Here is a 71,707-nt window from a genome sequence, read left to right on the forward strand (position 1 = left end):
GGCACAGTTTTTATAAATTGCTGACACAGTACATGATAAGAAAGTAGATCAGGATGTCTATAGATTATTACTGTTTCCATTCGCTGTAAAAGATCAAGCTAAGAGGTGGTTAAATAACCAACCTAAAGCTAGCATAAGGACATGGAAACAGCTGTCAGAAAAATTCCTGAATCAATACTTCCCTCCAAAACGGATGACACAGCTAAGGCTGGACATCCAAGGCTTTAAACAAGGAGATAATGAATCTCTTTATGATGCCGGGGAGAGATACAGAGAGATGCTAAGAAAATGCCCCTCTGAAATGTTTTCAGAATAGGTGCAGTTAGACATCTTCTATTATAGGCTTACAGAGAAAACTCAGATTTCTCTAGACCACTCAGCCGGTGGATCTATACATATGAGAAAGACAATTGAAGAAGCTCAAGAGCTCATTGATACAGTTGCCAGAAATCAGCATCTGTACCTAAATAATGAATCTTCCATGAAAGAAGAGGCTAAAACAGTAACTGTTGAACTCAGTCCTGCAGAACAAATTACTGAATTCAATCAGCAATTAGACTTTCTAACAAAACAGCTGGCCGAATTCAAGGAGATATTACAAGACATATGAATGGCTAATATAAATATGGAGGTACATTTGAAGCAAACAGAACAATAGTTATCAAAATAAATAACAGAAGAGTGCCAGGCAGTTCAATTAAGAAGTGGAAAAACATTAAATACCTCACTTTAGAGCAGCAGAAAGCCAAGAAAAGAACAACTGACAGAGGATGAGCAAAATATTGTCCAAAATCTCTCTGAGGACAGTAAGAGCCCAGAGAGGAATGATTCTGGCGTTCAAACGCCAGAAAGGGATGTAAAGCTGGCGTTAAATGCCCAACCCATGCACAATTCTGGCGTTCAAACGCCAAAAATAGGCAGGGAATTAGCGTCAAACACCCAATGGAAGCTCAGTTCTGGCGTTCAAATGCCAGGAACAAGTAAGGAGTTGGCGTCCAACACCAATCCAGCTTCTAACCCTGGCATTCAAATGCCAGTGAGGGATATGACACACACAAGTGCTGATAGCAACCCCTCTAAAAAGACTTCTCTAACCACCTCTGTAGGAAATAAACCTGCAGCAACTAAGGTTGAGGAATACAAAGCCAAGATGCCTTATCCTCAAAAACTTCACAAAGAGGAGCAGGATAAGCAATTTGCTCGCTTTGCAGACTATCTCAGGACTCTTGAAATAAAGATTCCGTTTGCAGAGGCACTTGAGCAAATACCCTCTTATGCCAAGTTCATGAAAGATATCTTGAGTCATAAGAAGGATTGGAGAGAAACTGAAAGAGTTCTCCTCACTGAAGAATGTAGTGCAGTCATTCTAAAAAGCTTCCCAAAAAAGCTTAAAGATCCCGGGAGCTTTATGATACCATGCATATTAGAGGGAAATTGCACCAAGACAACTTTATGTGATCTTGAGGCAAGCATCAACCTAATACCTGCATCCACTATCTGAAAGCTTGGTTTAACTGAAGAAGTCAAACCAACCCGGATATGTCTCCAACTTGCTGATGGCTCTATTAAATACCCATCAGGCATAATTAAGGACATGATTGTCAAGGTTGGGCCATTTGTCTTCCCTACTGACTTTGTAGTGCTGAAAATGGAGGAGCACAAGAGTGCAACTCTCATTCTAGGGAGACCATTCCTAGCAACTGGACAAACCCTCATTGACGTCCAAAAAGAGGAGATAACCCTGAGAGTCAATGAGGATGATTTTAAGTTGAATGTTGTCAAAGCTATGCAACATCCAGACACATCAGAAGACTGCCTGAGCATTGATATTATTGACTCCTGGTGGAAGAGGTCAATATGACTGAGAGTCTCGAATCAGAGCTAGAGGACATTTTTAAAGATGTTCAGCCTGATCTAGAGGAACCAGAGAAAATAAAAGAACCTCTGAAAACTCCTCAGGAAGAGGAGAAACCTCCTAAACCCGAGCTCAAACTACTATCACCATCCCTGAAATATGCATTTCTGGGAGAAGGTGACATTTTTCCTGTAATCATAAACTCTGCTTTAGAGTCACAGGAAGAGAAAGCACTAATTCAGCTTCTAAGGACACACAAGACAGCTCTTGGGTGGTCCATAAGTGATCTTAAGGACATTAGCCCAGCCAAATGCATGCACAAGATCCTATTGGAGGATGATGCTAAGCCAGTGGTTCAACCACAGAGGCGGCTAAATCCCGCCATGAGGGAGGTGGTGCAGAAAGATGTCACTAAGTTACTAGAGGCTGGAATTATTTATCCTATTTCTGATAGCCCCTGGGTGAGCCCTGTCCATGTTGTCCCTAAGAAGGGAGGTATGACAGTGGTTCACAATGAAAAAAAATAAACTGGTTCCTACAAGAACAGTTACAAGGTGGCGTATGTGTATTGACTACAGAAAGCTCAATACAGCCACCAGGAAGGATCACTTCCCTTTACCATTCATAGACCAGATGCTAGAAAGACTAGCAGGTCATGAATACTACTGCTTTTTGGATGGCTATTCAGGTTACAACCAAATTGCAGTAGATCCTCAGGACCAAGAGAAAACAGCATTCACATGTCCTTCTGGAGTGTTTGCCTACAGAAGAATGCCTTTTGGTCTGTGCAATGCACCTGCGACCTTTCAGAGGTGCATGCTCTCTATCTTCTCTAATATGGTAGAGAAATTTCTGGAAGTCTTCATGGATGACTTTTCAGTCTTTGGAGACTCATTCAGCTCCTGCCTTAACCATTTAGCACTTGTTCTGAAAAGATGCCAAGAGACTAACCTGGTTTTAAATTGGGAAAAATGTCACTTTATGGTGACTGAAGGAATTGTCCTTGGGCATAAAATTTCGAACAAGGGAATAGAGGTGGATCAAGCTAAGGTAGAGGTAATTGAAAAATTACCACCACCCACCAATGTTAAGGCAATCAGAAGCTTTCTGGGGCATGCAGGATTCTATAGGAGGTTTATAAAGAATTTTTCAAAAATCGCAAAACCTCTGAGCAATCTGCTAGCTGCTAACACGCCATTTGTATTTGACACAGAGTGTCTGCAGGCGTTTGAAACCCTGAAAGCTAAGCTGATCACAGCACCAGTTATTTCTGTACCAGATTGGACATTACCTTTGGAACTAATGTGTGATGCAAGTGACCATGCCATTGGTGCAGTATTGGGACAGAGGCATAACAAGCTTCTGCATGTCATTTATTATGCTAGCCGTGTTTTAAATGATGCCCAGAAAAATTACACAACCACAGAAAATGAGCTGCTTGCAGTGGTTTATGCCATTGACAAGTTTAGATCATACTTAGTAGGATCAAAAGTGATTGTGTACACTGACCATGCTACTCTTAAATATCTACTCACAAAGGAGGATTCAAAGCCCAGGCTCATAAGATGGGTGTTGCTTCAGCAATAGTTTGATATAGAAATAAGAGACAAAAAAGGGACAGAGAATCAAGTAGCTGATCACCTGTCCCGGATAGAACCAGTAGCAGGAGCATCCTTCCCTCCTACTGAGATCTCTGAAACCTTTCCGGATGAGCAATTGTTTGCTATTCAGGAAGCTTTGTGGTTTGCAGACATTGCAAACTATAAGACACAAGGTTCTCCTTCTGTAACCATGGAGAGGAAGCGTGAAAAGCTTCTCTCACTGCAGAGTCAACCAAAACCCCCACAGTCAAACTCTAAGTTTGGTGTTGGGAGGCCACAACTAAACTCTAAGTTTGGTGTTGAACCCCCACTGTCAAGCTATTGACACTAAAGAAGCGCTTGTTGGGAGGCAACCCAATGTTATTTAATTATTTATTTTCTATTGTTATGTTATTTTTTTAGGTTGATGATCATGTGGAGTCACAAAAACTACTGAAAAATCAAAAACAGGATGAAAAATAGTATTAAAAACAGCACACCCTGGAGGAGGAGCATTCTGGCGTTTAAACGCCAGAAACAAGCACCAAGCTGGCGTTTAACGCCAGAAACAAGCATCAACCTGGCGTTAAACGCCAGAAACAGGCTACATTTGGGTGTTTAACGCCAGAAACAGGCAGCAGTCTAGCGTTAAACGCCAGGATTATATACAGAGGGTGTTTTACACGCCTAATTGGAGCAGGGATATTAAGTCCTTGATCCCTCTGGATCTGTGGACCCCACAGGATCCCCACCTACCCCACCTCTTCTTCTCTCCTCTTCACACATTTTCATAACACTCTTCCCCAAAATAACCTCCACCAATCACCTCCATTACTCCTCCAACCCACCTACACCCACCCACTCAAATTCAAACCATTCACACACCTCCATCTTCTCTATCTCTTCTTCTTATCATCCTTTCTTTCTTCTTTTGCTCGAGGACGAGCAAACATTTTAAGTTTGGTGTGGTAAAAGCATTGCTTTTTGTTTTTCCATAACCACTAATGCCTCAAGGGATGCACTTCCCTCCACAAAACTATTGGGAGCAAATCAACACTTCCCTAGGAGAGTTAAGTTCCAACATGGGACAACTAAGGATGGAGCATCAAGAGCATTCCATCATCCTCCATGAGATTAGAGAAGATCAAAGAGCTATGAGGGAGGAGCAATAAAGACAAGGAAGAGACATAGAGGAGCTCAAGAGCACCATTGGTTCTTCAAGAAGAGGAAGACGTCACCCTCACTAAGGTGGACCCGTTCCTTAATTTCCTTGCTCTTATTTTCCTGTTTTTCATTTACTATGCTTTATGTTTATTTATGTTTGGGTCTTATTACATGATCACTAGTATCAAAGTGTCTATGTCTTAAAGATATGAATGTCCTATGAATCCATCACCTTTCTTAAATGAAAAATATTTTCTGAAAAAGAAAAAGAAGTACATGAATTTTGAATTTTAAAATAGTTTAATTATTTTGATGTGGTGGCAATACTTTTTATTTTCTGAATGAATGCTTGAACAGTGCATATGTCTTTTGAATTTGTTGTTTATGAATGTTAAAATTGTTGGCTCTTGAAAGAATGATGAAAAAGGAGAAATGTTATTTGATAATCTGAAAAATCATAAAAATGATTCTTGAAGCAAGAAAAAGTAGTGAAGAACAAATCTTGCAAAAAAAATGAAAAAAAAAAGAGAGCAAGAAAAAGAAAAAGTAAGTAGAAAAAGCCAAAAGCTCTTTAAATCAAAAGGCAAGAGCAAAAAGCCAATAGCCCTTAAAACCAAAAGGCAAGGGCAATAAAAAAGATCCAAGGCTTTGAGCATCAGTGGATAGGAGGGCCTAAAGAAATAAAATCCTGGCCTAAGCGGCAAAACCAAGCTATCCCTAACCATGTGCTTGTGGCGTGAAGGTGTCAAGTGAAAACTTGAGACTGAGCGGTTAAAGTCGGGGTCCAAAGCAAAAACAGAGTGTGCTTAAGAACCCTGGATACCTCTAATTGGGGATTTTAGCAAAGCTGAGTCACAATCTGAAAAGGTTCACCCAGTTATGTGTCTGTGGCATGTATGTATCCGGTGGTAATACTGGAAAACAGAGTGCTTAGGGCCACGGCCAAGACTCATAAAGTAGATGTGTTCAAGAATCAACATACTGAACTAGGAGAATCAATAACACTATCTGAATTCTGAGTTCCTATAGATGCCAATCATTCTGAACTTCAAAGGATAAAGTGAGATGCCAAAACTGTTCAGAAGCAAAAAGCTAATAGCCCTGCTCATCTAATTAAGACTGATCTTCATAGATGTTTTTGGAATTCATTGTATATTCTCTTCTTTTTATCCTAATTTGTTTTTAGTTGCTTGGGGACAAGCAACAATTTAAGTTTGGTGTTGTGATGAGCGGATAATTTATACGCTTTTTGGCATGGTTTTTAGGTAGTTTTCAATATGTTTTAGTCACTTTTTATTATATTTTTATTAGTTTTTAAATAAAAATCACATTTATGGACTTTACTGTGAGTTTTTGTGTTTTTCTATGATTTTAGGTATTTTCTGGCTGAAATTGAGGGACCTGAGAAAATTCTGATTCAGAGGCTGAAAAAGGACTGCAGATGCTGTTGGATTCTGACCTCCCTGCACTCAAAGTGGATTTTCTGGAGCTACAGAAGTCTAAATGGTACGCTCTTAATTGAGTTGGAAAGTAGATATCCAGGGCTTTCCAGCAATATATAATAGTCTATACTTTGCTCAAGGATAAATGACGTAAACTGGCGTTCAACGCCAGTTCCATGTTGCATTCTGGCGTAAAACGCCAGAAACAGGTTACAAGTTGGAGTTAAACGCCCAAAACAGGTTACAACCTGGCATTTAACTCCAGAAACAGCCTAGGCACGTGTAAAGCTCAAGTCTCAGCCTCAGCACACACCAAGTGGGCCCCAGAAGCGGATTTCTGCACTATCTATCATAGTTTATTCATTTTCTGTAAACCTAGGTTACTAGTTTAGTATTTAAACAACTTTTAGAGATTTATTTTATACCTCATGACATTTTCGATCTGAACTTTGTACTCTTTGACGGCATGAGTCTCTAAACTCCATTGTTGGGGGTGAGGAGCTCTGCTGTGTCTCGATGAATTAATGCAATTATTTCTGTTTTCTATTCAAACACGCTTGTTTCTATCTAAGATGTTCATTCGCACTTCAATATGATGGATGTGATGATTTGTGACACTCATCATCATCCTCAACCTATGAACGTGTGCCTGACAACCACCTCCGTTCTACCTTCGATTGAATGAATATCTCTTGGATTCCTTAATCAGAATCTTCGTGGTATAAGCTAGAATCTATTGGCAGCATTCTTGAGAATCCGGAAAGTCTAAACATTGTCTGTGGTATTCCGAGTAGGATTTAGGGATTGAATGACTATGGCGAGCTTCAAACTCACAAGGGTTGGGCGTAGTGACAGACGCAAAAGGATCAATGGATCCTATTCCAGCATGAGTGAGAACCGACAGATGATTAGCCGTGCGGTGACAGTGCACCTGGACCATTTTCATTGAGAGGACGGATGGTAGCCATTGACAACAGTGATCCACCAACACACAGCTTGCTATAGGAGGAACCTTGCGTGCGTGAAGAAGAAGACAGGGGGAAAGCAGAGATTCAGAAGACTAAGCATCTCCAAAACTCCAACATATTCTCCATTACTGCATAACAAGTATTTATTTCATACTCTTTTATTTTTCGCAATTCAAACTGATAATCATAATTAATCTCCTGACTAAGATTTACAAGGTAACCATAGATTGCTTCAAGCCAACAATCTCCGTGGGATTCGACCCTTACTCACGTAAGGTATTACTTGGACGACCCAGTGCACTTGCTGGTTAGTTGTGCGGAGTTGTGAAAAGTGTGAATCACAATTTCGTGCACCAGTAACTTAGTAAGAAAAACACATTAATTAAAATGAAGTACATAACAAGTATAGTTCAATATAACTTGAAATTTTCCAAAAAGATGTTAACAGGTCAAATCATCATTCCAACTTCACAATTTCAATGCATGCCAAATCAATTACCTAAACTAAGCGAAGTATCAACATTCAAAAAATATAGGTTCTAGTATGTCCACAACAATTAAGTGCATGAACTTGATAACCAAAGCAATAATCAATATGAACAAACATCACCAAGTAAGAAGCAATAATCAATATGAACAAGCATCACCAAATGATTCCAGCAGCATATTCATTAGAACTTAAGAAATTTCAAACTCTTCTAGCAGTCTCAAAACCTAGTTATATTACTTATTCTAATCCTATGTTAACCACCTAAATCCACTAAAACAGAAAATAACTCTAACTAAGCTAATTAACTAAAAATCAAATTAATGAAACTAAAGCTAACCAAAATAGTAGAATTGATAGCGAAATTTGATTAAAAACCTAGATTGCAACAGCAGAAAGGAAATTAAGCTCAGGGAAGGAGTTGTAGTGGCTGCCAGAGGGGAATGAGTTGCATCGAAGCTCACCTGAAGGAGAGACGGATGTCGAGAGGAGGCTGCTGGAGTGGAGGGCGGCCGGAGATGTCGCTAAGGGAGAGACGTGAGGGTTAAAGAAAGAGTGAGAGACGAGAGAGCGGAGTTGCGTCGAAGCTCGCTTGTCCGAAGAGACGGACGGCAATAGGCCGTTACCAGAGGGGTTGCTGGAGACGTCTTTAACGGGGAGAGAAAGAGAGCCAGAGTCGAGAGGGTGAGGAGAGTGAGTGAGAGATGAGATGGTGAGGAGAGAGAGACTGTAATTCAAAATGAGGGGCAGAGACAGTTTTCGATTCGAATTTAGGACACGATTACCATCTGATTTACTGGCAGATTTATCCTCCGCCAGTAACAAATCAACGAGTAAACAAAATGCAGCGTTGCACTAACTAGATTTACGGTCAGAAAAATCAAACCCTAAATTCGATAGTAATTAACACACCAATTTTTCTATTTTTTTTCAATTATTATGGGCAATTTTACCGTCGGAAATCCTAATCCACCGGTAAATGTTTTGCCCGACAAATTTGTTGCCAAATTTGATGGTGAATCCGACGGTAAACCCGCGGCTAATTTGCGACGCTAAATCTGACGGTATTCAACGCTTTTCTTGTAGTGTAAGAAATTCTTATGTCATAGTTAACAAATTCTTGTGTCATATAGCTAAAAAATTTTGGTACTATTTTTGTTTCTGATAACTTCTAGTTGGTTAAGAAATTTATTTTGGTATTATTTTTGTTTCTGACAACTTCTAGTTGGTTAAGAAATTTCAGTGTCAAAATTAAGGAACTTTCTGTGTCACAGTTAGAAAATTTCAGTGCTATTTTTCTGATAAATTATGCACAATTCAAAACTCTCCTTCCTCTCTTCTTCATCGTCATCATCTCCTTTTTTTTCTTCTTCATCTTCATCCTCTCCTTCTTGTTTCACCTTCTTATAATTATTTTTGTTTCACCTTCTTAATTAACAAGAATCAATATTACGGTTAAGAAATTTTAGTGTCAAAATTAAGAAATATTTTGTGTCACGATTAAAAAGTTTTGGTGATATTTTTTTGATAAATTATGTACAATTCACAATTTCTCTCCTCTTTTTCTTTTTGTTGTTCTTCTTTTTCATCATCATCTTCTTCTTTTTCTTCTTCATCTTCTCCTTTTTGTTTCACGTTCTCATCATTCTTTTTATTTCATCCTCTTAACAAGAATAAAAACAAGAAATAAAAAAAAAATTAAAAAAAAAAAGCTACAATAATCACCAAGAGAAGAGAAAGAAAAAGGAGGAGAATAAATAAAAAAATGTAGCAATAGGAGCAATAAAAGAACAACAATGAAGAGAAAATTCTTGTGAGTGATTTTCGTTAGATTTGGATCAATTTGGTTAGACTAAGTTGACAAAAATGCTTAGATATATAACGTGATTTAAAAAATAAAACCAAATTGTAAGTTAAAAATTGTAAGAAAAAATGTAAAATCAGTACTGTAATTCTATCTACACAACTACTATTCTCTTCTTTTCCATTTTATTCTCTATCAATGTGAATTAATTTATTAACGTTCCAATCCTTAAAAAAAAAAAAGCCTAATACTTTGAAGTTGCTGAGTGATGAGTGTTTAATCGAAGACTTGTAATTTTTTTTTTAAATTAAATAAGAGAAAGAAAGAAGCAAAGTACAACTCAAAGAGCTAACGGATTCCGTTGAAGAGTATTCTCAATCTTAGACTCTGGAGATAAGAATTTCATATAATCTTGGCATCCCAAAACACCTGATTTCGTTAGATCATCTGCAACCTTGTTACCTTCTCGCAAGATCAGACTAAAATCCACCTCCCAATAAAAAAGAAGCATATCTCGAATCTTCAAACTCAGATCACCATTGTCACTGGCATAAGCAAAGGCGCGGTTCTTATAAGCCAAAAAGACATCCAGGAAATCAAATTCACAAATAATAACCGGCTTGAATTCACATTCCCATGTAAATACTAGAACTCTCCACACTCCAAAAAACTCATCTCTCTTTTAATAATATATTTCTTGTTGCTTCAATTTTTTTTGGCCTTAAAATAATATTTTTTTTATTATTCTCCTAGTATTATGCTTGGATTTTGTTTACTTTAATAATATGATTTGTTTTTATTCAAAATATATATAATTAAATGTCCACATTAATTAGTCTAAAAAGAATTTTAAATAAAATACTTTACTCCTTTCGGATTATTTTTCTGCTATTTTAAAGATTAAATAATTTACTTTATAATAATATTTTTAAATTTAATTATTTTATAATAAAATTTATTAGAAATAATAAAACTTAATTAAAAATGATGAAAATACTACTACTAATCTATACAACGAAACTAATTCTTAAAAGTTTTTAAAATAATAAAATTTTATTAAAAATCAAATTGTTGCATACAATATTTACATTGACTGCTTATATATTCAACATAACAAATCGAACTTTTATTTGTCTCTGACAAACGAGGAGCTTTTTAGGGCATCTATCTATCTGCCACCATTATAGATCAGACTTACACTTTGATTTGTTTAGCTATGTGTCTTCTTTTGCTGCCAACATGGTGTATGTGTTTAATTAGGTCCTTGATTATTTTAGTCTAAGACTAGTTTCTATGCCTTGCTTGCTTAAGGTTCAAGATTACAATATGGAAAAGTATAAGTAGATAATGAAAATACTAAACAAGGTAGATAATGGATATATCGGATGTTCATCTCACTAGGTGTGCGGATAGTTATTCTAATATAAAGATTTAGGTGAATAATTTGGAGGTGTAGTGTGTTTTAATTTGATTAGTGATTATTCATATTGTTCAAAAAAGTTATTGATTACCTACCATAACCCTTACTATATATATCCGTACGAGGTCATCATGGAGAACATACAAGAAAATAATAATTTAACACAGTCTAGTCTTTATTAGAATTTGACCCAAAACAAATTTCTTTTTTTCAAAAAATGATACTATAATATAATGTAGCAGTGTACAAGTAGTTCATCATATATACTAAACAATTATAACATGGATCGGAGTTGGAAGATAGACTACAGAAAATATAGCAGAATCTTAGGTATGATGAATTGAACCTATGTTCTTATTCAAATATAGTAATGCTTTGTTAGGTTTCTTAGAAGAGACACAAAACTTTCTACGGCATTTTGATTAAGAAACTTTATTCAACATCTATATATTTTATAAATATGTATCATTATTTTATTTTTATTTTTGATTTTATAAATATATAAAAAATAATTATACATAGATTTTAATTGTTTATATTTATCTGCGATCTATCTATTATTATATAAAGGAGACGTGATATATAGGAGTTTGATACATAAATTATAAATTGAATTCATTTATTTTTTATGGTTTCAAATACGACGGTGATAATATACATATACTACGTACTAGGATTCGAGTTGTAACGCACAATAACCTAATTTACTAAATCAAATTGAACTTTGTATGTCTGAAGCTCGCATGATGCTTCTTATTGCAACATAAACTGATGAGATTTATTTCTTCATTATTAGTTTCTCCAATTCTACGAGTCTTCTTTTCTCGAATCTGATACCTTTGAAAACCTAAACCTAAATGCATGTTTAATTTGTGTGCTTAGCTTTTCCCCTCTAGGCCTAATATATATATCTTCTATCATATATATATTACAGAATAATGTTCGTTCCATAACTACTAAATAATATCATTTTTGGTTAACAATTAATCCGTAATAATTCATATCCATATTTATAGGGTGTTTTGCATGAAAAAACATATAATTTATACTAATATTTATTAAAATTTACACATATAAATTAATATTATTTGTATCTATATATTTTAAAATTTACACACATAAATTAATAAAATTTATTTGTTAAAGACAATTTAGTATTTGTGTTGGTCAAGTGATGACCAAAAATACTAAAAATTGATGCCACAAAATTTTATTATTATTATTATTATTATATATATCTATGGATCTAACAAGTGTTTACTTTTTATTAAAAAAATTTATAATGTGAATATAAATAATAGTTTTATACGTATTTAATTATGTCACAAAGATGAAAAAAATAATGTATATTTAATAACATGTAATAATTAGATATTCATATAAATAAAAAATTCATGTATATGTATAACAATCGGTAACGACACTAATCTTATATATTAATTCCTGCATAGCTACTAGAATCTTCTCTGCAGCCACATTTGGCTCCCACAAATTAAAGATGACAATTGTTGAAACTTGAAGCCATTGTTTATTTCATTTTTATTTTTATTTTATTTTTCCTTTTCAACTTTGACACCTCGACCAAACACTATAAAACCAGGTTTATGCAAGTTCCACTTATCAGCTCTCAAAACCTAGGGAAACAAAAAGAAAGATATATAGAGTTTCAAAACTACCTTATTATATATATATTTGCAGGAAATTAAATCCGATCCATTCAACAGTTGCAATCAAAGCATCAAATTTGAGAGCAATAATATCACCATATATCAAGTAGTGTTTAATTTGTTTAGAATCATGGGAAATGGAACCTCATCAACATCATCAAAGTCGTCCAAGGTTCAGCAAGGCCAGCAAGTAATAAAGGGTGTTCATTATTATGCTAACAACAACAAACCAAGAAGAGAACAACAACAACAACAACATTATGGTCTTGATGGTGGTGCTGTGGAGCTTCTAGAAACTGATGAAGCTTTCAGTGAATACATCCGAAGAGCTAAGCAAAACATGAGAACCGTGTCGTACGTTGGTAACGACGAAGATCATAGTAACTACCCTGCACCTGTGGTTAATAATAATGTGGAGAACGAGAATGAAGAATTTTCGGAGTTTATTCGGCTTACTAAGAAGAAGTTGAGAAGTACTACATCAAGAATTGGAGGGAATGATGCTTCCTTTCAAAGAGGCTGATGAATGAAGAACATTATATATTATTCTTTGATATATGTTGTTGACTTGTTGGAGTGCAAAAATAACGAGTTCCTATTAGGGCATGCAATCAAGTAGATATATACTTACATTTAATTTATTCATTCATTTATTTATTTGTTATTATTTGAACTAATTGTTGATGCAAGATATATATGTACTGCTCAGTTTATTATGTGGCTTTGGTTAGTTATTTATTTTGGATGATTTCTTATTGGCTTTAATGCTTTCATTTATATATACTAGCTACCCCTTTTATTATCGCAACTACTTTCTATGAAGATGCGAAAAACATCTTCTCATGATGATCCTTGTTTAAAAAATATAACTTATTTATTTAGCAACACTTTAAATAAAGGTAACACTTTTACTTCAAGTAAAAATTAAGCCCTACAATCTATCATCCAATGGTCAAAATAAAATATCTTCACATGATGACAATCATAAAATCTTCATTGGAGTAGTCACCTTTATTATTCATCTATACCCCTTTTATTTCTTTCTTTTATTTCATTTATATATAAAATTCATTTTTTTAATAACAATTAAATGTGAAATTAATCAAATAAATATTGTGTACTCTAATTAAGAATTTAGGTTCAAATTTTATACTATTAAACACTCTTTATAAATTATATAATAAAAGATGATAGTTTAACCAACTTAGGTTGGTCGAGTGGTCAGCTCATTCGTCAGTTCAGATCTGCCACGGATTATTTAACTATGAATATCAATAAGAGTCGGCTTCTAATTGTGTTGGGAAGTGAATTTTTAAATAATTGTTTAATAATATATATAGAAAGAGAGAAATTTTGATGGTAGTGTTAACAGAAAAATTACTTAATTTTTTAAAAATATAAAACCTAAAAGAATAGAATTTTAAATTATATATTATTATTTAAATTACTATTTTTGTGTTTTAATTTGTATATTAGATATTTTGAAGGCTAATCATATTTTATAATAACAAAATATAATCATAACAATAATCATGCTATATGTACATAAAAAATAATTATTTGTATAAAATATATATTAAAATATAAAATATACATTAAAAATAAATTAAATAATACATGTATTTATACACAGATATATAGTGATTAATAGATAATTTAATATTTAATTTTTTATATACACATATTATTTTTATTATAAAAATTATTATCATATTATATAAATTTTGTCTCCACTACCAAAATTTTTTAGATTCGTCACTACTCTTTTTTAACAAAAATCTTTCGTTATCTTTAATTGTTTGAATATGTTCATTTCTATGTTAATGATGAATTTTGATTTTATGATCCTTTTTATACTTTTTTTTTGGACAAATTTACGAAAGTATTTTATCTCTGAAAAAAAATAAAAATATAAAATAGTTTTGGTGCATAATTTTTTTATTTCTAAAACAAACTTTAACATATATAATTTATAAAAAGTTATTAATTTTAAAAATTAATTGTGATATATTGTTGAACTAACACATTTAAATTATTTTATTTAATAACTAAAATCATGATTACGATTATACAAAATCAAATATTCTTTTTTAAAAGCAAAAATCTGTATTTAAATAAAGAGGTAAATACTAAATTGGTATTCGAAAAATTTTAACACTAATAAAATGGTACATGATTTTTGTTATTAACAAAATGGTCTCTAAAGGATTTAAAATTTGATAAGCGTGTCCCCGAGCTCGCCGGAATATATCTCCGACGAGCACAATACTGACGTAGCTACCGTATTTTGGTGACCTGGCAAAATCCCAACTTCTCTCTCCAAAACAAGTTATAATCAAAACAAGTTAATACAGCAAATCACCAATAAAATAAGAATTGAAAAAGCAACTTAATAGTTATACCACCACCAATTAAAACAATAACTAAAAATCAACAAATGGAGAGGGAGATCAAACTTTATAACTCAACGGAGATGGATGAACAGCGACGGAGCGAAAGCTGAACAGAGGCTGGGCCACGCAACAGAACCGAGGCTGAGCAGAAGCTAGAAGACGAGGGTTAGAGCACGGTAAAATAGAGGCTAAATAATGGCAGAAGCATGGCGTAATGGCAGCGGAAGCACAACAAAACAAAGGGAAAGTTCGCTAAAACAGGCGGAACCACAGCGAATAACGGCAAAACCGAAGCGTCGCGATGACATTAGAGTAGCGCGGAGAGAAATGGTGGCTGGACAAGTTGAAGAACGAAGACAAGGCCAGAGAGCTGAGGGAATTATGAAGTGGAAGCTGCGTTGGTGGGGAGGGAGAGGGGGAGAGTTCGTTATGGAGAGGAAGGAATTAGGGTTGGAGGTTTGTCAAGTTACCAAAACACGGTAGCCATGTTAGCATTATGCTTGTCGAAGAGATGCTCCGGTGAACTCAGGGGCACGCTTGTCAAATTTTAAAATCTTTCAGGAACCATTTTATCAATAACAAAAGTCACGTATCATTTTGTCAACGACAAAATCTTTCATATACTGATTTAATATTTACCTCTTAAATAAAATTAGAATCCAAAATATTAAAATGGGACAAATTACATATTTCGGTTGGTGCCTCTTCCATTCACATTATATATATATATATATATATATATATATATATATACATATATATGATGATATTAAAATAATACTTTTTTTAATTAAGTTCAACTAAATTGATACAAGCTAAGTAAAAAAAATGCATAAATGTGTTACTACTTTTTGTTTGTGCTTCTTCAGCATAGAATTTTTGTTGGAGAGTATATAGAAACTTATTAATATAGTATAAAAAATTTTGCACCTAACACAAATTTTTGTATATAGCAGTAATAGCACAAATTTATTGATATAGCATACAAATTTTTGTATATAACACATATGTTGTGCATAGCATATAAATTTTTGTTATAAATGTATTTTATTGGTCAGGTGAGTCAATATTCTGGGTACATAGTCATGTAAAAATTTTTATGATGTGTACCAAAATTTCTGTATTGTATTCTAAAATTTTTGTGGTGTGCACCAAAATTTCTGTGTTGTATACTAAAGTAGTAAAATTTCTATACTCTAACTAATTTTCTAAACACATATAGGAGAAGAAGAAGATGATGACGATGTTGATGATAATGAAAGAAAATATGGAGAAAAAAGAAGAGGAAGAAGAAACCAAATAAGAGAAAAAGAAGACGTTGAAGAGAAAAACGATAATATTAAAGAAGAACAAAAGAAAAAGAAGAGACAATGATGACATTGTTAAAAAAAATGTGCAAAAAAATATAAGTATGACAAACAAATTTGATTTAAAAATTGTTTAATCGTCTAATTTTATTGATATTTTAATTATTAAAACAAATAAAAAATATTATTTATATATTAAAATTAATAATTAAAATTAATTATTAATATATTTATATATAAATATATATTATTCAATTTATTTTTAATATATACTTATATTTTAATAAATATTTTATATAAATAATTTATATTAATGATTGATTTAATATACATCTAACATGTTTGAAAACAAATAAGCAATTAGTAAATAATGCTTACATCAATCGTCTTCTTCAATCAAATCAAGTGATCCTCACCGCGAATTTTGTCTATAATTCCTTAATTTTTGCAGATTATATAAGAATCATATCATATCCCTATATATCGTCTTAATTAATTATATAGAGTAGTAGTTGAAATAATTGCAAACAGATGATCCTTCGCCTAACCTTTTTTTTATTGATAGCCATTTTAGCCACCCTTCGTCTAACATTGACCTTAGCAACTAGCAACGCAAGTGAATCATAACTTAGTTTAACTGCCAACTACCTTTGGTTAGTGAAGTGAGTAAGCAGTAGTTGGTAAATGTGTTTAAGGAGCACTTAATTGCCAGCTCATCACACCATGAAAAACGCACACCGCCACGTGGCAAGCACTTAACCTCCCCGCCTTTTTCACCATTCAGGTAGGAAAACCAAAAAAAAAAAAAAACAACTTTCTTCTTCATGCGATTCCGTTCCCCTTTCTCTGAAACTGTGATCCTTGTAACACACGCATTCTGTTCCCACTAACTTGTTTCTTTCTTTCTTTCTTTTTTTCTTTATTTCCCCACTTAAAGTTAAAGGTTTAAAATAAAAGGAAGAGAGATGAAATAGAAGATTAAAAAAAGAGTGAGGGGTGTAGAAGCTTTTGGAGTGCTTCATTCAAAGGTGCCTTTGATGGATGCATTGCTGGAATTTCAGCAATGGCCGTTACTGTTCATCTCCCTTCTGATTTTTCCCTCTACTTTTCTTTTTCTCAAATACCAAAAGGTTACTTCTTACTTTCCTCTAATCATCGCTCTCTTTTATTCTTTCTTTTTTTCAGTTTCAAATTTTCTTTTTCTTCTTTTGTGTTTCCGACTTCTCCACCGGTTCCTGAGTGGAGAGCTCAATTCAATTCAATTCACCACCGAAGTCATGTACGAGATTCCTATTTGATTGTTTAGCGAATTTATTATTTTTGCATCGGTTTCGCTTCAGTTTCGTGACGTTACTTATTTTTCCGTTGAATTCGTTTGATTCTTATCACTTTTCAATTTCGGATGGTGTGATTTTGATATGATTTCCCTGAACATATAGCTGAGATTTCCGGGTTTTTTTTTTTTTTGGAAAACTAATTTAGTTTAAATGTTTAATTGAATAGGAAATGGAAACAGTTTTTTGTTGTTTTCGGTGATGATTTTGTGATTTCGTTTGAATTTGATATGTGACAGTGGTTCAACGGTTGTGGCTTGTGGGAAGTTATTGGGTGAGTTGAGAAAGCATGGGAAATGGAAATAGGCAGGGGAGGAGGAAGAAGAGGAGGAGTTTGAAGAACATGATGCAGTGCCTGTGCTCAGGGGAGCAGTTGAGACGAGAAGGAGGCATGGATGAGATGGCAGTTCCTTCGCCATCGGATTCTCTTGCTACTAAGGACTATTATTCGGCCACGACTGGTAGCGGCCGTTCTGGACAGGATGGACAACTTCCAAGGAGGCTGGATGCAGGAAATATCGAAGAAGCTGAATCGTCATTGCGTGAGGCTGGCTGCTTGAATTATGAGGTTGATGCTGCACTGAATGATTAATTAGACTTTATGATACGACTTGCTCTGTGTTATTTACTCTAGAGGGATTGCATAATCATGTGTATTTGCTTGCGTGTATCCAAGTATTCATCATCTCATGCTTATTTTATTTTCTTCACAGGTATTTTCTATAGTAATGGTTCATCATTGGATGTAATAGCAGATACTGACTGATGTAGTTAGTGGTACTTAGTGGGAAAATGTTGTGTCATTGATGTATTCATATTTACACAAACTAATCTTTCAGTGTATTGCATTCATTTGAGGAAGAGGGAACTTAGCATCTGTCAATTAATTGTATAACACAAGCATTCATCTTACATCATTTTACTGTCAAGGAGTTAGTTTCACTCAGATCATGACCGAGGCTGATGGACATCTTTATATGATAATCTATTTATTGGACTTAACATAAGTTTCTTGTAAGTTTGGTATCTGCTTAATGAATAATGTGCTGAAAATTTGCAGGAAGCTAGAGCTCTGTTAGGAAGATATGAATATCAGAAAGGGAATATAGAAGCTGCTTTACATGTTTTTGAGGGAATAAATATAGACTCTGTGACTCCAGAGATAAAAATTTCTCTTGCCAAAATAAAAGAGAACCACAGGAGACATTCCAAGAATTATGTTCTGCCGCCAATGTCTGTACATACTGTTGGCACACTGTTTGAAGCAGTTTTCCTTAAAGCACAATGTTTGCAGGCTCTGGGAAGGTTTAAAGGTGCCCACCCTTACTTGATTGACAGATTAGCTCATTGCTTTTTAACTTAAAGAACCTGTTAGCTTAGTTTCTTTTTGATATGCACATTGATGTCGTTTATTTGTTGTCTGTCTTATTTTCCAGTATTACTTCTGTTGCATACTTTGGTTTAAGTATGTAACTACTACATTTGTTATGAAACTTATTTTGCATGCTTTTTCATTGTCAGGCACCTGGATTGCAGAGTGTTTGTTTGGAACATGTATAAGCTTTCTAGATTCTATTAAGATATTTGTTTACCCTATGCACCCCATCACTTGAGTTGATTAAAGTGTTAAATCATCCACGTTGTTTACTTGAATATACTGCTTGTTTGAGCCTGCTGTTAAATTTTCCTTTGCTAAAATTGCGTTTTCGAAAAATACTTTCTTAAAGAACACAAATTACCCACTACTGCTGCTAGCACTTTTATACTTTTTCTCAAAATCTCAAACTCCATGTAGACAATCATCTCTTAATAGTCTGATAGATATTCTCTCTCCAATATTCTAAAAGAAATTTCTCTTTAGAATGTTTGAGCTGTATGAGAATCCAAAATATTCTCTGATGTATACTTCCTAAAATTCTTGCAGAAGCTGCCCAATCTTGCAAAGTTATTCTGGACATAGTTGACTCTTTGTTGCCTGAAGGCTCGTGTAAAAATTTTGGTGCTGAATGTAAATTGCAGGACACTGTAACTAAGGCAGTTGAGCTACTTCCAGAATTATGGAAACTTGCTGATTGTCCACGTGAAGTTATCATGGCTTACCGACAGGCTCTCCTACGTCGGTGGAACCTTTCCTCCGAGACCATAGCAAAGATTCAGAAAGAATTTGCTGCTTTTCTTCTCTATAGCGGAGCGGAAGTAATCCCCCCAGATCTCCGTTCACAAAAGGAAAACTCATTTGTGCCCAGAAACAACATAGAAGAGGCTATACTAATTTTAATTATTTTGCTAAGAAAAGTCTCTTTGAATGAAATTGAGTGGGATCCTTCAATTTTGGACCACCTTTCATTTGCTCTGTCGGTTTCAGGGGATTTGACAGCTTTAGCCAATCAATGGGAAGAATTGCTTCCTGGGACTATTAATCGAGGAGAAAGATATTATGCCCTTGCTCTTTGTTATTATGGTGCTGGTCAAGACCTGGTAGCATTGAATCTTCTTAAAAAATTATTAAGTAGCAACGAAGATCCAAAACATGTTCCAGCTTTGTTGATGGCTTCTAACATTTGTTGCAAGAACCCCAATCTTGCAGAAGATGGGGTCAACTATGCTCGCCGAATGCTAGAGAACTTGAATGGCAGATGTGATCAGTTGGAAAGTCGTGCAAATTGCTTACTTGGTATTTCACTTTCAGCACACTCAAAAATAGCTGTTTCTGATTCCGAGAGGATTCGGAGACAGTCCGAGGCACTTCAGTTTCTGGAAACTGCAAGGAGAATGACTAGAATGAGAGACCCATTTATATTGTACTATCTTAGTTTAGAATATGCAGATCAAAGGGAGTTGGATTCTGCACTTCATTATGCTGAGTGCTTTCTGGAACTGGAAGCTAGGGCTAGTATTAAAGGATGGTTGTTGTTAGCCCGGATATTATCAGCACAAAAACAGTTTTTGGATGCTGAATCTGTTGTTAATGCTGCTTTGGATCAGACTGCAAAATGGGATCAAGGAGAACTGTTGCGAACAAAAGCTAAACTGCAAATTGCACAGGGCCAGTTAAGGAGTGCCTTTGAGACATATGTTCAGCTTCTTTCTATTCTTCATATTCAACGGAAAACTTTTGGTCAATGGAAGAAGCTGTGTAAGGTTGGTCGGTTGAAATGCTTGTTGGTTTACTATCTTGAGTCGTAAGCTTTTGTTCTTTTGATTACTAGAGATTTATAGGTGCTCTTAGAGCAAGAAGGGGGTTGTGTTTTGATCTATTGATATCTAACATTTCAGCTTTTTTGGGTCATCGTCGTCTTTTGACTTTAACTTGATTTACAATTGTCGAAGTGTCGATCATTTAATGGAAACGTGCACCACTCTTCTTGCTGTAGAAGCACCAAAGTATATTGTTCTGTGCTTATTGTGATAAAAACTGGCTGGATATGGTCTCCCATAAACCTGTAAAATTTATTTCTACAGAGATGCATTTTGGAAGTAACATTGTTTCTAGCTGCTTAACCTTATTATCCTTACTCTTTGGAGCAGGATTCTAGAGATCATGCTTGGAACTTGGAAGTGGAATTATGGCATGATCTTGCTTATGTCTATATATCTCTGTCATGTTGGCATGATGCAGAGATGTGTCTTTCTAGATCTAAAGCCATAAAACCATACACTGCATCAAGGTTGCATGCACTGGGTAAGTAAAATAAAATCCTTGAAAATGTGTTACCTGAGCATAACCTTTTTGGAAATAACTTGTGGTTATCATCTGATGCATGGTTTTATATTTTTATAGCTATCTAATGCATTGGATGTTTAATGATGCGTGTATCTTACCGAAGAAAAGCATGCCACAGAAAATAGTTAAATAACTCTTAACAGTCTAACATGTTCCAAATTCGATTTTATGATGATATGATACCCTAACCTAACCTCACAATTGAAACATCTTGTGGAAAACTTCTAGTGATTGACATGATATTCACAGGTACAATGCACGAGGCAAAGGGCCTTTACAAGGAGGCTCTAAAAGCATTTCGAGATGCTTTGGATATCGATTCGGGACATGTCCCTAGCTTGATATCCGCTGCTGTGGTTCTTAGACAGTTCAATGGTCAGTCAAATGCTGCCATCAGAAGCTTTCTGATGGACGCACTACGGCATGACAGGATGAACGCTTCTGCATGGTACAATCTTGGCATTCTTCACAAGGCCGAGAATAAAATATCAGAAGCTGCAGAATGTTTTGAGGCAGCAAACTCCCTAGAAGAATCAGCACCAGTTGAACCATTCAGATGACAGGGTCTCCAAGCACTTCTTAACGTCCAGTCAAAATATTTTTGTGGTGTTCATTTCGTGCGTCATGCATCATGCGTGGTTTATATTTTTAATAATAATGAGGTGATTCGTTCATTTACCCTATCACCTTTGAATTTTAGTGTAACCTTCACTCTAACATCCAAATTATTTATTTGTTATCATTTGATTAGTCCTTGTCCTGTCCATAGCTCATGAATTTGTGTTCAAATATTAAATAAAACTTGTTTGTAAATAGACCTTAATAGAGTCATTGACATAAAGCATGAAAAGTATTGCCCCCTTTCACTCCTTCCCTCGCAGTCACGTATTTCTCTTCTGCATTCGTCTGTCTCCAGCACTGAAAGTCTGAAACTGAGAAGCACATATTCAGTGGTTTATGCTAGTAAAAAAATGGCAAGCTACACCAAAAACATTTGGGCGAACTCTATTACTATTAGGTGATGAAAAAAAAAATAAAAGAAGAAAACAACTACTTTTGTCACATTTCATTTTTCTAATACATCTTTATGCAAGATTAGTCACCATTGCCTAAGTTTTTTCAACCATAGGTATAGAGAATAAGTGCTTGTTTGGACGCCATTATTTTGATACTGGTTTAAAATAGATATTAAAATAAAAAATTCACATTAAAAATGAATTAAACATATATTTATACACAAATACATAGTAGGTGTTTGTGGCTAAGTTTTAGTTTGTATATAACATTTTTGAAGTTTTTTATACACCATTGGTTTGTCCCATTCTTTCTTGTTCTTTATTCGTCATTTTTTATAATATTATTTTGAAATAAAAATGATGTTTTCTGTCGCTTTTGATTTTTCGTGTGGGAGAGAGAAACGTGTATGACAATATAGTGTGAGGAGAGGGGTGTTTTATTTGGCTATGGGATGACACAAATCGAAGGCACCGATTTGTTTGCATTGTTTTGTTTTTTAAACAAACAACGGTCCGATTTGTGATTTCGAAAATAAAAAAAATTTAATGTTAAAATTGGACCGTCCGATTTTTATTTTAACAAATAAAAAAAATAAAAAATACAAGTCGTACCCTCCGATTTAGAGTTTATTTTTTTCTTCAAGCAAATCGGACTCTCCGATTTGTAATTTATTTTTTTTCATCAAACAAATCGGACCGTCCAGTTTGAATAAAACACCATATAAAAAAAAACACCCAATTTTCCAATAACAATGTATTACACATATATTTAATCAATATAAAAAAATTAGCCGTTTCCTTAATGTTTTCTACAACAAACACCGTACCACAATACCTAGACAAGGGTCGTTTCTGTATACCAAAAATGGAGACACTAGATTGGTTGGTTACTTGTACAATTCACATTGGTAAAAGGGAATTAAAATATGATGAGAATATTTGTGACGGAATAGCGACACAATTGAGAGAAGCACATGGCGACAGAGTGGGGACAAATTGTGAATGAAAAACGGTGAAAGTCAAAAGACACAGATTGATATGTGTCTGTCATGTCAGTCAACACTGCCAGTTGCAGTCACAAAACTCTGACTCTTCTTTTTCTTTTCAGTATTTACACACACAATAACTTTGTCTCTCTTTGATTATTGTGCCAACAATAAAAAAAAAAAAAAGAAAAAGTAATAATCCATTGGAAGATAACACTAACACAACACATTATTACAATACAAGAGTCAAGAGCTTCTCTTTGTGGTGGTGGTGTTGAAAAGAGAGAATGGAGAGTGGGAATAGGAAGAGAGCAGAGGAAGAAGAAGCAGGGCCATCATCATTGATCTCTACTGCTTTTAGGGTTGGTGAAAGCCACCAACAACAACTGAATCAAAAGCCAATAAGGGAAGTGGAAGAAGAACAAGCAGAGCAAGAAGAAGATGATGAACAAAGCTTTGGTGGTGATCACAAAAATTGTGGCTTTGTACCTGGTCCTTTACTTTCTCTCAAGGAGCAGATCGAACGGGACAAGGTTCTTACTCCCCATCATTTTTTGAAGCTCTTTGTTTATTCTGCACTTGTTTCTGTGGGATTGAGGGAAGGTTAAAACTTTTGTTCTTTGTAACTGAATTTCATTGACTACAAGTCTACACTGGATTTTCAGTTGTCACTAGTTACTTCTATATTAACTTACATAGTTTTTTTTTTTAATTATTTTGTTTGATGTCTATTCTGTGTTTGGTAAGAAGATAGTGAAAATAACAAAGAGTATTAAACATAATGTGGCATTGGGGCATTATTTTCATTTCAGGCAGCTGTGGCTTAATTATTCACAATGCATCATAAAGAAGATATGATGCATTTTTGCATGCAGGTGGTTTCTCATAGGTTGATTATTAGAATCACATTCATTGGTCTGTTATTTGTTACCTGTACCGGTACTGATTTCGAGGTCAATTGTGGTATGCAGGAGGACGAAAGCCTAAGAAGGTGGAAGGAGAAGCTGTTGGGTTGTTTGGAAAGCGATTTAGATGGTTTGTTTTGTCATCCTTGTTTATGCTTCACTGAACCTTTTGCTCAGTTTTGCTTAAGTTGTTTCCTTTTTATTAGGCCAATTGGATCCTGAAGTGAAATTTCATTCCATTGGAATTCTCTCTGAGGATTTTGGTGAAATTGTTATCCCCTTACCTGTGGACGAAAATCATAACGGCCGAAATCTATTCACTCTCAAGGAGGGATCTTGCTATCAGCTTAAGCTAAAATTTAGTGTTCTACACAACATTGTTTCTGGCTTGACATACTCCAACACTGTGTGGAAAGGAGGGCTTCAAGGTATTCAATTGAAATTTTTGCTTTTGTTAGATAGTTTTGAATTTGTAAGGCTTTTAAAAAAATCAGAAAAATTAAAAGCCTCGGATTATGTTTATGATTATTAGTTATTAACGCCAAATAACCACCGATTTCTTGACTAAGAATGGTTGAGAACGTGAGGTTTGGAAAAGGAAAGAAAGGAATGAGAAGAACAAAGACTATGAAATAATATGAAATTGGTCAATTAGAATGACATTTTTTTTCTTGGTGTGTGTTACTCAGATGTTGATTATGCTCTTGTGCTTTTCAGTTGATCAAAGCAAGGGAATGTTAGGGACTTTTGCTCCTCAAAAAGAACCATATGTCTATGCCTTGAAGGAGGACACCACTCCATCAGGTGCACTTGCAAGGGGTGTTTACTCTGCCAAACTTAAGGTATGAAGAAACAAAAATGAATGCTTTTTGCTCATAATTCAGTTTATGCCAAGCCTTCACTTAATATATGGAAAGAACATGTAGTGTTATTCATCATCTTTTTTTAAGATGTTTTTATCAAAGTATAGTTGATTCTATATCATGAAGATTCAACAAAGTTTTATGTATCCGGGCTTGTGGGCTTGTGATATATGATATTGATCCATGTAGTTGACCCCATCTAATGGGATAAGACTTTATTATAGTTTGTTTTTTTATAGTTGATGCTATTATCAAATGTTTGTTATCTTAAGCTTGTTTTAATGTTGTCATGCTCAGAGCAATAAGCATATTCTGGAATTTGGAACTTCAATTTGATGTGCATGCTTTTTTCCGTTATGTTTATCTTAATCGGAATTATGTTAAGACCAGCATTGATATTAGGTTGGCGTTGGTTTGTAGGAGAATTGAAAAGTAGAAAATTTGGAATAAAAACCCTTTCTCTCCGCTAAATCCCCAAAGTGGTTATTGAGATTCACAACATGCACCGATTTGGTCCCCGAAGTTCCAATTACACTATTATCGTCCTTGGGCACCATAGTGGTCCCTCGACCTCTTTTCGATACTCAGCAGAGTGATGAACTTGCACTAAAATGCCATGCTGGACACAGGTGAAACGACATTGTTTGCTTTTGGCACCCAATAAAAGCAGATGGAACGTCGTTTTGATATATGTTGGCATTTAAAACAGTTTTCGAATATATGAAAATGACGTCGCATCTGTTTTCATTGGACGCCAAAGACAAACGAGATCATTCCACCAGTATCTAGCGTGGCATTGGTCCTGAGTCACTGCAAGAAAGGGGTCGAGGGACCACTATGGTACTCAGAGATCATTCTCGGAAATGATAATAGTGCAAATGGAACCTCAAGAACCAAACTGTTGCATGGTGTGAGTCTCAAGAACCACATTAGGGATTTAGTCCCTTTTCTCTTGTACATTACACATGCTTAGTACAATTAGAACACAAGGAGGTGAAAAATAACGTGTGCATATGTCACATAGTTAATAATATTTAGTTTTCATTAATTTATTTTACAACCAACATAGTTCAATCTGCCAGAGGCTATTGCAAAATTGAAATTTCAAGCCAGTGTATATGAAGATGTGAAGACCTTCCATTGTTGAAACTATTTTTAGACAATATCTACACTTTGTACAATTGACTCAAGTTGATGTCTAAATAAAGTTGTTTCTCTTTTGTTGGTGTCTTACAGTTTGAAGATGACGACAAAAGGTGTCACATGGAGCTCAAATATTTGTTCGAGATAAAAAAGAGAAGCTAGCCCTGGTTTTATTTTAATGACACGTTTTGTTATGCATATTTGTATCTTAAGCTCCAAATCCTTAGTTATATTTTTCTTTTCTTTGTTGATGATGCTACAGGTTTATATTTGCTTGCTAATAGTCAAAAGAGGGATGAACTCCATTGTGATGGCATATCTTTAACAACTAGAAAATAATTATAATGGATCTTTGTGTGATAAAATAATGATTAGCATCTTGGTGGTAAGATCAATCTTACAAGCAACCACTTTTAAGTTGTGAAGCAGTGGCTTCTCGATGAGTAGTTTGTTTTATAACTTACAAGGAATCACACGGTTTTACATCCAAGGATCTTGTTCACAAATTAAACTAACATCAAACTAAACAATTTAAGTCATGGTTAACACTCCTCAAATTATATATCTTGCACATAACCTAAGTTTCATATGTTTATGATGTCAAACTGTATGACCAGTTTTAATGTACAGATCCACCAAAATTATGACCTGATATTTCTCAGTAAGCAAAATGGGAAATGCTCACTCAAGTAACCAGCAGTAAAAAATTGCTCCTAACTTTAATCATTAACAGAATAAATCGTGTATCTTAACAAATACAAGACCATGACCTAAACATTGTTTTGTTAAGCATTTGAAGGTACACATATTAGATGGTAGATGCCGCCATTAACATGCCACTGAAGAGGTTCCCGCAGCTACATATACTAGACTACAACATTACAAATCTCTGTAATCTGAGCCAAAATATACTGTGAAAATGGTGAATGTGGATGAAAGATGAGCTGAGGAATGGGTCAAAAGTTCCACACACGGGAAAAAAGAATTTGCTGGCATTCAGTGGCGCTACAAGCCGCAGGAAAACAAGGCCAAAAATCAGTTATGGAGGATCTGTTCTAATATTCATGTGTAGCATGTTGTGCGGTGGATGACTTGCCTGGGGTTAGCCCCACCAGTACCTAAGGTAACAACAGAATCTTTTAACAGACAAAGAGACAAAAATCATGGGGCTGTGGTGGTGTTCAGTCTAGTTCAAAATCATGTAGCAGTGTACATTCAAGCCATAGAAAAGAGAATATTCATGAGGAATACAAGATACCTTCTTATTTACAAATAATTCAACAACTGGTTAGTTGAAGTAGATTTCAACCTACAGCTTTGTCCCAGGTGAACATCACCAAAGACATACCTGCATTATTATACATCTGACAGGTTAAAAGAATAAAACCAAAAGCAAGTTAACTAAATTTTAGTGGGGGAATTCCATTAAATGAAGCTTATAAAAAATATTCCCAATTAACAAATATTGCATTTTATGATCTAATTCAGCTTAGCTAACCATTAATCATTCTGCAAGAAATAATTAGCCTTATTATTTGGTTAACTCCCCAAAATTGGAAATATGTTTTGCCAAGATTTCCACTCATAATCTTCCTGAAAGGTAAATCAAACCTTAAATGGAAGGGAAAAAGTTAAAAATGACCTATATTCACAATATTCTGCCCAGGCACAGCGAGCTTTGCCATAATCCCAATAACAGTCATCATCCCTCAAGGGTCCTCGCTTAGCTGTAATGGCACAAAGTAAGCGGAGATTCTTGTCTGAACCTTCTAAAATTGTTTACAAATATAGCATGAAATACCTTTTGTGACAAATTTTGATTTTGCATCAGGATGGACATCATGCCACATCTCAAGCCATAACTCTCGCATTAGCACCGGTGATCTCACAATGTTCCTGTGATTTGCTACACAAAGATTTTGTCAATTTACTTTTATGTATCCCTGTCATAAACTACCTTTGTAAAGGACATGCAGACAATGGCCTGGCAGTTCAAATCTCTCTATTCCATACCTATTCATTTTGGTTTTTGAAATAACCGAAGCATATGGAGTTTTTGGAACTACAATTGATGTCTTTGTCACATTAGCTAAAACTTATTTGTTTTTGTTCCTTTCGGCTGTGTTTGGAAGGGAAACTGACACTGAGAGACTGAAACTGGGAGATAGAGACTGAGAGACTGAAACTAAATTAAGTCTCTGTATTGTGTTTGGTATAAAATGTACCGACTGAGTTATGTCTCAGTATTATGTTTGTTTAAGATAAATATGGAGATTGAATAGTAGATTTGGAATTTGAAAAGTTAAATGAGGATATTTTTGAGAAGAAATATTATAAAGTTTCAGTCTCCGTCCTCAAAAATTTCAGTCCCCTGTGTCCCCACTTTCTGGAGGTACATTGTGTCCCGAGACTGAAATTTTAGTTCTAGTCTCTGGTCACCAACCACAGTACTGAGTCCCAGTCCCCCAGTCTCAGTTCCACTCTCTAAAAGCAAATGCTTCCTTCTATCACAGCAAGATGGACTTTGCCTAGACTAAGAATGGACCAATAATTCTTGCTCATCCATAAAAACTAGTAGTCAATGATGAACGGCAGCTTTTACGGAACTGATGAAAAAAGTAACGAATGCAGGTAAATAACTCAGTTTTTGTAAGCCTCAAAAAAAAGCATCAGTTAGTCCATGACAACTCAGAGGGCAGACTCTTACCTTTATCAAGCTCCCAAACTGCTGTCCTCTTTCCTGGAAGACTCTCAGAATCTTCATAATATGTTATGTACTTAACCTTTGGTGATCTTGTCATGTTTGCAACAACATCTTCATCATGGTGATGTTCTACATTCAACTCAATTTGTACATCAGTACCATCATGCTCAGACTGAAAATAAGAATAGATAGATAAAATGGTCGTCATTCAATACAATGTTAACATGTAATCAAATGACAATATGACAGGTAAATACATCTTAACAAGAAATGTTAAAGTTGAGAAGATAAAGCTTTCTAAAAATCAAAATGTGAATTCATTTAGTAGCTGCCACTCTGAGATGTTGGTTTCAGGAAATTGATAAATCGGAAACTAACTGAACAAGATAATTTAGAACAGAGACAACAAAACAGATAACTATGTCAAATTGCCATATCAGAGTGAAGAAATTAGCAAATATGGTTCTAAAGCTTCTGGACCCTAGAACTTTTACACATACAGTTAAAAAGACACAAAAGAAACCACATCAATTCTGAATAGACATAATGTAATGTCAATTGCAGCTTGTTTTCCAAAACTATGTAACTCATTTACATCAAACACATCATCTGGGCTTATTATCCATGATCACACTCCCAGTAAACTAAACAAACAAGGGGATGCCACACTATTGTAACACTGTAGGTCCCAGCAAATTAACAATTAATAACACATGTTTGCTACTATATGCAACTTAACCACACAGCATAATTCTGAATGAAAACCCTATAATCATAGTTAATTCCAGATGAAAAGGGCAACCAAATGCTTTTTAGACTGGCATACCTGAGGCGCTCTTGTTATGTTCACCTTTGGTCCAAGCCAGCTCTTGCACCATGCAAGGGAGTTGTATGGTACCTGTAACGGGTTGAATATATTGTAATCTAATTGTTGTATGTAGGTGCTGTCCTCGCAAATCCATTAACAGCACAAGCAGTAAACTAGAACAGCCAACATGTTATGCCTTCCTTCATAAACACAACCACATAAAAGGAAACTTAATCTAAGCTAACCGTCTCATCTCCACTTGTGGCTCCAGGATTCCCTTCAATCAGATTCCCTGACCTGACAGTTGAGACAAGTTTTTAATATGTTCAAATAGGATACCAGAACAGCATACAAAGGACAGACTGTAATAGTAACATCTGTTTGACCACCATATATGTGTTGCTTTACCACAAAAATATCAAAATGAAAGATAAAACCACAAATTTGATTTAACAAACCATCCCCCTACCCCCTCCCTCCCAAAATAAAGGATGACCACCAAAAGTTAACAAAGTGCAGTCAATCTCTTGTAGGAGTTGACGATGACAAATTTGCAGATTCATGACCCTGAGTATAGAGAACCGTAGAATTTTGGTTCTACTAAAAAAACTTTCAAACCAACAAAAAGAAGGGGTACCTTGAGTATAGAGAACCTTCAAACTCATAAATGATATCCGTAATTATCCAGTTATCAGGGTAAGGCTTGCCACTAGGTGCAAAGTAGTAACCAACCTGTTTTCAATAATTGAGGTAAAATTTATCATTTGCAATGGCACTATCAGCGATCAACAGAATCCACAAAGATTTACTGTATTTATAAATCAAGATCCAGGGATACGGGTAAATCATCAAATGTTGGCAAATCAGGAAAAATATTTAATATACTAGATTATGACATTATTTACGTAGCTAAATAAAATATACAAATATTTTAGCTGTAATGACTGCGTGCTCATTTTGGAAAAGTTATCGGCACATTATTAAGTTACCAGTAAATCAGTCTTACCCCAATACCAATGGAAATTACCGAAAATGATCTTAAAGGAAGCAAGGACCAGAATATGTAACCTTACATGCTGAACTCAATCTCTCTAGAATGTTAAACACTATTGAATTGTCTAACACAAAGGAGTAGCCATTTAATATTCTCTAAGAATATAAAATATTTGACTATCTTTTCATTTTAGGCATGAGAGCAGGATTATCTTTTCATTTCCCAGTCATGCAAAATGCTTCTTTATTGTATATTCTTATATGTGGCCTCTGCTTAACACAATTAACCATACTAGAGGAAAGCGATAAGCTTATGGATTGGTAATAATTAATAAACATGACAGAGAGTGTACAATGATGAAATTGGCATTCATCAATTCATATAGTACTTGTAAGTTGTGACTCCACAAATGTGTGAGAATAATGTGAGATATACCATAGAACTAAAGGATTAAGGCAATCTACAGCTGTCAAAACTGAATAAAACTTACTGTTTACATATGCAGTTCAACCAATTCAGCCCAAAGGCAAACTATAAATGAACTTGGCAGAGTTCACAACCCAACAACATGATGGGGACACAAGAATTAAAAAAACCCAGTGCAAAAGTTTTCAAGATTTTAGACCTATTGAACAACTTAACCAAACTAATAGTCACTCACTTCAATGGAATTCCTTAGCATATTTTCAATTATTTAGATATTATAAACCAAAGTGTGCTCAGTTGTAGAAGTAAATTGTACCTTAGTCTTTGAATCAGTGCCATAAATGCAGAAGACATTTTTTATTGGTGGCCGGTCCCAAGGTGTCAGAGGATTAAGAACAGGATCATTGATATATGATCTGAAACATCGAAGTGTTCAAACATTAGCCAGTTTGATGGTAGAGCTATAATATAGTGGCATATTTCTCTTCCTTAGAAGTAAAGTATTCTAAAAACATACTTTGTTAGATTATTCTTTGTTGTCGAATCTTTTTGATGTTTATAGTAATCTTTATATAAATAAACCAGATGTAACTATCTTGGTAAATGGATGGCCATTCTATGCACTACCTTGTATCTAAAATTTTGTAAATATAAAAAAAAAAAATGAAGCTTCAGATGCCTTAATCTTTTGGCATCTTTGTAAAACAGTCAATTATTTGATGCAAAATATATTCTTCTGATTAGAGATATCACATACTTTTCTAACTGGTACAACAGCCTCTTGCTGTCTGGATCGTAATCTTCAATTGCCTTGAAAAAGGTTCCATCTGACATTTCGCGAGCTGAAAAAGATAATTGTGTAGGTATTCCACACTCCATGCTAGACAAATTAGACTGAGGTATTTCTGTGATTGAAGGGTATGCATCAAATCCTGTGAGCAGTAGAAACAAAACACGGTTGAGGACCACAACCCCCATAACAAGACTCCCCACAATTACATACAAAATAATCATCAGATTTTACCACGAGTTGAAGGAATTTCAATGTTGATTAAATTTGTTGGCCATCCAGAGAAGTTTGACTGAAATTCCTTATCTTCACAGTGATACGTGTGGTTACCTACATGCCTTGCCCCAGAAAAATGCTTCCAATAATTACTATTTGATCTACAGTACTTGGAAAAGGGCATCATCCACAATGACGAAGAAAAGGAGTTGAACATCAATCGAGCTGTTCCCTGATACCTTAAAGAAATTATGATAAGCATGAATTAAGACAAGAATATAACTGCATAAGAAATAGTAGCACAGAATATATGTCCAAAACATCCATCAGTTAACATGTCTATCTGCTGGGACTGGTAGTTAATCATCAACTATATTTTAAAGATGACAGCAGTGTGTAAGAACTAGCATCAGTTAAAGATTAAAAATATTAAATCTCTGGATGTATTAATGGAAACTGAGATTCCAATGAGGGATTCATCTCCAGCAACTGGAAATTGGTGTGAATTACAATATGAAATGGAAAAAAATAGAAGAAAAAGGTATGGAAACTCTCCTGGGTGGTTCAGGGACCCTTCAATTACAGTTCCTTCCCCTCTACAGGTATAAAGCAGCGTCCAATAAAACCAGACCAAATGTTCTCACACTTCCTCTTCTATCTGATGCTACTTCAGAATAACTAACTCCCCTTGCCTCAAGTCCCTGCTGTTTCAGGCCCATCCAAATTCCTCCTCACATATCCATTTGTAATGTAGGCCTTGGGGTTTCTATAACATAACAAGATGCAACTTGAAGAATGCACAACTAAAATCTAAAGCTGAGATTATTTGTTGATTATCCAGCTATGGTCAGTCACATATTTTCCAGCATGCCTAAGCTCAATAATCAATTATATAAAGTACCATGTCATCTAAATGATTCTATCTGCATTCCACGGATGAAAAAGATTTTGGATTTGAATCAAGCAAGTATGGGATTCCCGAAAACGAAGTAGCCCAAAAATATCATGGAACTTAATTAACTGCATGCCGAAAGCAGACATTTGAAGCACAAAACATAAGAAATAGCACTATTCTTCAGAAATCTCGTGGGCTTGAGACCTCTACAATGTATAACATATACCACTCTCTGGTGCATATTCTGTTATCAACTACTGTTTAGTTGCTATACTGTTGTATATTTGCACATGTTCACCATATCCCATGCAAGCTTATACCAATAATTTAATAATAAGAACATTAAAATGTATAATTTATGTTTTCTCTGATTATTCTTGAGCTTAAGGAAGGATTCCCAGGCTCTGCCCAAGAAGAGGGCATCAGAAAGTTATGTAGTAGAATAACTGTGTCATGTCAGATAAATATATGAGATCCTGATCAAGTAGAACTAAAAACCTAAGAAAGGGGTTATAGAAACCTACAAGGTTAAACAGTTCATGCCTATATTAATTAATAAACATATAAAAAATGAAAAGAGAAACTATAAAAATTAAAAGCAAACCTCTGAAATAGGAAGACCAAATGTGAATCCTGAAAGTGTTGCTTCAACAGTTTCAGTTGCACCAAGAAGGGGAGCTCCTGATACCCAATCAAAGATCAAAATTGGGTATATTAAGTTATTGTTATTATCAGCCATTAGAGTCTACATCAGCTTTTTTATGGATTATAACAAATTAACATAAGCCAACCATACCAACAGCAAAATAGGCATGGATATGTTGATCTAGCCATTGGATATAGTGCTTTGGTGCAATTTCTAGTTTTAACCACTCCAAGAAATAACGAAAGACATGATTACCCAATGAATGGGCAAAAACCAATGAGGGGCCACCACGAAGTTTATATGCAGTTTCAAATGTCAATCTGCAAAGAGAATTACAAAATGTAAATACAACAAATCAATTTCATGTAATCATCTGCCTTTTGAAGAGAGGGGATGGGGAGCGGAGGATTCTAACTCAGCTCTGGAATAGTAGAATAACATTCTGGTACACATATACTGTGAGAACCTATCCACTCGCTACTAATCAGTATTAGCATACGTATCATTCTAGCGCTCTCTTCAAGTGAGTATATTTGTCGTTCTGCTAGTCTTATACTACACAAGATTCTAGTTTTCAATACAGATTGTGTAACCAAATTATTGTGCCAGTCATGCACTAGAAATAAAAGAGGTAGAGTCCTAGAATTTGAACAGACGTGGATTAATGAAGTGAGGATAAAAACACTTGCTCGGAAAGGGGAAGGAAATTGTAGAGAACTGTTCAGCAGTGAGCAGTGAGCAGTGTCGCTCTGCTTTTATTTTAAAAAATTTTCTTTGCGATTTCACCACATGAATTCTGTTACTTAAAGATTATAAGGGCTATAACAAAATTTTACAATCATAACTTCTATCTTCCAGAGTTCCAGTTTCTTCCATCGTTAATCATTTGAAAACTTGAAAAGAACCCATTGTCTCTAGAACTTCTAAACATCAATCAGACTGATGGAAGACAGAACATATATCATATTTGCCTATGATGTTTGAACAGATGCAAACATAGAACTACATCATATACACGATTATTATGTACACATTAAGAAAACCTCTAAACATTGGAAACCAAATGGCCCTTTACCAGCAGTTAGAAATCAGCAGCACTGGCTCCTAAAATTTTTTGCCAAAACTATAGCAAGCAAGACATGTAATTGAGATTCAGAGATGTAGGCATACTTGAGTTTATGAAAGTAAAGGTCTCGCTCTTCAAGCATTGATGGTGACAATCTCCAATCATAAGGAACAGCCATTATTGCATTAGCTTCTATTCCAAACTCAATACACCACTTGATCCACTCTTTCCACACCGAAGAAAGAGGCCCTACCAAGAAAAAAATAAATAAAGGGGTTCATGATCAAACTACAGAACACAAAATCCACAGCAAACAAGTTATGAAATCATGATTCGCCCTACACAGAGGGGGACAAACAAGAAAACCCACCTGTAATATAACCTGGATCAAGTTCTGTAATACCAGAAAGACCACTATCAGGGCGGGACTTGCAATCAGGGTGATCAGTCTGATTGTATGGATCAAGCAACATGCACTTAAGCCAGCAATTGACAGCAGAAAGAAGCTATAAAACAAATGAATTGATCAAAATCTGCTCATATATATACACTAGTCTAAGTGTCTATGCAAGTTTATTAAACTAGCTTATTTTAATTTTAAGAAAGAAAATGAAAATTAAATTCAAAAGCATTCCGAGGCAGCTTAAGCAAGAAACCTACTACTAACATGCTCTTACTAATTAACTATCAAGCGATACTCGCTCATTATCTGAATCTGCATATATATAAATAAATGACTCCTTCGAAACAACGGAAATGGAATGCTGAAATTGTTCGAATTACGTCCATATTATTCTTTCATGCACGTCCTGCTCAACCTCACAAGAAAAATCAACCATCGATGAAATTAAACACACACAATATACATTAAGTATCGTTATTATTAAAATGCAACGTAAACGAGAGAGAGAGAGAGAGAGAGTACTTTGGTGGTGTCGAGCCAGACCAAATCGAGAGGGTTGAAATCGAGGGGAGAGAAAGGGCAGTCGAGGATGGACCACGCACGAAGCTGAGTGGACGCGAAGCCTGGGATTATAATGCCCGATAGCTTCTTGTAGTCAAGCTCCCCTTCGCCGGAGCCACCTCCCTCCACAGCTACGGCGGCGATGATGAGGCCGATGAGGAGATGCGTGGGCACGAGTGGCGGTTTCTTGGCCATTATGGTTATTTCTTGTTTGGCGCAGAGAGAGAGAGAGAGAGAGAGAACGAGAACACGAGAAATCGACCGAGTGAGTGTGAGTCTGACCTGAGACCATCGGTTAAAGTGTTAGAAGAGTTGGCAGTCGCATTTCATTATCATTGAAAATTCAATATTCATTATTCAATTATCATGTTTGTTTTTAGATTTTTGTTATTTTAATGCTTTGTTCTCGGTTTTTGACCATCCACAGACAGAACCATTATTAGTCATCATTGCAGTATTAATTTATTTATATTTATACTAATACCTAGCCTATGTAAGAGACTAAGAGGAGTTTAGCAGATATTACATGGTGTTACGTGTACAAATTTTGTTTGTAATTAAGTCTAATTAAATTAGTGTAAAATTTAATTAAAAAAATACGTATATATTATTATTTTTAATTTTTTTTGTATTTTGTAATACATAAATTTTTATTAGAGAGTACAAAAATTTGTTAATATAGTATATAAATTTTTGAAACATAATACAAAATTTTGTATATAACATAAACTTATTGATATAATAAATAAATTTTTACATATAACACACATTTTATTGCATATAGTATAAATTTTTGCTACAAATATATTTTGTTAATTGGGTGAGTCAATAATTTAGATATTTTCTAAAAATTTCTATGTTACACATTAAAAATTATATGTTATGCAACAAGATTTTAGTGTGCTATACCAAAATTTATATGTTGTATTTCATTGGTTAGGTATCAATATTTTAGACATGTGATCTTTAAAAACTTTGTATTATATGCTAAAATTTGTGTGTTGCGCACTAAAATTTATGTATTGTGCATCAAAATTAATATTTATAAGAAAAGAAAAAGATGAAGACTATGATAATGATAATAAAAGAGAATGGGAAAAATAAAAAAAGAAGAAAAAATTAAACAATAATAACAACAATAATATCAAGAAGAAGCAGCAGTAGCGATAATGACGCCGACAGTAGCAGCAGTGATAACGACAACATTAAAAAAATTAAGAAGGAACATAAAAAGAAGAAAAAATAGTGATCATTAAAGAAAAATAAAATAACATGCAAATAAGTTTTTATTTTTCAATAACTTAGTTAAACTTAATTGCACAAAATACTTAAACACCTAATATTTTTTATTATATATCACCGAGTCGTCATTAATGTACCAAGTCACCAACTTAGAATAAGTTATTTTTTAATATTTTATTTTTGATTATCTAATAAATTATTGGATCAATTTAATTAAATTTTATTGTTAAAATAATTTAATCATATAATATTATCGATATAATACTAATCAACTAATAATATATGTGAAAAAAATTAACTATTCGTATAAAATATATAATAGAGTATATAATATATTAAACTAATAAAACCAATTTATTTAATATGCACTCTAGTGAGCTGTTAATTATGCTAGTTTATGTTAATATCTCTGTTTTTAATATGATAACATTTGTAATTATTATTTATTAATAAATTTAATTTTAAAAAAAATAATAATTATTCTAAATTTTTTTTTAAAATTGATTTATTTTAAACAAAAGTTTTGAAAAGTATTATTTATAGCTGCAAATTATCTCAAAATTAACAAGACAAGAATAATAATATCATACTTTTCAATAATAATTATTCCAATGTTATATGAATCTAAAACACTTATTCCTTCCTTCTCAAATATATAATATATTGAAATTAAAGATCAACATTGTTCTCCCACTAAATTGTGCGTTGTAGCAATGATTTAAAACAAGTTTTTCATCATATGCATATAGGAACTAGTTGAGGCTAACACTAAATGTCTAAATCCTAGATTTTTTCAGGTTTTAGTTTTATATTGGTTTAATGACTATTCTTAGTAAAATAGTAAATCATGGTCTTTACACATAATTTACAAATTTTTAAAAACCTGAACTAATTCATTAAATAAATTCACGATTTACTTATGGCCTACACTTAAATATAAATTATGTTTCAAATAAAAATATTGATTTTGGTTATAATTTATGGTCAAATATAAATCATGGATAAAATTCATTATTTATATAATAAATTTAAAGACAAATGTTTAATAAAATTGTTTTTAGGAGCACTTCAAACCACCATCCAAAGACAACTTGAAAGAGTACTTCAAACCACCGCCTCAAATTGACTCTCCATGATGGGACAGTTTACGAACTACACCCTCTATCGGTCCCATTCACAGAGATCTATCACTAGATAGCAGATTGAGGCATTCTCCCGAAGGCCCGATAATTGAAAGAACAGACAGATGATAACAAAAGCGTGAACTATGACTATCACAAATGATACAAACACAAGACTCAAGACTGCTTCGACCTAAAAGGCGCTCTCGAACAAGCCATTCGAGACGGCAAGCTCCTAGAGTTTGTCAAATCATTCGAGAACCCAGGAAAGTCGAAAGGGAGAGATCGCTAGAACGGGAAGGAAACAATCCCAGGATGGTAAGGCAGGCACAGTAGGAGAGCCCAGAAACCGACCCAACAATCATAGTGAACTTTATGATCGATAAAGAAGTACCGAAAAAATCAAAATCAGTGCTAAAAAAGGACCTACGGTTGTTGGCCGTAAAAGACGAAAAAATAACCTCTCCACTTCCGACAGCGATAACATTCTCCCCCAATGACTGCCAAAATGACACTTCAACGGAAGATGCCCCTTTCGTCAGATCAGCTAGGTTCAGAACTGGTCTGGTAAAGCGGATACTCGTAGACATCGGAACTGACTTCAATGTCCTTTTCGAGGAGCCTTTGGCAAGCTAGGACTCCGAAACGAAAATCTACAAAGTCACTCCAATGGAGTAATCAGACTCGAAGGTAACTTTTTCAAACTGGACGGTTCCATAGTGCTACCGGTTACCATTGGAACCGGAAGCCAAAAGAAGACCATACTCTTTGAGTTAGTGGTCCTAAAAAGTTCCACGGCATACAACATTATCCTAGGGAGAAAAACCATCAACAACCTCTCCGCCACTATATTCACCAAGTTCCTCATCATGAGACTGACAACGGAACCATCGGAACGATACACGATGAATAAAAAATTATGGTAGAATGCGACAACGCCAGCCTGGCCCTTCAGAAGCTTTCCCCAGACGAAGCAGGAATCTTTCTTGCCGACCTAGATGCACGTTAAGACAATCAACCCAGACTGGAACCAGAAGAAGACGTGGAAAATCTATAGATAGGACAAACCAAAGATGAGTTCACATTCATCAACAAGAATCTACCCTTCGTCCTGAAAAGCAAACTCATGGAACTCCTGAAACAAAACAAGGATCTATTCGCATTCACTCCAACTGATATGTCAGGAATAGATCCGGACCTAATGTCCTACAGGTTAGCCATGCACCCCAAAGCCAAGCCAGTAACACAAAGGAGAACGAAGATGTTCGTTGATCGAGCAACAGAAGTCAGGAAGCAAGTCAAAAGTTTACTTGAAGCAAGCTTCATCCGGAAACTACCCTACACAATCTAGCTGGCCAACATTGTCTTAGTCAAAAAGGCAAATGGTAAATGGTAAATGTTCATCGATTACACAAACTTGAACAAAGTTCATCCAAAGGACGCCTTTCTCCTACCAAACATCGACCGATTGGTAGACATCACCTCGGGACACCAGTACCTCAGTTTCATGGACGCCTACTCTGAGTACAACCAGATACCCATGCACCGACCAGATGAGGAGAAGACTGCGTTTGTGACCCCCGAAGGCATGTACTGCTACACAGCCATGCCCTTTGGGTTAAAGAAAGTTAGGACCACCTACCAAAGGCTTGTCATAAAGATCTTTAAAGACCTCTTGGGGACCAAACTAGAGGTCTATATTGATGACATGCTAGCCAAGACACAAATGGACGAGGAGCTTATTGACGACCTCAAGCTCATACTGGACACTCTAAGGAAGCACCGAATGCACCTTAATTCGACGAAGTGCGCTTTTGAGATGGAGGTCGGAAAGTTCCTGGGCTTCATGATCACACAATGAGTAGTAGAGGCAAACCCGAAAAAGTGCAGGGTCATCTTCGAGATGAACTGTCCCGTACACCTCAAAGATGTCCAAAGGCTGACTGGAGACTTGTCACCCTCTCACGTTTCCTCGAAGCCTCGGCCCAAGAGGTCATCCCTTCTTCAGGATCATGAAAAAGGGGATAAGCTTCAAATGGGAACCTGAATGCAAAAAAGCCTTCCAACACTTCAAAAGAGTGCTAGTGGAACCTCCATACTCTCAAAAATCAAAACGGGAGAGATACTATACCTCTACTTATCCATAACGGAAAAAGCGCTAGCGGCGACGATAATCCAGGAAAATGAGCAAAAAATGAAGAGTCCAATATACTTCATAAGTAAAGTTCTCCAGAACGCTGAGACACGCTACTCCTGGCTTGAGAAACTCACCTACACGCTACTCACAACATCTAGACGCCTTTGGCAATACTTCTAGAGCCACCCTATCACGGTCCGGATAGACCAGGCTATCAGACAGGTACTGCAGAAGCCAGACCTGGCAGGGCGGATGCTCGCATGGTCGATACAGCTATCCTAGTATGAAATTTGGTTTGAATCCTGAAATGCAATCAAAACCCAAGCCATGACAGACTTCATAGCCGAAATGATCCTAGGAAATGAAACCACGGAGCAGGGATCATTCTAGAAAATGAGAACGGGATTGCCATAGAACTGTTAGTTCGATACGAATTCCCGATTTCCAACAATCAGGCAGAATACGAGTCCCTTATAGCCAGGGTAATGCTCGCTAAGGAAGTTTGGGCAAGGGTGCCAGAGGTCTACAACGACTCCCAGGTGGTCAGCTTTCAGTTAAACGAGGACTACCAAACACGGGAGCCTCTACTACAATAATACATGTCCAAAGTCAAGGAACTAGCTGTCAGGTTCGAAGCGAGCCAACACCAAATCAACCACGGGAAACCGGTCACTAATCAAAGAGGTCATCAAAACACCATCCGTCATGATCGCAACCTCAACAAACTTGACCGTATCCAATCAGCACTCCTAGACCTTCCTGATCCTCAGGTACCTCGCCAATGGGAGCCTGCCTGAGGACTCAATGGAGGCCAAACGTATAAAGAAGGAAGTCGTGAAGTACACCATGATTGCGGGACGGTTGTATAAACAAGGATTATCCCAATCCCTCCTCAAGTGCATTGAACCCGGAGAAACAGACTACGTACTTCGTGAAATTCACAAAGGTTGTTGTGGGCATCACATTGTGGGGCAAAACCCTAGCCCAAAAGTTCATCTGGGCTGGGTGCTTTGATGAGTTCATATTTGATGATAATTTTTTGCTTGGATTGGACGAATTTCATCACATAAACTCACACTTATTCACTAAAATAGCATACTTTTGTGATTTCTTTCTAATTTGAACCTAAATGTAAAACATGTGTTTGTGTGCTTAAATTGATCATTTTAATTCCGCTTTTATTTCATTCGATGCCGTGATATATTTTGTGAGTGATTCCAGGTCCAATAGGCAAGAATGACTAGGCAAAAGTGGAAGGAAGCATGCAAAAATGGGAGATTTCATGAAGAAAACAAAGGAAAAAACACACACTCAAGTGTGCGTATGCACAGATGACCTCATTAATGAAGCACGTGGCTCGTGATTTTGGGGCCCCTTGGCCCTTTTTTTTTTTGGAGTTTTTGAAGCTACTTGGAGTGATATATCAAAGGGGATTATTACATACACTTAGGACTATAGAGCTCACCTTTAGAATACATTACAACACACATTATTAGAAGTAGTGTTCTTTTAATTCTCTCTTTGGGTTTATTTAGGTTCCATAGTAGAAATTTATAATTTCAGTTTTGATCTTGGATTTTGCTTATCTCATTGTAAGTACTCTTTAATTTCCTCTTTAATTACACTACTCTTGCTACATTTTCTTCTTGTTCAAGTTACTTTGTTAATATATGCAATTTTTATTCCTTGAATTTTTGGTTGATGAATTTGATGTTTTATGATTTATATATGTTTAATTGAGTTTCTATTGTTGGTATTATGCATAGTTTGGTTATAGCTTTCATTTTCCTGTACAATTTACTATGTTTTATTTTTATACCCACAAGGTGTTTGTAAAAATGTCAATTATGGATTTTGAGTAAATTTTCACACCTTGGCCTGGGAAATGAGTAATTAGGAAACTATAGTCATAATGTTCGATATTTAGTGGTAATTCTTGGGTTGTTAGTTGGCTCTTGTTTCCATGAACGCTAGCTTTTTACTAAGTTAATTAGTAATTTAGCTAGGACTTGTGGATTAAGGTCAATTATGCTTACTTGACTTACTCCTCGATGTTAGGGGTTGACGATGTGAGATTAACATAATTCCCATAGTTGTAGTTATGACGATGATAGAATTCCTTAATTCTCATTCCCAAGTCAAGGCTCTTATGCCTCTATCTCATTTTTACTAGTTTTGATCTTGCTTTCTTTTAATTTGCATTAATTTCTTTTTTATCCATTGCTAGTTCTTTTATTCTTTAGTTTTTTGTCTCATGCTTGAAACTCCCGTATTTTCACAACCAAGAGTGTGTACACCCAATTTGCATAGTCCGAGGGAGACGACCCGGGATTTAAAACTCCCGGTTTATATTTATTTTGGATTGTGACAAATCTTTATATTTTAAACTTTGATTGTGGGAGTTAATTGTCGGTTTGGACTATACTTGCAACGAAATGCTTATTTTCTATTGAAAAATTTTGAATCGGCACAATGCCCATATATCATGCTTCTGGCCCACCATCATCAGATATGCCTTTCAACTAGTTAAAAATTGCAAGCAGTGCTAGGTTCATGCCGATCTCCACCAAGCGACCCCCTATTAGCCGAGCATGATAACGATGAATCATCCTTTCGGAACCTGGGGGATCAACTTCATAGGTTCCTTCCCCACGGCTCCCAGACAACTTCGATACCTTATAGTCGACATCGACTATTACACCAAATGGATCGAAGCTGAGGCACTGGCCACTATCACGACCACCCAGTGCCGAAAGTTCTTATGAAGATAAGTCATAACCAGGTTTGGAATCCCTAAGATCATGATCTTCGATAATGGGACCTAATTCATGGACAAACACTTTAGAGAGTTCCTTGAGGTACTAGGTATCTCATAGAAGTTCAGCTTGGTAGAGCACCCACAAACCAACGACCAAGTAGAGGCGGCCAATAAAATAATTTTGAAGGATCTTAAAAAATGACTGGATGAAGCCAATGGCCTATGGTACTAGTGAAAGTAGGACCCTTTATTTTTTCTACTGATTTTGTAATACTGGATATGAAAGAGGATGTAAATGCTTCCATCATTTTAGGAAGGCCTTTTTTAGCTACAGGGAGAGCTCTTATTGATGTGTAAAATGGTGAGTTGACTCTGAAGGTCAATGATGAAGAGGTTGTTCTTAATGTGCTTGAGGCCTTGCGACATCCCAGTGATTCTGAGGAATGTATGAGAGTTCATTTTATTGAGCCATTGATTCAAAAGGCCTTTGAAACAGAAGAGCTTGATAGTGTTTTATAATCCCCTTCAGAGGATGATTTGCTAGAGATTGATGATTCACCACCACAAAAAGGGAAACCAAACACGCCTACTAAGGAGGAAGGGCCACCCAAGCTTGAGTGAAGCCCTTTCCTCCCTCTCTGAAGTATGCTTTTCTAAGCGAACAGGATTCTTATCCAGTGATCATTAGCTCCTCTCTGAGCCAAGAGGAAGATGAGGCATTAGTACAAGTGCTCAAAAGCCATAAAACAGCTCTTGGATGGACCATTGGTGACTTGAAAAGGATAAGTCTGGCTATGTGTATGCACAAAATCTTACTTGAGAATGATGCTAAACCAGTAGTGCAACTACAAAGGTGGCTAAATCCAACTATGAAAGAGGTGGTTCAGAAAGAGGTTATGAAGCTTTGGGAAGTCGAGATAATTTACCCAAAATCTGATAGTCCATGGGTGAGTCCCGTACAAGTTGTTCCCAAGAAGGGAGGTGTGACATTGGTCAAGAATGAGAAGAATAAGCTGATTCCTACACGGACCATCACAAGGTGGCGTATGTGCATTGACTACACGAGGCTCGACACTGAAACTAGGAAGGACCACTTCTCCTTACCTTTCATTGATCAGATGCTTAAGAGGTTAGCTGGACATGCATTTTACTATTTTCTAGATGATTATTCTGGCTACAATCAGATTGCAGTGGACCCTCAAGACCAGAAAAAGACGACATTCACTTGTCCTTTTGGCGTATTTGCTTACCGGAGGATGCCGTTTAGACTGTGTAATGCCCCAGCAACTTTTCGGAGGTGCATGCTTTTCATATTTTCTAACATGGTTAAAAAGTTTATTGAGGTATTTATGGATGATTTTTCTGTATTTGGTAATTTTTTTTATTCTTTCCTGAGACATCTTTCCTTAGTCTTGAAGCAGTGCTAAAAAACAAACCTTGTTTTGAATTGGGAAAAATGCCATTTTATGGTAATTGAAGGTATAGTTTTGGGGCACCAGATTTCAATTAAATGAATAGAGATTGATAAAGCTAAGGTAGAAATAATTGAAAAATTACCACCACTCACTAATGTAAAGGCAATCTGGAGTTTCTTAGTATATGCAGGTTTTTATAGAAGGTTTATAAAGAATTTTTTTAAAAATTGCTAAACCTCTGAGCAACCTCTTGGTTACAGATATTCCTTTTTGCTTTAATGATGATTGTTTGCGTGGTTTTGAAACTCTGAGAGCCAAGCTTGTCTCTGCACCTATCATAGCTCCACCTAACTGGAATTTACTGTTTGAATTGATGTGTGATGCTAGTGACTATGCTATAGGAGCTGTCTTAGGACAGAGACAAGACATTCTTATGCACATCATTTACTATGCTAGACGTGTGTTAAATGATGCACAAAAGAATTATACAACTACAGAAAAATAACTATTTGCTGTAGTTTATGCTTTTGATAAGTTTAAGTCATATTTGATTGTTCTAAGGTAATTGTTTATACTGATCATGCTGCTCTTAAGTACATTCTAACCAAATAGGATGCTAAGCCAAAGTTGATCAGGTGGGTGCTCCTTATTCAGGAGTTTGATATTGAGATTAGAGATAGGAAAGGGTCAGAAAATCAAGTGGTTGACCACCTCTCGAGGATTGAGACTGAAGTTTTTGTGTAACAACCCACTCCTGTGAATGAGACCTTTTCTAATGAGCAATGTTTTGCAATCCATAGAACCCTGTGGTTTACAGACATTGAAAACTACAAGGCTATGAGGTTCATCCCAAAAGAATATACTAAACAGCAGGTGAAGAAGCTGGTCAGTGATGCCAAGTATTTCTTATAGGAGGAGCCCTATCTTTTTAAGAGGTGCTCTGATAGTATCATCCGTCAATGTGTTCCAGATGAGAAGGCACAGTAGATTCTTTGGCATTCTCATGGTTTCGAGTACGGTGGCCACTTTTGTGGTAAGAGGACAACAACTAAGGTCCTCCAGAGTGATTTTTATGGCCAATTCTCTTTAGAGATGCTCGGGATTTTGTGAAGAGCTGTGACAAGTGCCAGAGAACTGGAAATCTTCCCAACAACAATGAGATGCCATAGCAGGGAATATTAGAGATTGAGTTATTTGATGTGTAGGGTATTGACTTCATGAGACCTTTTTCTCCCTCACACCCAAACAACTACATTGTAGTGGCAGTTGATTATGTGTTCAGGTAGATGAAAGCAGTGGCTTTGCGCATTAATGATGCCAAGGTGATGCTGAACTTTTTTCAGAGATATATCTTTAGCTGATTTTGTGTCCCAAGGACACTAATCAGTGATGGGGGTAGCCACCTCTGCAACAAATAGTTGGACTATCTTCTTCAGAGATATAGAATCCGTCATAAGGTAGCCACCCCCCTACCATCCTCAAACAAGTGGACAGGTTGAGGTCTCTAATAGAGAACTCAAGAGAATTCTGGAAAAGACCATTTACTTCAAGGAAGGACTGGCTAGGAAGTTTGATGATACTCTTTGGGCATACTGGACGGCTTTTAAGACTCCTATTGGCATGTCCCCATATCAGCTGGTCTATGGTAAGGCCTGTCACTTGCCAGTAGAGTTGGAGCACAGAGCATACTAGCAACAAAGTTCCTGAACTTTGATGCCAAGGCTACAAGAGAGAAGAGGCTCCTCCAACTCAATGAGCTTGATGAATTCAGAAACTCAGCATATGAAAATGCCAAGCTCTATAAAGAGAAGACAAAGGTGTGGCATGATAAAAGGATAACCACCAGAACATTTGAGCCAGGTCAGAAAGTCTTACTGTTCAATTCAAGGCTCAGGATCTTCCCTGGGAAGCTGAAGTCCTGATGGTTAGGACTGTTTGTGGTAACTAGAGTGTCTCCTTATGGTCATGTGGAGCTCCAAGAAGAAAATTTTGATAAAAGGTTCACTGTCAATGGCCAGAGGCTGAAGCACTATCTTGGAGGCGCAGTTGATAGCCAGAGGTCTGCTCATCTGCTGACTTAGCAAAGCTGACTGTCAAGCTAGTGACGTTAAAGAAGCGCTTGTTGGGAGGCAACCCAATCTTTAGTATATTTTGATTATATATTTATTTTGGTTCTATTTACTTTATTCTAGTTCTTCATAGTTTTTCTTCTTTTTACGTACGTTTTGGTCATGCAAAGTGTTTAAAACAGGAACAGGTGCAATCAGAAGGGAGTTCAGAACACTCTGGAGGAAGGTTCATTCGAGTATCTCAGCGCTAAACATCGTAACCTGACGTTTGGCGCCAGGAGGCACGAATTCTAAGGAATGGTCACTGTGATGGTGGCGCTAAACGCTGAGACCTAGCGTTTAGCGCCAAGGTGCACACAATTTAAGGAGAGGCCATTGTGAAGGTGGCGCTAAACGCCGTGACATGGCGTTTAGCACCAGGAAGCATGCATATCAAGGAAGGTTACTGTCTCAGCAGCGCTAAACGCCGCTTCCTGGCGTTTAGCGTCAAGTATTTTAAATTAAAAAAAAAAAGAGATAGCGGGGGCGGCACTAAACGCCGAGAACTGGCATTTAGCGCCTGTAGCACCTCAAGGACCCCTTCGAAAAGGGAATCAAAATTTGAAAAAGAATAAGTGGTGGGCCCCACTTATACCACCACCCATTCTCCAATCAAATTACATTCTATTCAAGCCAAATCCCTCCCCCAACCCTTTCTAATCGTTATCCCTCCCCACTCCCCCACCCTACCAACCCCAAATTCAATTATATTTACTCCATTTACCTTTCCCATTAATCCCCCATCAATTCGCCTTCCCCCTCCTCTATATAATTCCCTTTTACCACACCTCTTCCTCACCCTTCTACAACATTCCCTTCTTCTTCTACCATTTTTACCACATTCCCACTCCTCTTTTACTTACTTTTCTATTTTCTAGTCTTATTCCCCATTTCCTTTTACTTTTTGTTTTTCTATTTCACCCCCTTCTTTCACCATCAAGTAACTTTTTCTTACCCTTGACCTTATCACCATCTCCTCTCCACTCTCCTCTATTTTCTATTTTTCTTTGCTCAGAGACGAGCAAAACTTTTAAGTTTAGTGTGGCCGCACCGCTTTTTTTATCTTTATATATGTCACCCCAGGGAGGAGAGTCCTCTTCTAGGAAGAGGAAAGAGAAGGTCCATGTGACCGGTCCATTCGATGCCAACCGGTTCAGTTCCAAAGTGCACGAAGAGCACTTCTATGAGATTGATAAACCACAATTTTATAGTTTATCTTGTATTGAATTTCGTGGATTTTATCAATTTTTCTCACATTTATTCATTGAAATAGCATAGTTTATGAATTCTTCCTAATTTGCACTTAAGAATGAAAACATACTTTTTAGGCTCTTAATTTGCTAAATTTAATTCACTTTAATTCTACTCAATGCATTAATGTGTTTGTTAAGTGATTTCAGGTTTAGAAGGTAAATATTAGGTTGAAGAAATGAAGAAAAAACATGCAAAAATGGAGAATTCATGAAGAAATGAAGTTTTAAAAATCTGTCGGTCCATGAAGCACGTGAATCACTTAAAAAAATGTGGCTGGTGATTTCTGGACTCCTTCAAGCCCAAATCTAACTCATTTCTGAAGTATTTGAGGCCAAATTCAAAAAGGAACAAGGGAGAGCAATTAGGTTTAGTTTAGAACATGTTTTAGGTCATTTTCTAGAGAGAGAAGCTCTCTCTTCTCTCTAGAATTAGGGTAGATTAGATTTAGTTAATTTCATCTTAGATTTAGGTTTTAATTCTTGTCTTAGTTTAATTTTCCTTACAATTTCTTGTTATTACCTCTTTGTTCTCTTAGTTTTACTTGTTATTTCCTTTATTTTGCTACTTTCATGTTTATGAACTCTTGTTGGATTTTGATTTTCTTTAATACAATTTAATGTTTTATGTTTTCTTGTGGTTTAATTTAGTTGTTATTATTGATTTTTTGCATTGGGTAGTTGTAGATTTTACTAATTCATGGAATTTACTATGCTTTATGTTTATGCATATTAAGTGTTTGATGAAATATCTCCTTTAGTTTTATAGTAGAATTTTGTATTCTTGACTCGGGTGGAGTAATTAGATACTCTTGAATTGTCAAATTCTAATGTTGATTGGTGATTGAAGGTTGCTAGTTGGCTTGAATTCCACTAAAACTAATCTTTCCTTAGGGATTGATTATGAATTGTGGACTAGAGTCAGTTTTGCTCACTTGACTTTCCTTCAATTGTTAGAGGATAACTAAGTAAGAGCAATAGACACTTACTATCTCAATTGAGGATGATAATGAGGATAGAAATTCTAATTCTCACCCCTTGCCAAGACCTCTCTTAGTTAATTTCTTTAATTGTTTGTTTCTTTAATTTCTTGTTATTTACATTTCTTGTCTCTTACTATAAAAACCCCCAAAATTTTCATAACTAATAATATGCACACTTCCTTGCAATTCCTTTGGGAGACGACACGAGGGTTGGGTAATCTCGATTTTATTGGGTTGCATTGTGACAAACAAATTAAACTTTGATTGAGGATTGTTTGTCGAGTTTGATCTATACTTCGACGAGATTATTTTTGTGAAAATTCTGAACCGACGATTTTCCTCACATAAAGTTTTTGGCGTCGTTGTCGGACAATTACAAGTGTGTGCTTGTTATTGGTTATTGTATATATGTTAATGTTGTGAATATGTTTGCCTTTTGCTTCTTTATTAGTTTTTGCTAGTTTTAGGAGTTTGTCTTCATTATTTCTTATTAGTGTTTGTTTTTATTTTCTCCTGCTACCATGAATTCTCGCCTATTTGGCTATGAGTTTGGTTTAATTATGTTGTAGGAAATGAGAATTTCAATAAGGATATGCACAAGGATGAAAAAATCAAAGGTGTGAGGAGCCTCAAGCATATGAACAATCTTCATAGCAACAACCTCTTCTGGCATACTATGAGCATGAACCCACCCCATGGTGCATACCAATCCAATGGATATGGTGGACCTCCTTGTGGTTATCAACCACAACCACCATATTCCTATGACCCCCTTCCTCAACATTGTTCTCAACCTTATTCACAAGCCCCATACCAACAAACACCTCCATATGATTCTACACCATATCCACCATACCAACAACCATATGAGCCATATGAACCATAGTTAGAACCACCCCCACTCCAATATTAATACTCCCAAGAACTACCATCCCATGTACACCACATCAATACCCTCACCAATATGAACCATCTTCTTATTATGAACCATTTCTCCCAAACAATGAATCCTTATCTCCACCCCAAACCCCAATAGATAACACTCTCATTTCATATCTCCAAGAGCAAAAAGAATGTCGCACCATTCTTCAAGAGCAACTTGAAGCTCTAAGGAGGCAAGACGAATTCACGGTTACCTTGCCTAAGGTAGTAAGCAAATTAGCCTCCCAACGCTTATGCACTCAAAGCACTCCCATTGCCAAGTGTGAAAAATCAAGTGAAGAGCATAGTATGAAAGAGAGGTTGGAAACTCCAGTAAAGGATGAGGAGTGAAATTTTGTATTAGAACAAGTGGAGGAAGCCAAAATTATTACAGAGGAAGAAGTGGTTGAAGATTTAGGAGATGTTGAATGCCCATGAAAATCTAAAGTTGTAGAGACTTCTTCCGTGAAGTGTTAAATTGATGATAAGGAGGACCGTTCACAACCTCTAACACATTATTTGAGCAATGAAGAATGTGTAGAAGAAGTTGGTGAACAAGAAATTTAACTTGAGGAAGCTTGTCAAGAAGTGGAGGTAGTCAAAGAGAATTCAAAGGGAGTGAAGCCTACATTGCTAAAGCTATTAGATATCTTCCTTCCTGTGTCACCACCATCCATCACATCATTTAAGTTGATAAATTTAATATCCTTAAGCTTTATTGTCCCGCTTGAATATGGTTTGCTTGAAACGGATGGTCAACTTAGAACTATTTGTGGATTTAAGAGCAAAAGAGAGATGGTTAGTGGTTGGAAATACCATTCAAGGTTCATTGTGGTTGAAAGGTCAAAGTTGAAATTCAAAGGTTGACGTAGAGCTCAATTGCTTAGGTATAGGAGGATGTTTGGATGTCTTCATAAAAATCCTAAGACCTTATCACCCGGATGGAACTATGGTAATTAACAAGAAGACGGGTGCAAAAACAAGGTTTGGGACCTCAGAATACAATTTGGGAATCACAACTTTGGGATCTTGTTATTTGCTTGAAATTTCTTGAAAGCTTGGTGCACCTAGTTTGGGATCCCGGAGGCTATTAGAAATGTAAACATTGGTGGAGATTCAAGGAAGAATTCAAGCATAAATCACCATAGCAAGGGCATCCCCAATTGTCTAACTTAAGGATAATAAACAAAAGTGTTAGGTGGGAGACACCCCACCATGGTAAACTCTTTCCATTTTCTCTTTTGTATATAGTTGATGAATAATTTGAGTTTTCATTGTTAGATACTTTCTTTCTTGATATTTTTTGCATATATTGCTCTTAAATGTTAGTTTGTTTGGTAGAATTTTTGTTTTAAGTCACACATTTGAATAATTGATAATCTTGTTGAAAATCTTGTTTTGAATCGTATTTTTGTTTGAATTGAATAGTTGAATGTTTGAATAGTTTTAGAAGTTAAAGATTTTCTTAATCTTGGAGTTTGTCTTGTCTTAAAAGAGAGAGAGAGAAAGAGAGGCCACGCATACGCTTGCCTCACGCGTATGCGCGACACCCTAGTTGCTGATCGGACGTCAACCATGCGAGTACTGTGCCACCGCATGACCTGGACAGAGAGTTGTGCCAAGATCATGCGAAAGCTGTGCATTTTGGCACAATTGCATGTCACGCGTACGCGTCGCTCCCCATTTTCCCAAGTCACGTGTACGCGTGACCTTCCGCCTACACGTGATGCCCTTACTTCACATACTTTTCTTTTCTTCTCTTCTCCCCATTTCCCTTCTTTTTTTTCTCTTTCCCTCTCTTCTTTCCCTCTTTCAACCATCATCCTTCACCATCTACCACCATCTCTATTAATTAGTTAGTTAATTAGTTAGTTAGTTTTGTTCTAGTATATTAGGTGGTTAGGATAGTTTAGATTTTTGTGATAAGTGTTGGATTATTAATCTGATTTATTGTTTATTGCTACTAAATACCGACATGATGCTATTTTAGCATTGTTGTGCTATTATGCGTTGTTGGATTTCTTTGTTGAGGTTATAATTTGTTGCTTGGTATTAAATTTTTATGCTTAATAATTGTGCATGCCAAGTACTTATAAATTACCTTCAAAGCATTCTAAATCTTTTAAATTACATGTTTTGGCCACCATGTGATTTAAATTCTTTAACCATGACTAGGCAATTTCCTAATTATTGATGATGTACATTTACCTTAATGCATTGTGTCACTTGATCATATGCATCCATATTGATTATTGCTTTGATCACCTAATTGATGCTTTGAACTTGTGAAATTGTGAAATTGGATTGTAAGCTCATCTAGGAACATCTTTTTAAAATTCTCAAGCCATATGTACCATGTTTGCTATGTGATAGATTTTAACTTTTATCTCTCTTTTTCTAAGTTGCATATCACCCATGTCTCCCGCTTTATGTCAATTAGGTGAGGCGAACATAAATTCAAAGTGTGTCATTGATTGATGTCTGAGTTTCATATTTCATTTGGTTCATTGAATTCTCTTGCACATCAATCAATGTCCACTCATTATCCATTTTACAATGGTTTGATTATTTGCTTGAGTACTTTCATGCTTCTTTGTTACTTATTTGTTTATCTTGACCTGCAAGTTTTCTTTAAAGTATCTCAAGCACACTAGAATGAGTGAAGTGCATACTTCTTTTGTGTAATTGTGACATAGCTTTCAAGAGCTAGTGTGTGAATTCTAAATCGCGCGAAAACTTAGAATTCATGCACTATTTTTCTTTAATGCCACACATTAACTCACTCACTTCATTTTAGTAATCATTACTTCATTCCAACAAGATATGCTTCCTTGTTTTTAAATTTACTCATCTTACTTTAGTCTGTTTTATATTTTTCAGGATGAGTCATCATTAGAAAAAAGGGAAGCAGAAGAAAGAACATGTAGCATCCAAATGACCCACCAGTTGAAGGTGAGGTGATGACGACTCCTTCCACCCCGCTTGACTTCATGTGCACCGAGAACGGTGCAAATTTTTAAGTGTGGGGAGGTCGTCCGACCAATCGGCCAATTTTGGGTGAAAAATTTCAATCCAAACACTTTCACACCCATATTTTTATGCTATTATTGTCATTTAGAATTCTTAGTTGCATTTTTTTGGTTTGTATATATATAATAAGTTTAGTCAAAATAATAAAATTTTTCAAAAAATTTATCTAGGGGCATTCCAAAATTTATTTTGAGTTAAAATATTTTTCATTGAAACTTGTTTAAATTATATATTGTGGAACATGATTTTTGAGCTAAGAATACACAACCATGTGAGTTTTGAGCCTAATTATGTGGTTGCATCATATAACCAGTATTTTCATTCTCGTATTTTATTCTTTTTCTATGATCGTAATCTTTGATTTGTTTGATTCTTTATGTTCATTATTCTGTGTATATATGCAATTATATGATTAAAGCCTTGATTTCATTTGTGCTCACTTACCCAAATGGCCTTACCCTTTTGTCTACCATTGTTAGCCAATTTTGAGCCTATTTTAATATCTTTTTGTTCTTCATTTTAGCATATCACTACCCCTAAGTGAAAAACAATAAATGTTCTTAATTTAGATTTTTTATTAACTTAGGCTAATGAGAATATATATGATTCAAGTGTGGAAAAGTTTGGAAGATTGGTTGATAAAAGTGTAGTTTTGTATTTTTGTTGAAAATCTTAGAAATTGGGTACGCACTCAATCATAAAAATGGATCCTTTCAATTTTTTTTAAATAATTGAAGGGATAAAATATAATTTTTTACCATTAATTTTATAAGTATAATAAAAAATAAATACGAATAAAAAAGCAACAAAGGTTAGAGATCAATTTTTTTTAACAACCAAGCCATTCCCCCCAATAGTGCGTACGCACCCCAATTTCAAGCTCTTTGTTCCGTGCGCGCGCACGCACCATAACATGGGTTCAAAGCAACTCTAACCTTTCAGGCTTTCACCCTAGTCTCCCTCTTCCTCCTCTTCTTCCAACGCAACCACTACCCTTTTCTCTTCTTCGTTTCCTCCTTTCCCTTTCTCCCTTCCTCAAGCGCCGTAGCCCTTTCCCTCTCTTCGTTCACCAGCCTTCCGATCACAGCCTCAGACCACCACAGCAACCCTTTCTCTTTTCTTCTCCCTCTCCTCTTTTCCTTCTCTTCTGTCCACTGACCCATGGCCAAACCACCATCGTGAACCACCGTAGCCTCCACCATCTACGACCACCGCGTCCAACCTCCTCCCTCTACCCTCTCCTTTGCCGTCAGGTCCAGAGACGCCGAGCCTTCTTCTTCGCGAACCACCTCCGCCGAGCCCGAGCTCACTGCCGCCGCCGATCCGCCTTCTTCTTCGAGCTCCACCATCACCATCGGCCTCTCCTCCACCCACCATCATAAAACCACCGAAGCATTTCCCCTATTTCTTGCCTCGAACTAGAACCCACCGCCGTCGAGCACTTCCGCCAGCAACCACCCAGCGCAGCGGCGGCTACCTTTTCCTTCTTCTTCTCTCTCTCATTCACCGAACCCTACTCCCTGTCTCACTCTAAAAAAAAACTGAACCAGCAGAACAACCCCTGTCTTCAGTTCTTTCGACGAGAACCAGCCGCCGACAACCACTTCCCGTCAATGCCCAGACCGCCGGCGCTGCACCTGCCTCTGCGGCTGCTTCCCTCTCCACCAGCTCCGCTCCAGTAAAACTTGGTGACGCCGTTGTTCACTGCCGCTGCAGCATCACTGCCTCCCCTGTTTTTGCATTCTTTTTCCCTGTATTCAAGTAGGTTCTTAAGTGATTTCTCCTTAAATTTGTTTTCTGTTTTGGTTAATTTAGGATTAGTCTTATGTTAATTTTAGTTGATAGTTTGATTTGGTTAGGATTACTTGCTGCTGTTAGTTGGATTTAGAGTAGAATTAGGAGTTTTTGGTGTTAGTTTGTATATCATTAATAATGCTATTATATTTTTTGAGTTTGAATTTTATTTGGTTTGGACTGAATTGACTGATATTACTGCTGAATTACTGAGATATATTGCTAATTTGTGTATAATTGATGCTGATTTTGTGAATGAATGTTGAAAGAATGCTTGGTTGTGTTATTTGAGTTGTTTGATGTATTTGCACGCCTAGTGTTCGATAATATGCCTCAACGAGTTCTTAATGAAATTTTGGTTCAATTCTTGGAAATCAATGCTTGCTTTCACATTCTTATTGTTATTATGCATTGATGTGAATGTGAATATCTCTAATTGACCAAAAGTTTGAACTTTGAATGATTGAGGTCCTTTGACCAATAATACAAGATTAATGCACTTGGTCCTATTTAATCCAATTGTGTCAATCTTGCATATCTTGTAAAAATTTTGAATCAATAGTTTCACCTTGACTATCCTAATTTTATTTATTTATCTTTTTAAGATGAATCCTTCAATTCATTCACATAGATTATTATAAAATCGTAGCAGCCTTGACTCTAATATGCACAAAGATTACAAAATTATTGTTATTACCTTATCACAAATTTCATTGTTCCAAATTTCAAGATTTGATCCTTTTATTCCTTCCATCGTTCCAAATTTCAAACAATATTTTCACCTTGACTATCCTAATTTTATTTATTTTCCTTTTTAAGATGAATCCTTCAATTCATTCACAGAGATTATTATAATATGTTAGCAGCCTTGACTCTAATATGTACAAAAATTACAAAATAAATGAAAATTTTGGATTTGATTTGATATCTCTTTATCTTGTTACAGGGGCTAGCAAGTTGTTCAAGAAGAATGAGATGATAGCGCTGTGAGTTGCGGTTCGAACAAAGTGCCACTTCATTTCGATAAATATTCAGTAAATTCAAGAGAAGAAAATTATAGCATCAAATCAGCAAGAGGAAATACCAACTTCAAAGTTAGAAAACCGTGTCATTGGTGTTAAGGCAAATAACAATACCTAGTTATCAATTTTTTAAAGAACAGCCAAAGGGTTATAGTTTTGGATTTTTAGTATATTCATCATTTATAATTTTTCTTCCTCATTTATTTTTAAATTTTTAGATCAATTGCTAAAACCGAAAATTAGGCTATTTTTAAAGGTGTAATTTTAGATCATTGCTAACACTTATATTGCTACATTGATGTAACATAGTTATAGGTTTATAGCATTTTTTTGTTGTTTAGATTTGTATGATTTATTACTTTTTAAGAGAAATTTGTATATTAATATTTTATATTTAATAAAATATTTTATTTTGTAGTAATTAATTTCAATATATTTATATTATGCACGATAATAATAATTGTTGGCAAAAATAATTTTAAAATTCTAGAAAAAAGATAGTTCATTACTTCTAAGAAAATGAGTATACTATAATAAAAAAAATATTAAGGTTTTAGCGGCAATAGTAATGATAACTAAAAGTAAATAATATTACAATACTTTTAATAGCCATATAAATTGTTGCTAAAATGGGTTTTAGTGGCAATAATACTAGCAACTAAAAGTAAATAATCTTACAATATTAGAATTACCTCTAGGGATCATATAAACTTTTAACCAATGTTCTAAAAACCGGACCGGACCGACCGGTTCAACCGGATTAACCAGGAACCGGTCATCTGGCCGGTCCAGTTGACACCTGAAACCGTTATGCAAAAGACCGGTAAAAAAATCGGTCAAACCGGTGGTTAACCGGTGAACTGGACGAACCGGACGGGTTTTTCAGAAGTCCGGTTTTGCCACCCTTATAGAAAACGGCGTCGTTTTTTGACGATTAAAAAAAAAAAACAACGTTCAAAAGGCCCATAACCCACACCCACCCAATTCCTTCGAGCCTAACGCCTCTCTCTCCCCTTCCAACCCTAATTTCCTCAATGAGCTGAAGGCTGAAGCCAGCAGGAACGCCTCTACTCCACCGTCCTTACCACTATCGGCACCGGCAGCGGCCACCAGTCATTGCCACCATCACCACTCGAAGCTTCTGTCGCTATCGTCGTCATCGGGTTGTCCGTTTGAAGCTTCTGTCGCCCTCGTCGTCGGAAGGTCGGGGCATAGCTTCTGTCGTCACCCGCCTCTGTCCTGCCGAGCATCTCTATGCCACTTTAGGCTGTCTCTGCTTTCTCTGCCTCAGTGAGTTTCTTAGTGTTTTAATTATTTTTTTTGATAAACTCATAATGATATGAATTGCTGGCTTGCTGGAGTTGCTACAGAGTTCTTCAGTTTTTCAATTAATATTTTTTATTCTATTAATTATATGAATCACTGGCTTGTTGGAGTTGCTGCAGAGTTCTTTAGTTTTTCAATTAATTTTTTTATTCTGTTAATTCTGCTACAGAATTGCTGTAATACTGAATACTGAATAGAATTTCAAAACCGTTTTTTCAGAACATTACTTCTGTCTCCATGATGTGCCGAATATTTGGCACATACCCTTCTATTGAAAGTAATTCTAACATTATTTTCTGTTTCGTTTATTGGTTTTGGAAGGAACTTGAATTTTTCTTTTGAATTTATTTTCTGTTAATGGCTGAAAACTAGTGATCACATTATGGAATTCTATATTCTGTAATGTATTCTTCTAATAATCCTCCTAATTTTGATATAATTTCAGATCTTGGATTTTGAATTCTGAATTGAATTTTGGTATAATTTTATAATGCTGAACAGAATTGATATAATTTTGAATTTTGAATTGCTGTAATTCTGAATTTTGCTGTAATGGCTGAAATGGCTGAAACATGAAGTTTGGTTTTAAGGGGGCAGAGGATAGTTTGTTTTGCACATCTTGAAAAAATGTTGCTGCTGAGATTGGTTCATAGCTATTTCTAATTAATAATTTGACATTAATTGAGTGAGTTTTGTCTAGTTAAGTAATTATTGGTATTATTATTGATTGTTGGTGATTGTTGATTGAATATGGATATAGTATTTATGCCATGATTTCTTTTAGTTATAAATTGTGATTTTTGAATTTGAATGTAGAATTTTAATGATGAGATGAGATATAGTTTAGTTAGTGGAGAGGTTATGAAATTTTAAATTTTATTATCATATGGATGATTGAATTTAAATTTTAAAAGATTTGAAACCGGTTCGATCACGGTTCAACCACGGTTAGACCATTGAACCATTAAACCAGTAACTTGACCGGTTCAATGACTGGTTCGGTTCTCGCAACTTTGCTTTTAACGGCCATTAGAAAGGTCTTTATCGGCAGTTGTATAATTGATGCTAAAACCTTTTGGCGATAAAGCATAAGACGACTAATGTCTAATTGCCGGTAAATGTATTAGCGGCTATTTTTGTTACTACTAAAAACAAAATAAATGGCCGCTAAAGTAATTTTTCTAGTACTATAATATTAGTTTAATTTTTTTGTGATTAGTTGTGTCAACGTTTAAATCTTTTATGGTTAAAAATAGTAGTTTACTCTCAAACAATTATGATCTTTCTATTTTGTGCTGGCAATGTTACTATTTTAATTTCAATATATGAAAATATCTAGTTTTGCTGTGAAATGGATAAAATGGATGCCCATTAATAATATGCGTGGCTGAAGTTTTCAAGAGAGAGACTTAAGATTCTCACGAAAGACTAACCTTTAATAAAGTTTGAAAATGATGAACTCATGCACATATAAATAAGGCTTCACAGCCTGAGACATAACACACGAAATGAAAAACCACTCTCGCATAAAACACTTCTCTTTTTCTCTTTATATATATTGAAATACATGTGTTCTATCTCAATTGTATTAAAATACTAATATCAAGAAATATTAATACCAGAGTTATTTATTTATATTTCTGTATTTTATATCTATTTTCTTTTATTTATTTATTTATCTTACAACATGTTATTAGCACGAGACTTTGATCAAAATTTAGGAACTCAGATAATAAATTTTCATTATGTTAAAGCTCTCTCATCTTGAATTTAATGCTCTTGATATATCTGAAAATAACTACTTATCATGGATATTAGATGCCGTAATTCATCTTGATTCAATGAATCTTGGAGATACTATTAAGGTTGAAAATAATGCATCACAAAAGGATAAAGTCAAAGTCATGATCTTCCTTCATCGTCATCTTGACGAATGATTGAAAAATGAATATCTCACACTAAAAGATCTCGTAGATCTGTGGAAGAACCTTGAAGAAAGGTATAACCATCAAAAGACAATGATACTTCCTCAAGCCCGATATGAGTGGACACACTTGCGTCTAGAGGATTTTAAATCCATAAATGAATACAATTCAGAAATATTTTGAATTACCTCACGAATGAAATTATGTGGAAAAAAGATAACTGATAATGATACGCTAGAAAAAACTTTCTCGACCTTCCATGCCTCGAATGTGCTCCTGCAATAGTAATATCGAGAAAAAAATTTAAAAAATATTTTGAGCTAATTTCTTACCTTCTTGTTGCTGAACGTAATAATGAATTTCTTTTAAGAAATCATGAAGCGCGCCCAGCTGGCACCGCCTCATTTCCTGAAGCAAATGCAGCAAATCATAACCCCAAAAGAGGTAAATGATAAGGTTTTGGTAACAAAAAAAAATACGGAAGGAAGAAAAATTATGTTCACAAGAAATGATCTCACCAGAAGTGGGATAATAAAAGAAATAATAGAAAAAATAAATCAACAGATGATAAATATTTTCGTTGTGGTGAAAAGGGCCATTGGTCACTATCTGTCGTACTCCAAGACACTTAGTTGATATTTATCAAGCATCTTTGAAAAAATATAACAAAAGAAAGGAGACAAATTTTGTTTAAAAAGATGTTGCTGAAAATTACACCACTCATTATAAGGTATCTGACTTTTTTGAAGATCCCAAAGGAAATATTAGTCATTTGATTAATGATGGAAAAGTTTAATATTTGAGTTCGTTAAATACTTATGTAAATAAATAATGTAAAAAACTTTTTAAGTTTTATTTTCTATATATTTGAATTTCAAGCATAATGTATATAAATAATGTTTAAAAAAATATTAATGTTTATGTTTACTAAATGCGTCAAATTCTAATAATAATAATAATAATAATAATAATAATAATAATAATAATAATAATAATAATAATAATAATTTAGTATATGATACTATGTATAGTATTTTTTAGAAAAATAAATTCAATTAGGAATGCAATGATACTGCGCATGTATTTTTATTTATTATTATTATTTGTCTTTGAAGAAAATGGCAAGAACATATAATGAAGATGTTTGCCTTGCGGATAGGGTAAGTTCGCAAACCATTCTCAAAAGTAATATATATTTTACTCATTTTGTACCAAAAGAAAAATATGTTAATACTATTATTGGCTCAGGCAATATGATAGAAGGCTCCGGAAGAGTTATATTTTTTTTCGGAGGAACAAAATTCATAATAAATAATACACTATTGTCTACTAAGTCTCTAAGAAACTTAGTGAGTTTCAAAGATATTCGCCAAAATGGATATTATATTGAAACAATGAATGAGAAAAATTATGAGTACTTATGTATCACAACTCATGATTCAAATAAAAATGTTATATTAAAAAAGTTATCCTCACTTCATCTGGATTATATTATACTAAAATTAGTGCAATTGAATCACATGCCATTGTAAACCATAAGTTTACTAACCCAAATGAATTTATAATTTGGCATGATCGATTGGGTCATCCTGAAACAACCATAATGCGGAAAATTATTGAAAACTCCCATGAACATTCACTAAAGAACCAGAAGATTCTTAAATCTAGTGAATTTTGTTGTGCTCTATATTCTCAGGAAACACTAATTTTAAGGCTATCACCAGTAAAGATTGGATTTGAGTATCTTGAATTCCTCGAAAGAATTCAAGGTTATATATGTGGACCTATTCATCCACCATGTAGATCTTTTAGATATTTTATGATCATAATAGACGCATCTTCGAGATGGTCACACGTGTGCTTATTGTCTTCTCGCAACCTGACGTTTGCGAGATTGCTTATTCAAATTATTCGATTAAAGGCACATCTTTCAAAAAATCCAATCAAAACAATTTGCCTTGATAATTTTGGTGAATTCATTTTCCAAGCCTTTGAAGCTTATTACATGGCAAATGGTATAAATGTTGAACATCCAGTAGCTCATATTCATACACAAAATGGGTTAGCATAGTCACTTATCAAGCGGCTTCAATTGATTGCTAGACCCTTATTTATGAGAATAAATCTTCTAACCTCTGCTTGGGACCATGCCATTTTACATGTTACAATACTTATTCGTTTAAAGCCAACAAGTTACTATCAATTCTCTCCTCTGCAATTAGCTTTTGGTCAGCAGCCAAATATTTTTCATCTAAGAATATTTGGGTGTGCAATATATGTTCTAATTGACCCATCTTATTGCAATAAAATGGGACCCAAAGAAAATTGATGATATATGTTGGATATGATTCTTCCTCTATAGTGAGGTATCTTGAGATACAAACTGGAGATGTATTTAAAGCTCGATTTATAGATTGTCATTTTGATGAATCAAAATTTCCAACATTAGCGGGAGAGGATAAGCTTCTTGAAAAGGAACTTAATTCGAATGCATCATCCCTGATGCATTTAAATCCTCGATCAGGGAAATATGAACTAGAAGTTAAAAGATTATATATTTGCAAAGAATAACATTGCCTGATATATTTTCTGATACGAAAAGGATAACTAAATCCTATATACCAACTAAAAATGCTCAAATTCAAATTGATGTTACATTCGGACAAATGACCATCAAAACAAATCCACGTTAGAAGCGTGGTAGGCCTGTCAGTTCCAAAGACAAAAATCCTCGAAAAAGAAAATAGGTAAATACTATTCTTGTTGAAAAGGATAAAGACATAGTAAAGACACATGCAGTTGTTTAAAATTCTGATATAGTTTTGATGCCAAAAGACATTCAGACACCTGAAAATTCTAAAAATTGTGAAAATGATAAGATCTCAATAAATTATGTCTTTACAGGAGAAAATGGGATCGAAATAAAATAATTGTCAATGAAATATTTACATATAATGTGGAATTACACATCATACATGAAAGTAAAGATCTTGAGTCAGGAACAGTCAAAGAATGTCAACAAAGAAATGATTGACCAAAATGGGAAGAAGCTATGAAGGTTGAGTTAGAATCACTTGCAAAATGTGAAGTCTTTGGACCTGTAGTCCATAACCAAAAGATGTAAAACCTATTGGATACAGATGAGTATTTGTGAGAAAACAAAATGAGATAAAAGATGAAGTTGTACGCTACAAAGCTTGACTTGTAGTACAAGGTTTTTCACAAAGATCCAATATAGATTATGAAGAAACATATTTCTCTATAGTAAATGCAATCACATTGCTTTATTTAGTCAATTTATTCGCATACCATAAACAACATATGCATCTACTGGATGTGGTGACAGCTTATTTATATGGATCATTAGATCACGATATCTGATCTGTCACCTTATAACTCGGTCTTTATTGTGCATTATGAGTTATAACTTGGCCTTAATTATCATTCATTTTATAACCGACACCTTCATTACCGACTTAATGACCATTATTCTGACTTAATGATCAACGGTCATACCATCAACTCTATGCCTATAAAAGGCACCAATTTCTATATACACCATACATTCTAGATAGTAGGGGTGCACATGGGCCGGGTGAAGCCGGGTTTGATGTGACTCAGACCCGACCCGAAATATACACTGGGTCTATTTATTAGACCCGAACCCGACCCTAGACCCAATGAAACTAATACACTTTCGGGCCACAATTATACCGGGTAAAAATCGGGTAAAAACCGGGCCGTTAACATTACATTACGTTGATACCTTCTTGTAAGTTAGCATGTAAAAATATCTAAATTTCCAAGACTTTAACCATTATTTAACATGGTAAAATTCACTTAGAAAAATATAACAAGAACCAACCCTTCTTCAAAATTAAAGCATAACCACAATCAATACTAAAGCATAACTACAATCAATACTAATATTGTCTAATAATATCAAATATTTAAATCAATACAAATAACACAATATTATGCATTAGTCTAAAGTCTTATGCATTCTAAACATAAAACATTAACTTATAGTCTTATAATGACTAATAACACAGAATATTAAGGTTTATAATACTTAAATTCCACATAAGAATAGTCATGATATATCACTAATAATACAAAATATTAATTGTGTATGATGACCGTGCCGACTTCAGTTGTCCCGAACTATGGCCCGGATCCGACCCGAAATAATGACCGGGTCTATTTTTTAGACCCTTACCCGACCCTAAACCCGATGAAATCACACCAAATTAGCCCCTAAAGTGTTCGGGACCGGGCCAGGCCTTTAAGCCGGGCCGGGTCATGTGCACCCCTACTAGATAGATTCTAGAGACATTCTAGATATATTCTATATACATTCTATATTCATAGAATTACTCTTATACCTCTCAAACACTTACTGACTTGAGCGTCAGAGTGTCTTTTGCAGGTACCCACCCCTTGTTCTCTCCTTGCTGACGTATAACTCATCCCGACGAGAAGCTTGAAGACATTCATCGATGGACGAGCCATACACCGGCCAAACTCAGCAAGAACAATTGGCGCCATCTGTGGGGACGAGTAAAATAATTCCTACTCCCCTCAAATTCATAAAACTTGATTTACATTCAAATTTTTGAACCAATATCAACAATCTTGTTTAAGATTTTATTTAATACCTCTTATTAAATTTTAATCTATCGTAACTTTTTATAAAGTATGTACTTTATACGTTTGAATTGCTTCACTTTTACGTATCATAATATTTCACATCTCATAATCGACAATGAACTAATTCGAGAACAAACTCGGCTTTCAATCAATCCGAACACAAACTTGCTTATCAATTTTGCTTACTTTTTCAAAGTTCTCAATTTACACAAGTAAAATTATATATTTTATTCACACATATTTTTGTATTTATATTTTGTGTAACTAATATTTACTGATTTATTAGTTATATTCAAACCTCAATATATGTTCTATACAATAATGACATATAACAACCATGTCAATTGCATTTTTATTTCATTATGTATTATATTCTTATTGCTTAATGATTTTATTTATACAATTAAATGACGGTAATGATGGGTTCAAATCTTAAAATTGGATTCCATAAAAAATTAATTGTATATCAATTGTATATAACTGTTACACTATTCACTTTATGCTATTAACTTTTATGTTACTATTTGTTTAATACAAAAAGTTAAGCAAAAACACATGTAAACATTCAAAATTTACTATTATTACACGAGGAATATCCTTTGTCATACTGTAACTACTAGAAACATTATACTAAATGTATAATTCAATAACTGTTATCTTATTGCTTTATTATCAAATTAAAGCATGTCCTACAAAACAAAATTCAGATATTCACATTTGACATGTATGATATTCATATATGTCATCTTCTTCTCTACAATTATCAACTTTCAAAGTACATTTTTTTACTTTGAACTATTTTATTTTTGCAATATATATTATTCAATATATGTTGCGACTTTATACCTATTCATTTTCTCAATTTATCTTATTCATGTCAGACCTTCACTATAAATTGTAAATATTCAATAACTAATTACTTTGAGAGAGAAATTTATCAATAAGTTGTTGTGGGCCAGAAAAATTCCCAAGACAATTAATCATTATATTCTCGGATCATACAATCAATTCCGTCAACGGATATCTATCTCTAAACTTTTCAGTTCACATACAATCAAATGCTAAAATTATTCTTAAGTGAAAAAATATCCCCCACACAACTATTTTGATTGAATGACTCTTATCACTCAATTATTTTTTGAATAAGTGCCGACATAATAACCCGACTAATCTTGGGGGCTCACATATCATTATTCACTTATCTTTTAACCGAGTTATGAATCATTTTATTTTCTAAGCTTAACCTGGATCATATGATCAGCAGACAAAGCTTGGGGGCTATGATCTGTCACCTTATAACTCGGCCTTAATTATCATTCATTCTATAACCGACTTAATGACCATTATTCTGACTTAATAATCAACGGTCATACCATCAACTTTATTCATCAACTCTATGCCTATAAAGGCACCAATTTCTATATATACTATACATTCTAGATAGATTCTAGAGACATTCTAGATATATTCTATATACATTCTATATTCATAGAATTATTCTTATACCTCTTAAACACTTACTGACTTGAGCGTCGGAGTGTCTTTTGCAGGTACCCACCCCCTTGTTCTCTCCTTGCCGACGTATAACTCATCCCAACGAGAAGTTTGAAGACATTCATCGACAGACGAGCTATGCACTGGCCAAACTCAGCAAGAACAATATCTATATGAGAATCCCTTAAGAATTAAATATATCTAAACTATCCAATGAATATTCATAGGGGTTATACTCAGTCAAATTGTAAAGATCTTTATATGGTCTAAAATAATCTAGACAAATGGTATAATCATCTTATTGAGTATTTGGCCAAAAACAGATTCAACAATGATGATATCTACCCATGTATTTTCATAAAGAAATTTGCATTCAGATTCATTATAATTGTTGTGTACTAGTGCACGAATTATGAATCACACTTTTTACAACTCGTACCACTAACCAGCAAGTGCACTGGGTCGTCCAAGTAATACCTTACGTGAGTAAGGGTCGAATCCCACGGAGATTGTTGGTTTGAAGCAATCTATGTTTATCTTGTAAATCTTAGTCAGGAAGTCACTTATGTTTATCAGTTGAATTGCGAATAACCAAGAGAGCATAAATTAAAGGTTACTTGTTATGCAGTAATGGAGAATATGTTGGAGTTTTGGAGATGCTTTGTCTTCTGAATCTCTGCTTTCCTCTGTCTTCTAATTCACACACGCACGTCCTCCTATGGCAAGCTGTATGTAGGGGATCACCGTCGTCAATGGCTACATCCCATCCTCTCAGTGAAGAATATGCTCACATGCTCTGTCACAGCACGGCTAATCATCTGTCGGTTCTCGATCATGCTGGAATAGGATTCACCCTCATTTTGCGTCTGTCACTACGCCCAGCACTCGCGAGTTTGAAGCTCGTCACAGTCATTCAATCCCTGAATCCTACTCGGAATACCACAGACAAGGTTTAGACTTTCCGGATTCTCATGAATGCCGCCATCAGTTCTAGCTTATACCACGGAGATTCTGATTAAGGAATCTAAGAGATACTCATTCAATCGGATATAGAACGGAGGTGGTTGTCAGGCACACGTTCATGGTTTGAGGAAGGTGATGAATGTCACGGATCATCACCTTCATCACATTTAAGCGCGAATGAACATCTTAGATAGGAACAAGCGTGTTTGAATGGAAAACAGAAATACTTGCATTACTTCATCGAGACACAGCAGAGCTCCTCACCCCCAACAATGGAGTTTAGAGACTCATGCCGTCAAAGAGTACAAAGTTCATATCTAAAATGTCATGAGATACAAAATAAGTCTCTAAAAGTTGTTTAAATACTAAACTAGTAGCCTAGGTTTACAACAAATGAGTAAACTATGATGGATGATGCAGAGATCCACTTCTGGGGCCCACTTGGTGTGTGCTGGGGCTGAGAGTTAAGCAATCCACGTGCAGAGGCCATTTGTGGAGTTGAACGCCATTTTTTGTGCCAGTTTGGGCGTTCAACTCCAGCTTTTGATCCTTTTCTGGCACTGGACGCCAGAATTGGGCAGAGAACTGGCGTTAAACGCCAGTTTACGTCGTCTATCCTTGTGCAAAGTATGGACTATTATATATTTCTGGAAAGCTCTGGATGTCTACTTTCCAACGCAATTGGAAGCATGCCATTTCAAGTTCTGTAGCTCTAGAAAATCCACTTTGAGTGCAGGGAGGTCAGAATCCAACAGCATCAGCAGTCCTTTTTCAGCCTGAATCAGATTTTTGCTCAGCTCCTTCAATTTCAGCCAGAAAAATACCTGAAATTACAGAAAAACACACAACTCATAGTAAAGTCCAGAAATATGAATTTTTCCTAAAAAATAATGGAAATAAACTAAAAACTAACTAAAACATACTAAAAACTATATGAAATTAACCCCAAAAAACGTATAAAATATCCGCTCATCACAACACCAAACTTAAACTGTTGCTTGTCCTTAAGCAACTAGACAAATAAAATAGAAGACTAATAAGTTGAGAAGCAATAATATCTCAGAGTTTTTGAGTGAAGCTCAGATTCTAATTAGATGAGCGGGACTAGTAGCTTTTTGCTTCCGAACAGTTTTGGCATCTCACTTTATCCATTGAAGCTCAGAGTGATTGGCATCTATAGGAACTTAGAATTCAGATAGTGTTATTGATTCTCCTATTTTAGTGTGATGATTCTTGAACACAACTATTTTATGAGTCTTGGCCGTGGCCCTAAGCACTTTGTTTTCCAGTATTACCACCGGATACATAAATGCCACAGACACATAATTGGGTGAACCTTTTCAGATTGTGGCTCAGCTTTGCTAAAGCCCCCAATTAGAGGTGTCCAGGGTTCTTAAGCACACTCTTCTTTTTGCTTTGGACCTTGACTTTAACCGCTCAGTCTCAAGTTCTCACTTGACACCTACACGCCACAAGCACATGGTTAGGGACAGCTTGGTTTAGCCGCTTAGACCAGGATTTTATTCCTTTAGGCCCTCCTATCCACTGATGCTCAAAGCCTTGGGATCCTTTTTATTTGCCCTTGCCTTTTGGTTTTAAGGGTTATTGGCTTTTTGCTCTTGCCTCTTGGTTTTAAGAGCTTATGGCTTTTTCTGCTTGCTTTTTCTTTTTCTTTCTATTTATTTATTTTTTTTTCTGCAAGCTTTGTTCTTTGCTGCTTTTTCTTGCTTCAAGAATCATTTTTATGATTTTTCAGATTATCAATAACATGTCTCATGTTCATCATTCTTTCAAGAGCCAACATATTTAACAGTCTTAAACAACAAATTCAAAAGACATATGCACTGTTCAAGCATTCATTCAGAAGACAGAAAGCATTGCCACCACATGTTACTAATTAGAATTTTTCTTATTAAAAACTCAAAATTTTATTGCCTCTTATTCAAAAGATCTACTATTTTATTCATGTTTGCTGATGATGAGAAAGATAGACTATAACTTAATTGGGGGTAAAATCAAAATAGGCACTAATTACTACTAATGATCATGTAATGAAGACACAAACATAGATAAGCACTTAACATAGAGAAAACGAAAAATAGAGCAAGTAAGAACAAGGAACGAGTTCACCTTAGTGATGATGGCATTTCCTTCTTGAGGAACCAATGATGTTCTTGAACTCTTTTATGTCTCTTCCTTGCCTTTGTGGCTTGATTCCTAGTGATTTTTAGTATTTCTATCCTCAGTTGCTTCCAATAATTATGTGGAGGGAAGTGCATCCCCTGAGGTATCTCAGGGATCTCTTGATTTGCAGCCACATGTTCTACCACTGAGCTATAGATCCTTCACATAATTGTTTTACCACACCAAACTTAGAATGTTGCTCGCCCTCGAGCAAAAGAAGAAGGAATAGATGAAGAAGAAGATGTGGAAAAAAAACTAGGTTTATGAGGAGGAAAGGTGGGGATCCTGTGGGGTCCACAGATCTTGAAATGATCCTGTGAGGTCCACAGATCTTGAGGTGTCAAGGCATTTACATCCCTGCACCAATTTAGGCATGCAAAATGCCCTTGCACACAACTCTGGGCGTTCAGCGCCAGGTTGGTGCCCATTTTGGGCGTTTAGTGCCAGGATGTTGCCCATTTTGGGCGTTCAGCGCCAGAACCATGCTCTGTTCTGGCGTTGAACGCCAGACAGGTGCTTCCTCCAGGGTGTGATTTTTCTTCTGCTGTTTTTTATTCCGTTTTCAATTTTTAATATTTATTTTGTGACTCCACATGATCATGAACCTAATAAAACATGAAAAACCATGAAAATAAATAAAAATTGGGTTGCCTCCCAACAAGCGCTTCTTTAATGTCCTTAGCTGGACCTTGCTGAGCTTTTAATCTAGCTTCAACCTTGAGCACTCTTGCTCAACATTGCCTTCAAGATAGTGCTTGATTCTCTGTCCATTAACAATGAACTTCTTGTCAGAGTCAATATCTTGAAGCTCTACATAACCATATGGTGATACGCTTGTAATCACGTATGGTCCCCTCCACCGGGATTTCAATTTCCCGGGGAATAGCCTGAGTCTAGAGTTGAACAGCAGAACCTTCTGTCCTGGTTCAAAGATTCTAGATGACAGTTTTCTGTCATGCCACTTTTTTTATTTCTCTTTATAAAGCTTGGCATTTTCGAAAGCTGTGAATCTGAACTCCTCTAGCTCATTTAGCTGGAGCAATATTTTTTCTCCTGCTAATTTGGCATCAAAGTTTAGGAATCTGGTTGCCCAGTAGGCCTTATGTTCCAGTTCCACGAGCAGGTGACATGCCTTACCATACACCAGTTGGTATGGAGAGGTCCCTATAGGGGTCTTGAATGCTGTTCTGTAAGCCCACAGAGCATCATCCAAGCTCCGTGCCCAATCCTTTCTACGGGTATTTACTGTCCGTTCTAGGATTCTCTTTAATTCTCTGTTAGAGACTTCAGCTTGCCCATTAGTTTGTGGATGATATGGAGTAGCCACCTTGTGGTGAATTCCATACCGAACCATGGCAGAGTAAAGCTGTTTATTACAGAAGTGAGTGCCCCCATCACTGATTAGTACTCTAGGGACACCAAATCTGCTAAAGATATGTTTCTGGAGGAACTTCAGCATTGTCTTAGTATCATTGGTGGGTGTGGCAATGGCCTCAACCCATTTTGATACATAGTCAACTGCCACCAGAATATAAGTGTTTGAGTATGATGGTGGGAAAGGTCCCATGAAGTCAATTCCCCATACGTCAAACAACTTAATTTCCAAGATTCCTTGTTGAGGCATGGCGTAACCATGAGGCAGATTACCAGCTCTTTGGCAACTGTCACAGTTACGTACAAACTCTCGGGAATCTTTATAGAGTGTGGGCCAATAGAAGCCACATTGGAGGACCTTGGTTGCTGTTCACTCACCTCCGAAATGGCCTCCATATTGAGATCCATGGCAATGCCATAGGATCCTCTGCGCCTCTTCTCTAGGCACACACCTACGGATTATTCCGTCTGCACATCTCTTAAAGAGATAGGGTTCATCCCACAAGTAGTACTTTGCATCAGTAATTAATTTCTTCTTTTGTATCCTGTTGTACTCCTTGGGTATGAACCTTGCAGCTTTATAGTTTGCAATATCGGCAAACCATGGTGCTTCCTGAATGGCAAATAAATGCTCATCCGGAAACGTCTCAAAGATCTCAAGAGAGGGGAGGGACGTCCCTTCTACTGGCTCTATCCGGGACAGATGATCAGCCACTTGGTTCTCTGTCCCTTTTCTGTCTCTTATTTCTATATCAAACTCTTGCAGAAGCAACACCCATCTGATGAGCCTGGGTTTTGAATCCTGCTTTGTGAGTAGATATTTAAGAGCAGCATGATCAGTATACACAATCACTTTTGATCCTACTAAGTATGATCTGAACTTGTCAATGGCGTAAACCACTGCAAGTAATTCTTTTTCTGTGGTTGTGTAGTTTTTCTGGGCATCATTTAAAACGCGACTAGCATAATAAATGACATGCAGAAGCTTGTCATGCCTCTGTCCCAATACTGCACCAATGGCGTGATCACTGGCATCACACATTAGCTCAAATGGTAACGTCCAGTCTGGTGCAGAAATGACTGGTGCTGTGACCAGCTTAGCTTTCAGCGTTTCAAACGCCTGTAGGCACTCTGTGTCAAACACGAATGGCGTGTCAGCAGCTAGCAGATTGCTTAGAGGATTTGCGATTTTTGAAAAATTCTTTATAAACCTCCTATAGAATCCTGCATGCCCCAGAAAGCTTCTGATTGCCTTAACATTGGCAGGTGGTGGTAATTTTTCAATTACCTCTATTTTTGCTTGATCCACCTCTATTCCCTTGTTTGAGATTTTATGCCCAAGGACAATTCCTTCAGTCACCATGAAGTGACACTTTTCCCAGCTTAAAACTAGGTTGGTCTCTTGGCATCTTTTCAGAACAAGTTTCAGGTGATCAAGACAAGAGCTAAATGAGTCTCCATATACTGAGAAGTCATCCATGAAGACTTCCAAAAATTTTTCCACCATATCAGAGAAAATAGAGAGCATGCATCTCTGGAAGGTTGCAGGCGCATTACATAGCCCAAATGGCATCCTTCTATAAGCAAACACTCCGGATGGACATGTGAATGTTGTTTTCTCTTGATCCTGGGGATCTACTGCAATCTAGTTATAGCCTGAGTAGCCATCCAAAAAGCAGTAATAATCATGACCTGCTAGTCTTTCTAGCATCTGGTCTATGAATGGTAAAGGAAAATGATCCTTTCTGGTGGCTGTATTGAGTCTTCTGTAGTCAATACACATGCGCCATCCTGTAACTGTTCTTGTAGGAACCAGCTCATTCTTTTCATTATGAATCACTGTCATGCCTCCCTTTTTTGGGACGACTTGAACAAGGCTCACCCAGGGGCTATCAGAAATAGGATAAATAATCCCAGCCTCCAGTAATTTGGTGACCTCTTTCTGCACCACTTCTTTCATGGCTGGATTTAGCCGCCTCTGTGGTTGAACCACTGGTTTGGCATTATCCTCCAATAAGATTTTGTGCATGCATCTAGCTGGGCTTATGCCCTTAAGGTCACCTATGGACCACCCAAGAGCTGTCTTGTGTGTCCTTAGCACTTGAATAAGTGCCTCCTCTTCCTGTGAATTTAAAGCAGAGCTTATGATCACTGGAAAAGTGTCACCTTCTCCCAGAAATGCATATTTCAAGGATGGTGGTAATGGCTTTAGCTCGGGTTTAGGAGGTTTTTCCTCTTTCAGAAGAAATTTCAGAGGCTCTTTCATGTCCTCTGAATCCTCTAAATCAGGCTGAACATCTTTAAAGATGTTTTCCAACTCTGATTCAAGACTCTCAGCCATGTTGATCTCTTCTACCAAGGAGTCAATAAGATCAACTTTCATGCAGTCTGTTGATGTGTCTGGATGCTGCATGGCTTTGACAGCGTTCAACTTGAACTCATC

At 35.6% G+C, this 71,707-nt stretch overlaps 3 protein-coding genes across 5 annotated transcripts; 2 read left to right on the top strand and 1 right to left on the bottom strand.

The window, feature by feature from the left end:
• Window positions 1–16,869: 16,869 nt before the first annotated feature.
• Window positions 16,870–22,011, top strand: LOC107648099 (protein NPGR2). Of its 2 annotated transcripts, none has more exons than XM_088489920.1 (6): window positions 16,870–17,217; window positions 17,661–17,989; window positions 18,482–18,734; window positions 19,346–20,562; window positions 20,950–21,103; window positions 21,395–22,011. In XM_088489920.1, the coding sequence occupies exons 2-6, from the start codon at window positions 17,711–17,713 to the stop codon at window positions 21,703–21,705; spliced, it is 2,214 nt and encodes a 737-aa protein (XP_088346046.1). In that variant the 5' UTR covers window positions 16,870–17,217; window positions 17,661–17,710; the 3' UTR covers window positions 21,706–22,011. The 2 variants fall into 2 exon arrangements, with proteins under 2 accessions (XP_088346046.1, XP_088346047.1); XM_088489921.1 differs by having other exon boundaries at window positions 16,874–17,366.
• A 1,214-nt stretch (window positions 22,012–23,225) lies between these two features.
• On the top strand, window positions 23,226–26,447 carry LOC107648100 (rho GDP-dissociation inhibitor 1). Its single transcript, XM_016352105.3, has 5 exons — window positions 23,226–23,680; window positions 24,119–24,182; window positions 24,259–24,480; window positions 24,770–24,894; window positions 26,152–26,447. Exons 1-5 carry the CDS (start codon window positions 23,435–23,437, stop codon window positions 26,218–26,220), a joined length of 726 nt encoding a protein of 241 aa, XP_016207591.1. The 5' UTR covers window positions 23,226–23,434; the 3' UTR covers window positions 26,221–26,447.
• Window positions 26,448–26,748: 301 nt separating this feature from the next.
• Window positions 26,749–35,973, bottom strand: PSAT1 (phospholipid sterol acyl transferase 1). Of its 2 annotated transcripts, none has more exons than XR_015885838.1 (16): window positions 35,529–35,926; window positions 34,974–35,109; window positions 34,708–34,852; window positions 33,688–33,857; window positions 33,496–33,572; window positions 32,015–32,228; window positions 31,748–31,922; window positions 31,307–31,406; window positions 30,208–30,302; window positions 29,816–29,867; window positions 29,589–29,660; window positions 28,766–28,934; window positions 27,860–27,954; window positions 27,701–27,785; window positions 27,317–27,406; window positions 26,749–27,176 (listed from the first exon to the last, which is right to left on the bottom strand). XR_015885838.1 is itself a non-coding variant. In XM_088489922.1 (16 exons), the coding sequence occupies exons 1-15, from the start codon at window positions 35,760–35,762 to the stop codon at window positions 27,325–27,327; spliced, it is 1,911 nt and encodes a 636-aa protein (XP_088346048.1). In that variant the 5' UTR covers window positions 35,763–35,973; the 3' UTR covers window positions 26,749–27,176; window positions 27,317–27,324. The 2 variants fall into 2 exon arrangements, 1 of the variants encoding a protein (XP_088346048.1); XM_088489922.1 differs by having other exon boundaries at window positions 27,860–27,964; window positions 35,529–35,973.
• Window positions 35,974–71,707: the final 35,734 nt, after the last annotated feature.

Source organism: Arachis ipaensis, chromosome B6, assembly GCF_059453495.1.
Source record: "Arachis ipaensis isolate K30076 ecotype BB chromosome B6, ASM5945349v1, whole genome shotgun sequence".
NCBI lineage: Eukaryota > Viridiplantae > Streptophyta > Magnoliopsida > Fabales > Fabaceae > Arachis > Arachis ipaensis.

Coding starts and splice junctions, on each gene's coding strand:
- PSAT1 (XM_088489922.1), bottom strand. CDS start 35,762: ATGGCCAAGAAACCGCCACTCGTGCCCACGCATCTCCTCATCGGCCTC. Junction 35,110..35,528: donor TCTGGCTCGACACCACCAAA/GTACTCTCTCTC, acceptor TTTGTTTTATAG/CTTCTTTCTGCTGTCAATTG. Junction 33,573..33,687: donor CCATGCCTATTTTGCTGTTG/GTATGGTTGGCT, acceptor ATTGGGTATCAG/GAGCTCCCCTTCTTGGTGCA.
- LOC107648100 (XM_016352105.3), top strand. CDS start 23,435: ATGGAGAGTGGGAATAGGAAGAGAGCAGAGGAAGAAGAAGCAGGGCCA. Junction 24,481..24,769: donor GTGGAAAGGAGGGCTTCAAG/GTATTCAATTGA, acceptor TGTGCTTTTCAG/TTGATCAAAGCAAGGGAATG. Junction 24,895..26,151: donor TTTACTCTGCCAAACTTAAG/GTATGAAGAAAC, acceptor GGTGTCTTACAG/TTTGAAGATGACGACAAAAG.
- LOC107648099 (XM_088489920.1), top strand. CDS start 17,711: ATGGGAAATGGAAATAGGCAGGGGAGGAGGAAGAAGAGGAGGAGTTTG. Junction 18,735..19,345: donor GGCTCTGGGAAGGTTTAAAG/GTGCCCACCCTT, acceptor AAATTCTTGCAG/AAGCTGCCCAATCTTGCAAA. Junction 21,104..21,394: donor ATCAAGGTTGCATGCACTGG/GTAAGTAAAATA, acceptor TGATATTCACAG/GTACAATGCACGAGGCAAAG.